At 43.3% G+C, this 72089-nt stretch overlaps 2 protein-coding genes across 4 annotated transcripts; one reads left to right on the forward strand and one right to left on the reverse strand.

Annotated features, from left to right (window-relative positions):
- Positions 1 to 1933: 1933 nt before the first annotated feature.
- On the forward strand, positions 1934 to 25887 carry LOC120956483 (uncharacterized). The gene is made up of 5 exons (XM_040377972.2): positions 1934 to 3178; positions 21162 to 21437; positions 21518 to 23300; positions 24197 to 24369; positions 24956 to 25887. The coding sequence occupies exons 2-5, from the start codon at positions 21162 to 21164 to the stop codon at positions 25439 to 25441; spliced, it is 2718 nt and encodes a 905-aa protein (XP_040233906.2). The 5' UTR covers positions 1934 to 3178; the 3' UTR covers positions 25442 to 25887.
- A 4052-nt stretch (positions 25888 to 29939) lies between these two features.
- LOC120957926 (trissin receptor) lies at positions 29940 to 51233 on the reverse strand. Of its 3 annotated transcripts, XR_005751994.2 has the most exons (9): positions 50381 to 51233; positions 43581 to 43725; positions 39978 to 40137; positions 37267 to 37464; positions 37002 to 37163; positions 36651 to 36862; positions 34705 to 34906; positions 34011 to 34366; positions 29940 to 32548 (listed from the first exon to the last, which is right to left on the reverse strand). XR_005751994.2 is itself a non-coding variant. In XM_040380390.2 (8 exons), the coding sequence occupies exons 1-8, from the start codon at positions 50826 to 50828 to the stop codon at positions 32488 to 32490; spliced, it is 1554 nt and encodes a 517-aa protein (XP_040236324.2). In that variant the 5' UTR covers positions 50829 to 51233; the 3' UTR covers positions 29940 to 32487. The 3 variants fall into 3 exon arrangements, 2 of the variants coding, with proteins under 2 accessions (XP_040236324.2, XP_040236323.2); XM_040380390.2 differs by lacking the exon at positions 34011 to 34366 and having other exon boundaries at positions 29940 to 32514; XM_040380389.2 differs by lacking the exon at positions 34011 to 34366.
- Between the last annotated feature and the right edge of the window lie 20856 nt (positions 51234 to 72089).

Genomic DNA, 72089 nt, shown 5'->3' on the forward strand with positions numbered 1-72089 from the left:
TAGAGTGGGTTCAATCACTCGCGTGCGTCGGGTTGAAGAATCTCTCGCACATATTCCACATTCCGCGGCGGCGCGTAAATTGTAGCTTTCGCGATGGTGGTGCGCGCACTGATGAGCCGAGATGCCGGGCGCGGGTGTACACCCGCCGGCAGGCTTTCGGCAGGGCTCCGACCGCGGCCAAGCGGCGGAAGGGTAGTTTAGTAGACTAGGAAGGTAGGCGAGAGTGCTCATGCTATTATGCTTTTTCATCGTAGCATAATACACCGAGCTGGGATAGGGCCGGGATGCTTCGCGTTTGGTGAAGTAGAAAATCGATCCTGATTCAATGGAGATTAAGGTGAATGTTACCCGTACGAACGGGGTATATTGGAAGCCGGGATAGAGAAGCACATTACATTGCAGAACGATCGAAAATCGTTACGCTTGGAGCTGTGCAATGCGGCTCGGTCGGTGAAATAAAATACGACTCATTGTTAGGCATTTTTACTAACCTAGACGCTATTCGATTTCGAGGGAAATAAGGTGATATTATAGCAATTATGGCTTAGACACCATGTTCGTATATTGAATATTATATTATATTTTAAAAGCGATACCAAGAGGATTTAATTATTCAAAAATCATTATTATGTGCTTCAAAATAAACTAAATGATAATTACTAATAAACTGATGAACTGAAATCATTGCAATAAATCAATTATTATATCTGTTTCGCTTAGTGAGCATAAAATCATTAAGTTTCTTAAACATTCCACAATGACAGATTTGCTATAAACAAAATGATTCTTAATTTTTAAATAAACTAAACTATAACAGAATAACAAAATATAAGAGCAGAAAAATTGAATAGAAGTGTTAGAAAAAAAACGACAAAACTGACATACTACATACAAAAAAATTTGACGTTTTTCATTTCACAAAACTTAATTATAATGACAGTTTTGATGTAATAAATCAACAACAAACATTCAAACACAAATTGAGAGACTTCTTGCTTCATTATCGTTCGTTAAAAACTATTTATTTAAGTGTTAAATTGTGTAAAAATGTAAAAAATGTAAAAAGTATTAAAATTAATTAAAGTGTAAAAACCACATTAATCTAATTAGGAGTAATCAATAAAGGTTTCAAGTAAACCAAGAACAATTTTCTGATCGATTGTAAACGATAAAGGTGAGGTTTTGATCTTACGACTAGATTCGGTTAATTAAATTAAACATCTTATTGGCGTTATATACTGATTTGATTTTATTGGAGACTGCACTCGGTTTTGAGTTTGAAAATATCAATATTGTGCTATTTTACCCTATCTTACAATACATTGAACACCGTTCAAAGGATGAAGATTGTCTCGTGTTATAAACTGCTGTATTAAGGTTAATGTGTTTTTAAACATAAAATAATTGTATTTGCATGCAACTAACTAGAAGATCAATGACCTAAAATAGGTGATGATTCACTGATCGGATCATTAAAGGAATCCAGCGATGGAGTGGACCCACCCCAACAGCTCTGCGCTAAATCCCAACAATATTTGCGTCACCGAGCCTGCAGCACACTTCCAATAACTCCAAAACGCGCGTGCTGCGTGGCGCCATGACGTCATCGTGCAGGATCGCGCAGCATGATCGCACGATCCTGCCCCGTAAACTGTGGGACCATCGCGATCGTCTGGCCAGCCCGGCTGCAGCGCCTACAAAAGTAGCAGCGAAGGGCAGGACAGGGAAATCACGGTAAGGCGTAAGCGTTTAAAGCTTTCGGTGCATTTGTTCTACCAGCACAGCTGTTTTGCTGCTGTACATCGAAGCATCGGGTAGCCGATCGATCGCTTAGGCCCCGTCGGGCACGGGGCCTTTGCTGGCATGAAGCGTGTCAGACAGGGGCCGCTGCTATACCGTACCGGCATCCCTGTCTCGCACGTACGCGCGCTCCCTTTGGCGCGTGAATCAGCAAAGCGAACGATGCCGAACGATGCGTCGTCGGTTTAGATCGTGCCGGGTGCCCGCGCGTGCAGGGGTAGTTTCTGCGTTTCTGTGTTTACCCTCCCGTTTATTCGTGTTTCCGTAGCCGACCGGGAACGTGGTGCCGCTCAGAAGCGTTACGTGCGTACAGTGTGTGAGACCAGAAATGTGTGTGTGGTTTCGTTGCGGGGATTCAGTTTGTGCAGTGGACGGTGCTAACTGATCGGAAGCAGTAGTGTGATAAGATCTGATCTGCGAGGTGCGAAAATTGAAAACCAACCGGAAGTGGAAGTGGAACAGAGTGTGACTTCCGGGCAGAAAGAGCGGTGCAGCTCTGCTTCACAACCGGGAAGCGTTAAGATTTGCAGTTGTAAATTCGATGTGTCATCGCAAAAATTGCGCCCGATCGCGTGAAGGAATGTGTGTTTGCTAGTGTGTCGGTGCGACTCCCGGATTTGTGACGGGCCTGTTCATCCAGTGATCTTCAGGCCTTTTTTTTGTTGGCCCACATTTGCATGCTGCTACCATAATATCAAATCCGCTTGTGTGTGTGTCAGTGGAAAAAGTGTTGTCCAAAAACGGAAGACCCCGAGTGGCCAAGCAATCGCAACGGTGAAAAACGGTGAAACAGTGCGTCAATTTGTGTTGCGAAAAAAATAGAAGCTATTCTCCCCCTTCCCAAATTTGACAGCTATTAGCGAATTTTGGCACAGGTCACGTTTTGCTTTTGTGCGCTTTTCTAGCGGTTTGTGCTACTTTACCACCGCGTGCCTGTGTGTTTGTTTATGCTTTTTTTGTCTGGTGCGTGTGTGATGAGGCCCTTTATTGTTGTGGCCTGCTAATCGTACGAGATCGTGCGCTTTATGACATAACGACGTTAGAGGTTAGAATCGATCGCAAAGCTCAAGATTGGAAGCGCTTCATCGATACGGAGAGGAAGCAATCCATCGCCGAAAAGGCCCAGGACGCACACGGTACCTGGGAAGATAACGTTACTTTTGGGAAGCACAGGTACCGGAGAGGGGCTGTGATGCTGGGTGCCATCGGTTAGCACAGTCGGATCACATTCTAAACCCCGGTGCCAGCAATCATATCCCATCGTCGGAGCTCATCTGGAGGCTTAAGGAAGACACGGAAACATCGAGACAAGATCATATTAAGCTGCCTTCGACCTGCTTGGATATAAAAGGGACAAGCATCTACAACGAAACTAAAGGTAAGAAGAGGCTTATACGGAAACCATCTACCATCGGAGAACCATCCGGAGGTTACATTTCTAGGTAGCATAGAGAAGGAGAGAAAGACACGGTAGATCTTGTACGATTCTAATTATATCGCACCATCAGGCGCTCCAGTACGCCGCCTTATCGCATCTTGTGATGGTTCCATGTTCATAATTTACTCACTTCCTGCCACCTTACAGCCACAGTTTTCTTGATAAAGCTTTACCGTTTTCCAACGCCGGGCAGCAAGAGCTGGGTGAGGCAAAGCTCGGGAAGCAGATCGCGATGTGTGTGATTTATCGATCGTGGTTGCCGCGGTGGTACCGCTAGAGTCAGCATAGCATCACCGACACCGGCCGCTAATGCGCCGCCGCACCTCACCGGCCAAAAGGAACTCGTTTCCGTCCCGCACGTGTGTGTGTGTGTGCCCTTGACCGTGTGTCCCTTTGGCTCGATGTGTTGTTGCTCGGGCTGCTAAGGTATGCATTTGTTTCCGTCCCGAAACGGCTGGCACTGGAACTGAGGGGCGGTTTGCTAATGGCGAACAATTAGCAATTCATATGGTAGACGCAAGCAAAACCGCGCTAGTATCGCACGTGATATACGTGTGTGTGAGTGTGTGATTCATGTTCGAAGGTTCAGGGTGTGTGAGTGGTTGTAAAAGGGTAAGGCTGTTAACCACTTTGTACGTTTGTCTCGTTGCCTTCTTGGGGTGCCTTTTTGTCCCACCTCGCGTGTATATCGCGCGTCTTCTCAAAGCTCAGCAGTTGAATGAGATACACTTTGCAGGTAGCAGAGCTCATACCAAGCTCAACGCACAAGTGTTGTCTTGTGATTCATCCTTCATCATCTCTCAGGTATGCAACGCATTTGGCGGCTACGTTTACGTTATTTGATGAGCGTGAGCTGTACTGCGTTTCCAGGGAATTTCCAACGGGGGTTAGATTAGGGGGATGGTGCCAAAACACTTGTTGAAGATTGTCACATTACTCATCGCTCTATTATAAACCCCCGTCTGAACCCTTCCTCTTTTAGAGTAAACGGTTCAACCCCTGTGGAAATAACACATTTAAATGAAGCATAAAATTAACTCACCAGTACGCTACACGCTGATATGCTAGCTCCATTACACCACCGGTTGTAGCGTATTTCCGAGGTGCGAAAACACGCAATTATTGCTTCATATTGTTCGATGTTTGCTGACAGCCGATGCAAAACCGAGCAATAAATTCAATAAACCTGATGTCAGCAGAAAATCGGCCTTTTCCGGCGCTTTACAATCATGCGTTTGCGATTGCGTTTGACACGCTTTTGGAGCTGTCGGGCTTCTCGGGAAATTGGAAATGTCCGCTAAATCAGCATTAATGCGCCCCAGTTTCGAGCAATTCGGCAGAATAATGGTCTCGGCAGATTGGTGGTCTGATCGTACCGAAGGCATTGCTCCACCAGCTCCACCATCAGCAACAGACAGGTGTGGTTATCAGTATCGGCGTGTACCTTATCACCTGTCCCAGGTTTAATGTAGCATCCAATTGGTGATGTTGTAACTGAACATATTCAAGCATCAAGAGATTTTACACTCGCAAAACGGTTGACGAGCTTATCGGGGTGCAAAAAACAAGGCGTTTGAGGCGTTGTTCAGCCTTACATAAAAAAAACCCCTCTTACCTTGGGCAACTCCTCAAACTTTTTAAGCCAGAAAGGGGCAAAAAACCTTCGCTTGTTTGAGGTTTGATAAGATAATGCACTTTGAAGGAGTTATTGGTGTCAGGGTAATACGCACTCAAACCCACACCCGTGTGTACGCACACACGCACACAAGTCGGCTCTCAAAAAAGGCGTCAATGATACGGGTTTGCACTGGAGGGTTTTTGTACCTTGGTACGGTGAACCGCCTCTGTACGGGCCGCCCCGATGAAGACACATTGACGGGTTGTGGATCTCCGCCGCGTCATAACCACCCTTGGGCAAAGGCGACCAACGCTGGCGTTGATAATACCCCACATCATTGGGAGGGAAGGAAGCAAAACACAACAACAAAAAAACAACTTAAACGACTAAACAATGCCATAAACAGCGCAACGAGTAGTTGGCCAGTTGCGATGCCGATGGTAACCTCCGTGTTTTTTTTGCCCTTAACCGGCTGCCGAGTAGAGGGCAGCTGCTGGCAGCAGCTGGAGAAGGCTCGCTCAAGGTTGCATTGCCCGGTCGGAGGGCCGATGGCCGATCTATCTGATGACCGAAAACAGTAATCACGACGCAGCGCAGCGGACACAGCGGAGGTCATCGTCGCGTGCCTTTTGCAATGCATAATTCAGTGTGCCCGGAGTGTTTGCTGCTCCTTGCTCCGTGACGTAGCTGCAATGATGCGCGCGATGACTATCGACTGTGAGTGTGTGTGTGTGGTGATCATATATATTACCGCGCGAGTGTGATCTGCGCGAGCTGGCGTTGGAATATGAAAGTACATTCCAACCACCTTCTCGGCAAACCGTCTTCAAAAAGCGGATTCACTTCACTCGCTACATTATAATTAAATTGTTTTGCCCTTCTCCAAGGTGGCAGGATCGTCGTCGTTGACGCTGTTGTTGTTGTTGCTGTTGTGTGGTTACCATGGTAGCTACACAACCATGCGTACAAAATAAAACCGTCGCCTTCTTGACGAGGTAATCGGGCCCGTGTTTGCGCGGCAAGCGGGGCACATCTGCCCCTTTTTAGAGCAATGCAACACGGCCCCGCCTCACTGCGCACAGGAAAAATGTAACCAAACACGACCACGTTGAGAGGGATGCGCGTCCCCGTGCGCGTGCCATACGCGCTTATACGTTTCCTGCTGAGGGGGGAGATTGTAGCAAGCGATAGTGCGCGATAGACCATATGGGTGCGGCGCACGAAGTCCTTAACGGTTGTGCCTGTTCCTTACCGTCTTGCCAGCCGTCGTCCTTTGCGGGTGTAGTGGGATATTTTTAGAACCGCTCACATATGGAGTGATCATAGCTTTTTTTTCGTGCGTTTTTGTAGGTGGTTGCTGATGGAGTGAGAGTGCACGTTTATGACCGTTTGCGGATGCTCGACGCATCCTGCGCATGTCATCGCCACTGCGCAGCACTTTATGGTTTTGATGCGGGATGCCGCACGCTATCGAGTGATGGTACAGCTGTCGTCGTTCGGTGGAAAACCGTTTCTTGAAACGTTCAGTTTTCATTCTCTTCTTTTACACAGTCTTCTTGTTATTTTAATGAATTTAGTGCATGCAAATGGAGTTTTCGGTCTTCTCTCGTACCTTGAAGTTCATTACGCCCTCAAAAAGTGTGCCGCGCAAAAGAGGTTCATTTGTCACAATTATTGAACCCAAATTACCGTTGGGGAAGGCTGTTGGGTGCCGTAAAACAAACTTTATCGGTAAACAAACCCCCAAAACAACGTTTTTTTGGGGGCCAGAGTTTCGAATGCTTCTTCAGGTGGAGGGTTCAGGCGAACCCGCTCAAGCCGAACTGTGTCAAGGTGGAAGATGTGACTGTTGTATTCTTCTGTATTTTTTTGTTGCTTCAACTCCTCCCATAACACATCCTCCAACTTCGTCTTGTAGCACGCCTCGTTTTCCCTCAAGGTAATCAGCGATTCGGCGTGTAAAATATGGTTAAATGACAAATGATTAGTTATTACCGACGCAGCCCGCAACGTAGCGACTTCTTTCCATGCCCAACTCCGTACCAGGTCTGATTTGCATTTTGCCACGCTTCGTTCGGAACTCTTCGTTGTTTCTGTTTCTGTTGTTTAATCAAAATGCCACAGCGATCGATCGATCGATCGCTTATCAATGCAGCGGATGCCAAATAGGGAGGCCAAGCCTATATAATTGAGTGACGTCCAACAAAGCGCAAGATCATAATCATAATTTTGAACGTCTGGAGTAAGGCACTGTTGGCACTGCGATTGCGATGGTAGGCATTGGAGTTGGTGATAAATTCTTTAAATCGCTGGCTAATGTGTCGTTGAGGTTGTAGCTGAAATGGTCGCCGCCCACAGGCTTGTAAGTTGTCTAATAAAATGTAAAGTATGAATCGATAAAGACATTGCTTCATAATCACCTTAGCGTATTTAACGATTGAGTGAGAATTGAGTGTTAATGTTGCGTCTATGGGCCTGTAAGTCCTAGGGAGCTTTCAATGTTTGTAGCATCCAAATAACTGAACTTTAATTTCTGTCCCAAAAATATTGTGTTTCCTCTTACCCCTTGGTGTAGATGTAAAGATAATGAAATACTTTCCAAATCGTTGTCGCTGTCTCTACAGAAACCAAAATAAAGGCCAACATTTTTCTCCTCTCCACCTATTTGATGTAATAACGCACTCTCCCAACCCCCGTTCGATATCTCTAACGACCTTCCAATTTTCATAATCAGAATTATCGCCTCCGATGCGCTTCAATTAATTACGGCAAACGATTATGAAACTCTCGACTGGGCAAGCTGGGAATCTTTCTTCTTCCTTCTCCGACTATCTCTTCTGCACCAGCTGGCGTGATCAAAATTTGTAGAATTTCATCTCAGAACGAGCCCCCCTTTCTCCTGGCACAACAGAGGGACGCTTTCGATGCGTCGACTTCCCGTGATTAGCGGTATCTTTTCACCCGGTTCGAGGCGCAAAGCGAGCATATGCGACCGTGAAGATCTTGCTGGGGGATGAACAGCTGAAGCGGAGGGGAACACTTTTTTAATTCATTACGTATCATTAGTATGTAAATTGTTTCTCGGACCAGGTGGAAGACTTTGTGGGGAGGTTGTATGTGTTTTGGTGCGATGCTTTCATCTTGATTCGCTGCCCCTCGAAACTGCAATCAATATGCTGATAGTAAATGGTTATGGTTTTGTGTGCGTGTGTGTGTGTATGCTCGAGTTTGTTGCACACAAAGGGAAAGGACGGAACCCATTCCTTTCGTCGGTTCCTTGGTCACACGATCACCCGATCGCTGGGACGCGTAAGCCGAGAAGCGACGGGGCAGTTTGGAAATTGGGCAGGCTTTACGAATCGAACGGAACGCACGCTGCAAAGGGATAGGTTTTGTGTCCGCGTTGCATAATTAAAGAGTTTCTTTTCCTTCTCTCTCTATCTCTCGCTCTCTCGGCACGATTACGTCGATCGAAGCCGCGATCGCTAGAATGCCATGTTGAAAGGAAGCAAAGCGCGTTGAAGAAGATCACTGAACGCCGCGGGAAGAATATTAAGTGAGTTCGTGTGGACAAAACAAACAAACCTAGCCCTCCCTCATGTGCGACTATGTGTCTTGTCTAATCTAAAGTCGTACCAGCATAACCGTGGCTGTGGATCCAACCGTGAACGTACTGTTGTTAGACTGTTAGTGACAAACCGATATTGGTGCAGGCGAAGATATTGGGTCGTAGGCTTGGAACCGGGCTACCACCCGCCGGCTACTGGATGAGCGACATCGATGGGCGACATTCCATGGTGGGATCGGTGCCCGCGTAGTTCGGCGAGTGTGGTTCGTCGTGGTGACATCGCGTCTATCGCCGCAGGGTTGGCGACATGTTTATTACATGTCCAAGAGACGATCGAAACGCTTTTATTGTGCCTCGGGAACTCGCGGGGACATCGGGTAACTGTACATTGTTAATTTTAATATTTTATTTAGCAAACACCTGGAACGTTATGCTATAAAGTCTGCCACCTCTTGGGCGCCTTATTAAGAACGACTTTTGGAGCTCGCAAGATTTAAGCGAGCCCTTAAGGAAAGGTTCCTTAATTCGCCCAGAGTGTCGTATAAGTGAGTGTCTCCTTATCTTGACGGCGCACGAGGAAGTGACCAAGAGTACACTTGCGATAATGAAAGGTTCTTGCAGTATGCCAGTCGTTTGTCGACGTCCTAGAGATCATTGTTACCTGGTACGAAGCTGTTGAACCCGTGTGACGTGCTGCTTTCAGAAAAGTTTGTCTTCCTACACTCAATGACACACACGTTCGTCATTCCAAATGGCCAATCTTCACACACCCCCAAATAAAGCCGGGCCCGAGAGTACCAGCGAGAATACATCGAGCGCGGGTTTCTGGTTGACAGATCGCGTCACAGGCGGGCGTTTGTTAAAGTCGTCGTGTTTACTTTTGCGGTTGGAGCTTTTGGGGAGGGGACATTGGAAGGCAAATGTGGAACAAGCGCCTCAGTTTTCTCCTAACATCCATCCTCTCTCTCTCCCTCGTATTCCAACTGAGTGTACAAAATTTGAATAATCTGTCAGTGGGGAATTAAAATTAGCTGATCACTTGTCGTGTTTGTGAGCTACCCGTCCTTCCCCCTTCGCTGCCTGTCTGTCCCGATCGGGCCTGTTCGGAATCGTGGTTGGAAGTGTTAGGAACGGAGAATGGAGCCTGCACGCCGCAATCCGATCACGTACCCCGGGTGCGGGGGGGGGGGGGGGGGGGGGAGAATCCACAAAGCAGTTCTCGTCTATAACCAATGGTTTAGAATTTTAAACATCTCGTCGTGCGTGCCCTGCCAGCTCGCTCGGTGTTTATAGTACGGCCGGAGAACCGCTTTTCAAATGGCCCAACGGGAGGAAAGCCCATCCGTGGTGTTTATTATGAGGCTATGATCTGTTTTTTTCTTCTTCTACGCTGTTATTTAACTAGGTAACGTTCTGCGCCCGCGAACGGGAGAGGCAGAATATGAGGGGTGAGGAAATTGGCCGATTTGTTAAACGCCAACCGAGTCCGAGTCCTGCCAGTTCGGGGGGTGCCGGTAGAGTGCGTGAGCTATGAACGTGACTGAACGCTGTTCGGTTTGTTCGGTCGGAGCGTTTATTTGCAAAACGCCAAACGGCACTGGGGGGTTAAATTTCATCTGCGCCGTAGCGAATGGTAACGTTTTTAATGCGTCGTTTTTATGGAGTCAAAGAGTGATAAGTGGTGTTTAAAATGGGAAGGCATTTTTTGCAAAGTGAATAAAGAGCATTAATTTATTGCACTCTTCTAATGATGTTAATGATGTTGCTCCAAGTTTAGTATGTAATTCAATACAACCGAAGAGATATTTCGTTTAACAACTTGTGAGGTGTCGATCGCTTAATCACGTCCAATTAGAATTTTAATGTTAAATGCGTGATCTTTACTTCCTCAACACGATCTAGCACAAGATAGCGGAACAATTCTAACAAATCCAGACAATGAACCATTCCCCCGCATGAGCCAAGAAGTCATTGCACTTTACTACATGTCCCATTGTCTTCCAGTAACCCCAATCGCTCCACTCTGCTCCCTTTTCTTTTATTTAAAATTCCCCTTTTATGAAAATATTGATTGACATGAAAATACGACGTGTGTATGTAAATGTTGCTAATCGTAGTCTGAGCCTAGGGCCTGCGATATCTGCATACGCCATCCCACACAGGGATAGACTGTCCTAACGGGGTTCGGGGGTACTACGGCGCGTGTGTTTATGCTGTGAGTTGTGGAAAGAATAAAAAAAAAACAGCGCAATAAGCTATTCTACACACGATGCTCTGGGATGAGAATAATCGCTTTCAAGTCAAGCTCGCTGCGGTGGAATGTGCTGTGTGCTGCATTTGCTTTTACAAAACCATCCTCCAGCTCCACAGTTTGAAGTTGCTTCCCCCTGTTTCTTCTGCCGACACTAAACAATTAACGGAAAGGAAAGGCTCCGAATGCGGGCGAGGGCATGGAAGTACCCGTTTTGCGGGCGTTGCATTCCGTTTCCCCCGTTTGCCAAAGCGTTCTCGCAGTGACGGATCTCCCCCGGTAAGATCGGATGCTGATCTAAACCTGGTGAAGAATGGAGAGCACCGATGGGATGGGAAGTCAGCATTTTTTGTTGTTGTTGTTGCTTTTGTTCGCACTGCTCGAGGGGGGTAGGTTTTTTCTTTCCACTCCAGTACCGTTTAAGAGCTCTCGAGATGTTGTACACCCTCGCGCGAGGGGATCAGATGGTGTGGAGGCGAAAGCGGCGATCAACCGATGGCGGATTGATGATGGATAACTGTTGCTTGCGATGGATAACACACCGCTGCTATAGCCAATGGGTTTGTTTTAAGCTAGTGTGTGTGTGTGTGAGTGGCAAAACATTTTTGGGACATCTTTCCGCCAAGGAATAGCAGCTACTCGGAGCTCCAAGACACACTCAATGGCAGCGTCATTGCGAAGAACAAAACTGCCGCCAGACTTGGTGTCCTATGGTGGTGTACTCCGTTTCTAGCCCATCCCAATCGGTACTTATGCTGTCGTTAGGAAGCGTGGAACGCTGTACCCCGTCGATTGGCCTGTAACGAGCCGGCACGGAGTTGCTGACGGGCACGGATTACAACGCGCGGGCAAACGTTACCATGTGATGGGTATGCTTTTCGCGGACGTTCTTCTCGAGATGCCGGCAGCGGCATCCCCGGCATGGTGATTAGTTGCTGGACAGTTTGGAGGAGTTTGGGTTTTCTGCAAAAATTTGCCCACCTAACGGCACTTTCGCGGGCGATCGCGCGGGCAGCATTAGAAGTGGTTTACGGTGTCGACACGGAAGACGCCGATGAGTGATAGCGCCTAATGATATAACACCGTCACTCACATACACACAGACACACCAAGGGACCAAGCGCCAAACGGGGTTAAAGGGACTATTAGCGTGTCGGACGGTTTTTTACTTCTTTTTGCTGGATGCTTTACAGACATGTTTAGAGAGAAAGAGAGAGAGAGGATGAAGACCCATAACAACACAGCAAATAAAAAGCAAGAATTCCTTTCTACAGTCTTCATCGGTAGAATTGGTCGTTGTAATATGTTCGTGTGCTCCACCGAAAGCCACGTGAAATGACTGAAGTACGATTTCTGCCTTCTTCTCCTCCCCTATGCTTTTGTACTTGAGCTCTCAGCCCTCCCTTCGGGACATACCCGTGGTGGGGTTTCGGGTGTCTCTCCCACTTCCCGCCCAGCTTCGCGCGTAGGTCAGGTATTTTAAAAGAGCAATTTCAATCGCTACAAATCGTGAGCATTAAATTCTTTCCGGACGTGTTTTGGAGCTCGTTCCGCACCGTGCTACGGCCGTCGGCGGGGTCGCGGAGAAGAAAGCCCACACCTCACCTCACCCTCCCGACATGGGACATGGATTAGTTAGATTGATTCCGAATTGAATCGTTGGCCACGCCAGGTGGGAGGGCCGGGCACGTTTGCCAGCCTTTCCGAGTGAAGTGGCCCTTCCAGGAACGCCAAGCGCTGTTGTCGCTAGCGAGACGAAATAGGGCGAAGAAACGCTAAAAAAAGCTCGCTCCGAAGGGTAATTAATAGATCGAGATCAAAGTCGTTGCCCTTTTGCTGAAATCCGGACACCCCGGCAGCCTTCATGGAAACCACCCGGTGAAAAGAAGAATGTTTTGGCCAGCAGCCGGGTGGCAAGTGACCCGACGGTACACGATCGCTTGAAGGCTTAATTGCTGCCGACGAAAGGTTGGAATTTGTCGCATTGCTGTCGTGGTGCTTGGAAGATGGGGAGAGCGCCTTTTTAGGTGAAGGTAATTGCCAATTGGTTCCGCGAAGTTCTACTTCCTGCGATGGTGCCACTTTTGGTGCCTGTCTGCAGGCGACAGAGAGAAAGAGGAGAGCGCAGCTCTATGGTAGACGCGCTCTGAGGTGACATGTTTGCTTTAATTAGTTCGTACTGATTTGGAATGCAGCTGAATGCACTGTTGGGCGGATTGGGACGGGGCGGAGGAGCGGTGAGGATTTTGCCATGAAACAGTGACGAGATGTAATACTAGCGCCGAACAAATTCCAATATTAACGAGGAGTTAGGGAGAAGTATTATTGATGTTGATGGATATTTGTTTCGCGAATGTGATTCAAATTTGTTATGTCTGTATTAAATTTCTTTGAAAAAATACTTGGCTGTAATGTTTAAATTCATTCTTTTTTTACTTTTCATTCAGCTTTTATTGTTCATTTTGCCTGTCTTTTTATTTACTGTCTCATTTGACACACTATTTTCCTTTGTGTTTTTGTAAAATGTCCGTTTTATAATTTTTTATTTTCTTATTTTTACTTGTTTTTTTGTTTTGTAAATGTTTTCTTTTTTAATTTTAATTCTTTGTGTATTTTTTTTTTGTTATTGCTTATTATCTACTTTTTACTTGTTTGTTCATACGATGTTTTGGGTATTATGTATATTTTTTTCCTTTTAATTTTTTATGTCTTTTGTTTTTCCTTTTATGTTTTCTATTCTTATATCCTTTAATGTCTTCTGCATTTATCATATAGAAATTTGTCTTTTATATCTGAACAATTATATTATTACTATATTACCAAGTTTATTTCCAATTTTATAGTTCTTAGCTATTTTATTCTTTCAAAATTACATTCTATTTTTAGCTTATACGAAATTTTCATCTAAATTTTTTACTCAATATGAGTCTGTTTGAGCAAAAATGTTAATTAAGCAATTTTAATAATTTTGTTCTTTTGTTCATTTGAATTTACATTTACTTTTGATTTGCAGTGTACGATGTAGAGCTTAATCAGCAAACATATTTTTTTCTTCAAAATGTCAAATAAATAGTAATTATTCAAATACACTCCAATCGATCGATCAAAGAGAAAAGTTTCACTGGACACAGTTACAATTATTCCCACACTTTCTGCTTCCATTCGCACTTCCCTGTCCTGTCCTACATCTGTCTCAGCCCCCACTGCCATACAAAGTGAGTCAAGATTGTGTGTTGGCAAAACATTCTACCTACCCTTTCGATGACCGACTTTTGTGCTCCGTGCCTTTACATACTTTCTCCCAGTTAGGTACGGGGAGAATTTCGCTCACTCCACTCCACGCGCGTTAGAAGCATCGCAAAAGGGCCAATGCGCCCTTTTTCCCGTGCGATCGAATGCGATCGGATGCACCGGCCGGCACACGATAAGCGATAAATATGCATAAACCTGTGCACCATTCACTTCGATTGCGCGATTCAAACCATCCCGGGCCGGGCGCGGATGATGATGATGATTGGTGGTTTGGTTTGAGCCGGGTGAAGCCGTGGTCCAGATCACTCGCGCTGCAGTACTTTCACCTGCACCCGCTGCACCGCGCGAGAGAGGGAGCGAATAAAGTGTAATGAATGGGCCACACCTCGCGTGGCAGGAAGTGCACGGTGGTTTGTTTTTATTGACCCGGACACTGGCTGGCGCTTCAAATTGCAACGGCGGGGGCACCGGGCAATTAAACAGTTGTGCGTTCGAGAAGGTTGGCTATCATTGGCGCGTCATCGCACGCGTGGCTTTCCGGCTGTCGGGCAAAACAGTGTGCAGCTTGATGGATGGAGATTCGTTTGCTAATGAAGATGAGCTTAAATCAGAGACAGTCAGAGGGTTTCGGCTTTTTCGGGTGGCCCAGCAAGCTTCATAAAGGCAGCGTCCGGTAGAAATTATTTATGGCAATCGTTATTCATTGCCTTCACCGTTGTCCAGTGCTCATTGATATTCACGCTCGCGATGGGCAAACGGAATGAATATTTATGTTATTCATATTCATAGCCCCGCTGCTGCAGATTTGGGATGCAACGAACTCAATCGGTTCGACGCTCGGCACTCGGTTCAATCGTAAATGGGCACTGGTTCGCATTCGGGTTGTTCTGTACGACGCACTTGGGCCGGCATTTCCATGAAAGAGAACCCAGTCGATCTATGAACCTTTTTCCACGACTGATGATGGAACCCACTGTACTCCATTCTGGGCACGTACACTGCTTCGGTGGTGCACTTCAGCGGCCCACCGAAACAGGCCCCGTAGAATCGTTTGCCAACAAATAGGAAGGGCGCAAGTGTACATTAGCGGGCAAACCACAACCGCATGAAGCCGAACAACACGGCCTCGACACGACGCGACTGTTCAATTAATTGGTGGCTTTCCGTTCGTTCGGCAAGGGAATGTGATTTAGAATATGCTCCCGTGTTCGATGTTCGGTGTGGTTAATGGTAATGACATTTCTAATTACTAATTACCACATCGGTAACAGGTATAAGATGCCTGTGGTCTGACTTGGGAAGAGGGGGGGAAGGGGGCCGTTTGGAGAGTCTTAAAGGATAAAGTTTTTGATCGTGAACGGCTCCCGAAACGCGCTCGGGTTCGCTCGGGACGCATTAGGAGCTCCGGGACAACTTTACGAACATCTGCACACCGTGTTCCTGGTTGGAAGTGGTGGTAAATTGAAAATGGGAAGCTTTGAGCAAATTGGTGTACCGATTGAAGATGCTGCTGATAATGATGGTGATGATGATGATGATAAAGAGGCTTCATTCGGAGGAAGCTTTGGAAGTGAAGAGGACGCAATTGAAGACTTCAGGGGTTGGAGCGTCAAGTCGAGAACGTTCTACAAGGCGGATGGATGGCAAAGAGTCGGCAAAGAGAGGCTGTGTGAAAAGTGTAAAATATCCCCAACCAATGCCTCAGTTGGTGAGCACAAACTTTGTACCCATGTATCAGGGGGAATTTCTACTTCATTCCACTACTTTCAATTGTGGCCCAGCGTATGTAGCGCAGAACATGGTGCCTCATCAAGTGTCGCCTAATCCTATTAACCAACCCCCTTTGCCTCAACCCTATCGATCGATTGTGAATGGCCGAGAGGGTAATTAAGCGATCCCGTTCGATGGATGGGTAGAAAAGTTTTGCTTTCACGGAGAAGTATCTAACTCGAAACATTGTTGCGTGGTGTAGTATTGTCCCACAGCGATAGCGTTTCGGCTTGGGCAGCAACCGGTAATGGCGTGCTAATGGACGCTTTTGGAGCCGAAGGCGCATGCTGTCGCCTATTGCTGAGACTCTCACGCAATGTGTGCGGTCGCACAGGGGGAAAGTTCTAGCCATTTCTGGCCAAACAAACCCCAATTTCTATCCAGTTTGCTGCGTTCGCAGCACGCCTGTCAGCGCGCCTGTCAGACACAGTTTTTGATATTCAAAATGTTTCGCAGCAAGCTTTTCGCCATCCAGCTCCGGATCGAGTGACAGAATATTGTTTTTACAGTTAGTGGGAAAAGTTCTGAAACCCAAAGCCTGCGAAACCCAAAGCCCGAAATACAACAAAAAGGGTAACAGGGCGAAAGTAAGTAAAAAGTTTATGATTCAGAATTTGAGTTTTATTAGGTTCGTTTTTTTGTCTTCAATTTTTGTTGTAGTTCGGTTAAACATTAGTTTGGGAAACCATTTTGCTGGCAAGCTCTGTATCGCTTTTTACCTGCCTTTTGTGACTCAGCGGGTGGGTTTTGGCTGTAGTTTAGCAGTTTTATCAAGCAAAACCCGCTTCGTTTACAACTTTGTACACCGACCGAACGGTGTACATATGTTCACGAACAGCACGGTAGTTGGTGCTGGTTTTGCTCGCTTCGCGTTTGCTAGTGTTTTTGTTTACCCATTTGTACCCGGAGGACTGTAACTACCGCAGCGGCAAAGTGTCATTAATCGATTCGCAGTACGGCATGAGGATTAAGTACGTCGCTTCCGTAAATGGCGCTGCAGCCATTGTTGATTGGAAGCTTCCAGGTCTACGACCGTTCCCTTTAGCTAATTTTGCGAGAGGGAGAGATGGGAGCTGAAGGGAGAGCAAAAGGGGGGAAAACAAAATGCATACAGTAAAACGTGCAACTCACAACTCGTGTCGGAACTTTGTCGCGGGCAGACTTCTATGGCTCTGGTCTGGTCGGTGGAAACTTTTCCGTTTAGCGACTTTCCTGTGGCTTGAAATGGTTTGTGCCTAAAGGGACAAAGAGCTACAATTGTCGCAGCTGCATAATGCACCGCCGTAAGTGGTTGTTCAAAGGACAGCTCACCCTCGTCATCATCATCATCATCATGAGCAACAGTGAGTCATACAGTTGGAACATTGTGCCTTTGCCAATGAATTGTTCTTTCCTCCCCGCCTACGTCACTTCTAAGGGCTTGTGTATGAGTTTGTCTGGAGAATGTGCTCAAACACATTCCACCGTATCGAGTTGAAGAAAAAAACGAACCGCCTGAGAGGAATATCCCCATCACCGCTCGAAGAATGCAACCATTTCCACCCGTTCTCGCTTTCGAGAAGGCAAATGGCACGCTCGGCTGTAAAGAATTCAACCTGCTCTAGTAGTGTATCGAAGTAGATTGCGTCCCATCGGCAACAGATCAAATGTCGGGGCGGAAAACACTTTGACATTCCTGAAGCCTTGGCACAGCTTCCTTCTCCTAGCCGGCGGTACACACACACACACACACACTTGGGCTGTGCGACACCCAGGAGCGCATCGGAAGCTGATGGAGCGTAGAATCGATTGCCTTTCCGTATGATCTGTTGTAGCCGCTGTTCGGTGTATGCTACGTCGGGCTTCACTTTCGCTACTGTGCCAAGAATGTGCCTGTGCTTGTTGTGACTCAACACCTTCCCCCAGTCTGCCCACCACTCAGGTAGCACTGAAGAAATGAAGCAGAAGAAAGCAGATAATGCCACTCCCGCCCCGGGGACTGGGGAAATCGGGGATCATCGGGGAGTACGCACCGCGGTGTACGACGGATGCGCATCCCAACGGGCACGTCTGGGAGGTGATGATGGGAAGTTTATTGAGCCCATTTGTGGAGCTGACGGAGCGTTACGGTGGTGTCGGAAATTGGTGATTTGCAACTTTCCAGTCCAGGAGGGAGTGAGAGGCAATGCCGGAATGCCTTCAAGGTTAAAAGGCAGCCCAGGAACGACGGATGGAGCATCAAAAGCATACTTCAATTATAAGCCGATCGATTGAGCGTTTGCATTCCGTCGAGGTGTGGGTAAAAAATTGGGAAGGTAATTTTATTAAAGGGTTGTGCAGTAAAGTAAATCTTGTGTAATAAACACTGCGATTATATAAATAAATCAATACTGATACTTTTTTTAAATAGGGACAAGCAGCTTTATAAGCTATTCTTTAGGGTACATTAACGTATTTCAGTTGTTACTGAGCTACACATATTACTAATATGATCACTTTTTACAAGCAAAACACTGGTAAATTTAATAAAAATTACATTCTTTTCCCAAAATACAATATTGAGACATTATAGAGGGATCGTGTTTAGTTGATTTTTTTGTATAAATATGGTCTTCTTTCCAAATGTTTCTCCATTTTTTGACTAAATTCTTCTAAACTAGAACGATCAGGTTGGTGATAAAGAAAATCAGGATGATTATTCATTAACCTGAACATGTATTCTTGTTTACCTGTGTTATAGGGTTTTTCATATGACCTTATGAAGCTGGTATACTTTATGCACTCTGCGTGACATTAAGTTATACATTTATGCCTTGTTTGTTATTGGAATTATAATGATACAACACAAGGTGTCTAGATATTGAGCTAAAAGTGTCTAAACTGCTAAACATTGCTGTTAACTTACAGATATTGGAATATTTTCATGAATTGTTTAAGGTAAATAGAAAAAATATCGTTCAAGAAATTTTGTGTAACTTTCAAGTAAAGTTCAACAAAGTATTTTGACATGCAAAGTAATGGGCATATAATTATATAATTTTAAAATGCAGTTAAATAAACATTCATACTCAATAATTTTTCAGAAACTTTAGAGAAATTTTTTGAAACAGAAATTTTTTGAAACTTTAGAGACATACTAATGAAATTAATAATTAAAATAATTATTTAGTCTAGTAATAATCCTTAAATAATTTCGTACTTTTTATATCTTTAGGTATATATACGAATGTTGAGAAATATATGTTGATAAGACTACTGTTTAGCCCTGTTAAAACAAGTGTCTGTAAATTTTATGGACAAAGAAGTGTTCCTAAAGTTTTATCACCAACTGTATGTCCTAGTAAATGTATTTCACATTGGAAAAAAGACTTACTTACATGAGTTTCTGATGTGTACTTCATTGTACAATTAATTTCATATTTGTATCGCTCTCGCATGAGCCACCAACTACAACGCGCCCGATTTTGGAATCCCGGGCCTCAAAATTAAAGAACACATCTGCCATAAATTCACCCAATTTCGCCCAAAATTGATCGTGTCAACTAGGTCGTCCCGCCCTTTCCACCAGATGCAAACAAAATTCGCAACTGTGTCGAAAAAACAAGCTGCAAAGAATAGCGTCAAAACAGAAAAAAAAATCAGCTGCTATTTTCCCAACGAACCGATCCTTCCCGATCCTTGGGCTGACTTGCTGGCTTCACTTCCGCTACGGAATCGGCGGATCGTGTGCTCACCTGGTCCCCTGGCCAATGTCTGCCCGAGAGCGACGGGGAATTGTATAAAAGTCGTTAGCTAGAGCGCCACCCCTCTACCTTTTGTGTTTGGCCACAAACCCGTATGCCACCGTTGAACCAAATGGAAAGAGAAAAAAGGAAGAAAGGGATATGTTAAAACTAAAGAGAAGGAGAGAGAGAGAGAGAGAAACGGAGAAGGAAAGAAATCATGCAGCACGAAACGCACCGAGATTAATATCGAGTTTTGAGAACCATTGCCATACCAAACACACACATACGAAGGGAACAAATGCTTGGTTTTCCAGTACTGTATGGGTTGGTATTGTTGCGTCCCTTGCGTAATTAAATCGCGGCTGTGTTGTGAGACCCTTCGGCAGCTAGGACCCTTTGAGCGTTGCGTGCTTGCGCAAGCGAAATGGGAAATACGTTACAATCAGTAGCATTGGTTCACATACATACACACACATACACGCATAATGTTCTTGCAGTTGCGCTACGGACGCATTTCGTCCCTGTGCCCATCCCTTGTCAAAGTGGGGGAAAGCGGGCTGCAGCAACATCTGCTCGTCTCGGGCGCGTCGGCCGTTAGGACGCATATAGCCAGCTTGCATTTGCAAGGACGCGCCGGTACCGGTCCAGGCACTCTCGAGCGTCATCATCGGTGGGCGAGAGGTTTGCGCAGTGAAATTTTAGTTCCGATTTTTCACCGGTCCCAAACGGAAGCACAATTTGCGGGAGAGTGTATGTTGTTCCAGGAAAAAGCCGAAAAAGGTGAACCACAATGTAATAAAAGTAAACCGGTTGCTAGTACAGTTTGGGTGTCGTTTCTTGGCGCAAAGTTATGCGTTTGCGCGAAATTTATACGCGACAGGGTTAGTCAGTGTTTGCTTGGATGGTAAATTCCTGATCTGGGAGCGCGTGTCGTGTGCTAAAAGTGATGCTAATTTGTGGGGGGGGGGGGGGGGGAGAATGCTCCGAGATGCTCACAACGCTGCTTTGCATAATGTTATCCGCTGCAAACGTGAAATACTGTTTGAAAATTAAACCCTAAAAATGGTGTGCTTGTTCGTGGGAAGTCCTAACGGAAGTGGTCCAAGTGCTGGAATGTTTGCCGTTGCAAAACGGGCGGACTGCTGCTGCTGCTCCTTGTGCGACCGAGTTGATTACATCGGTCGAGCGTTCGTTTCGAGAGTCGTCGTCGCGGTGGTGGTGGTTGTTCTGGATAAATTATTTCCACTGCAAGCAACGACTTGCATCGCGAACATGTGGCGCGAGCTCCCGCAAGATCGACACTCGACATGTTCTCGGAGGAGTGCAATGTAAACACACACACACACGCGCGCACACACACGGAGAGCCACCCGGATGGTGAGGGTTTTTGGAGTGTTTTAGCACACCGCGGAATTTGTGTTTGCCTTCCCAGTGTTTGCCCATCCCAAGGTGTGCCGATTCTGTTTTCGTCCGTTGTTTGCTGGGAGGCGTTGATCTGTTTGCGCTACGGAATACCGCTGGATTAACGATACAGTGCCGTCTCAAGCGGCTGCAAGTGGTTGAAGGATTGAAATTAAATTAATCTTACCTACTGCTGGGCTGTACTGCTTACTGGGATTAGTTTGCCGTTGTAATTATTGATGAGAGCGAGCTCGAAGAGCTAGAAGTGAACGCTGCACCTTTTGCCTTCAAGATACCCTTCCTAGTTCTAATTCGTTGGTTCTCGCTTTTCTTCTTTGGCTGGTACAATTTCGTTACAGATGTCACGTTCCAACTTTGCGCGCTCACAAAGCAAAGTTTGGTTCGGCAATGAACCCGAACCCTACGGTGGCCCGTACGGCGGTGGCTTCCGACCGTACGGCGGCTACGCCCCGTACAGTGGCCCAATGTCCCAGCCGACCTACCCGATCTTTCACGACCTCGAGGAGGAGGACGAGCTGATCGAGGAGCAGCAGACGAATGCGAAAGGTTCGCCCGGTGCGAGCAGCTGGGCCGAAACGGACCGCCAGGGCAGTCCCGCCAGTCACAAAAGTCAAGTAAGTGCCGTGTGTGAGTTATAATTCTTGCAATTTTTGGTTGATTTTCTTACCGTATCTTTGTTTTTGTGCACTCACAGGACTCGGGGTTTTCGGACACGGAAACGTCCCTGCACGCGGGCAGCAGTCTGGCAAAGCGGCAGGGGGCAAATATTAACGACAGTGTCCAGTCTGCGGCGGGGACAACCAGCGACAAGCTAACACCAAAGAGAAGCATCAACGAGGAACTGTTTGCCCGGTCACCGTCCCTCAACAGTAGTGCGCCGACACCTCCAACAGTCATCCGGAGGCCTGTACCGGGCGGCCCGGTAGGTGAGTCGGTCACTATCGGTCGTCGACTATCGTACAGCGAGCCCGCGGAGCATGCTAACGGTTCCGAAAGTCCGCGCAATGTGTCACTCAAGCGTGGCCGCGTCATTACGAAGAACAGTCGCGTGAAGCGCAATCTCAGCGAGCAGTTAAGCAACTCGAGCGAGGAGATGATCTCACTGGACAGCAGTGAGCTGTCCAACATTCTGAACCGTACGATGGTGGAGGGGGAAGAGGAGGCGATACCGGAACCAGTGCCAGAAGCGGATGCCAATAATAACGCAATCAAGGGTGAGACGACGGCAGTGGAGCTTCCAACGTACTCGGAACTATATCCGACCCGAGGAACTTCCACACCCATCCGAGGCCAGTCGAAGCTGTACCGATCGTTACCAATCTCACCGACGCATCGGACACCGCCACCGGTCCGTCCGGTCGTGGCACCCTCGGGGACGGACAACTACTACGACGAACCGAACAATACGACCACCTCGAGCAGCTGCAGCGAACGCGCCCTATCCTACACGATCTACGACAACCCGCTGCTGAACGGGCACCAACCGGCGGTGCAGGGTTGGCTGGATGGGTTGCGGTTCTCCTGCCAGAACGAGGTGATGTCGATACTGCAGACCAAATCGATCGCAACGGAGGCGGGCCGATCGTTGAAGCTAACCTCGACGGTGGCGGTGAAGATATTGCGCCATCTCCAGGGGAAGGTATCCACGCTGCAGGGTGAGTTCGAGCGGGTCGAGAAACTGTTCGCCGCCATCCGGAAGTATCACACGGCGCAGCAGGCCGAAGACGAGTCAGATGATGAGGAAGATGAGAAGGAGATCTACCAGAAGGTGGCCCCGTTTGTGCACGGGCTGGCGACCGATCTCGATGCGTTCGTGCGCAAACAGCAAGCGACGGACTACTTCGGCCGCGAAGCGTCGGAACGGGACGATCGGCGCAAGTTTGCCGAGAATGCAAGGGCACTGGCGGACATGCTGGGAGATCTTCGGGCGGCCGCATCTAGCAGCGACACCTTCGACTATCGCTCCGTTGAGGAGGAAATTCAAATCGTAAAGCGCTACTTCCTCATTACGGTGCGGTTGATCTTCAAGAATCTGGTGCGCGTGATCGTGGACGCGGTCGAGGGTGCACGCTGCGAGCTGATGCTGCGCTCGAACCTCAGCTACGTGGCGAGCCTCTCCAACCTGGACTACGGTGGGCTGGCCTCGCTGAACGACGCGTTCATAGCGAACGGTACGGTTCGGGTGTTGCTGCTCGTCTGCGTCGAGTCGAAGCTTTCGTCCGTCCGGGCGCTGGCGCTGCGTGCGCTGGCAACCGTCTGCTCGACGACGGAAACGATCCGCCAGCTGGAGCGCGCGGACGGGCTGGAGGTGCTGCGCGACATCCTGGCGGTGGCGGAGGGCGATGACGGCCGGTCCGAGCCGGAGCTGCGGGAGGCTGTCTCGGTGCTGACGCAAATTACTGCCCCCTGGCACGGGGAGGACCATCGGCTCGAGGGGCTGAAGCAGTACGTGCACGGCATCGTCGAGGCAATCACCGGTAAGGGAATGGTTTTTTTTTTTTTGCGGGGGGCTCGCTAAAGGGACGCTGTCTGGACAGGACACGTGGCGAACTATTTTCGGACGCAATGTTATGCTTCGGGGGGGTTTGTTATGGGTGTGTTTGTGGATGACATTGGCAGCTGACACCGGTGAATTGTTAACGCTCCGAATTCCTAGAATTTACTTTATTTCTTGGATATATTTTGGAGTGGCATGTGGAATTTGACGCCTGCTGATGGTGCTGTTGAGCGAGAGAGCTTTTTTGAGGAATTTTGAAAGCATTTTGAATCGTTGGAACATCGAAAGACGTGTGCATTTTGTAGCAATATAAAACATCCGCCTAAAATCCAAATTCTTCATAAAATTCTGTAATTTTAATGTTGAAACTAATAGCAACTTCTCAGCAACTAAGTCCTCCTGCTTCAAGGCCTCTCCTCTTTCTGGGAAGTAGATGTGATTTATGTGCAAAGCTTTCACCATGATTGGGGCCATTTTTTGCTGCTAAAGCACTCCCCACGACTAGTTCAGTACGAGATACGGCTAAATTGTGGGGTATGTACGTTTAAAAGAACCTCAGAACTATCACAACAAGGTTGCTGACGCTTGCGGCCATCGCTTGATCCCTTTCACTTCATCCCCGCAGAGCAGAGGACGATAGTATCGTAAATTTGTAATTAGAAGCATTAAGCCTTATGCGGCAAAGTAATTGCGGTGGGATAAAAGTTCGCTTAACAAGACTGAGATACTGACAGCTCAGCGTACTCAGCGGTTTCGGTCGCCGTAGCTGCTCGGGAGTGCCAGTGAACAGTGTATTAATTTCTCCTTTTTTCCACTATTTTCTCCCTTTTATTTTCAATCTCTTTCTGCTTCGGCTTGTGTTGCGCAAAAATGCAGAGATCATCGTAAAGACCAGCTGCTGCCAAACGTTGCTGCTGTGCACCGCCAGCCTGAACAACATGACGCGCATCGAACCGACCGCCGTCTACTCGGTGATGTCGCAGGACACCGTGGACAAGCTGCAGCAGGCGACGGAGCAGCGCGGCCCGGGCGCATCCATCTTTCTCTACGTAAGTAAAAGGGGGTGTAATATAGGGGATTGAGTTTAGCCACCATCGTACCATCGTTCGTGCAGCAGTGGATCTAGTTTATCATCATCAATATCACACTATTGAGGTGACTAAATGCAATAGAAAGCGCTTCAGCGATGCGTAACACGTCACGGTGTCACAGAGGGATGATCGCTCCTTTAGGCACCAACACCAAAAAAATCCGGAAGCGTTGTTGTGTGGCTGATTGAGGCAATCAATCGATGTGGTGTGGCTTTTTTGTTGCTGTTCCAATTTTGCGCTACAATTTATGGGCCAGAGGGTGAAATATTGCTGCCGCCATGCCATGCTGGACTGCACCGGCAGGACACATATTGATGGATTACCGTCACGCTGAGCCGTTTGTTGTGGTGTTAGAGGTTGCCCTGGCCAGCCTCTAGCTCGCCGATCCGATCGTTACAGCGAACGGGCGAACAACACGAAAGGATACATATTGCTGTGAATTGATTCGTTTTTGATGAGATGACATTAATTCCACGCCTTGGGCAGGGGAAAGCTTCGTTCCCTTTTGAGATACTAATCGTAACGTCTTTCTGCTCCCTTCCAGGAACAATTTACCTCAACGCTCTACAACATGTCGACCAACTGGAAGTGCCATCATCATCTCGCCAGCCGCCCACTGCTCACCTTCCTCGTGCAGGTGCTGGCGCAAAAGTTCCACCAGCAGCAACCAAGCCGCGTCGAGTCGGAGGCGCAGCGCAAAACGATCCGCAACATTCTACACGTCCTCGCGCGGCTCCTGTCCGGCGGCAGCCTCGCGTCTGGCGCGTCACACGAGCTGATCGAGACGACGGTAGCGCCCGTGCTGGCGCGCATCGAACGCACGCTGGACGGGGCGAACGAACACTATCAGGACGTGGCGCACGTGAGCCGGTGGTGCAGTGAAACGGTGTCGACGCGGCCGGCCAAAAGCAGCGGCAGTGAGGAGGGCCGCCCAACGGTGCCACATATCACCCGGCTTACCATCCACCGGGATCCGGTAGCGGGGCCGGTGATGGTGCTGGATCAAAACCGGCAGGAAAGTTACGTCTGAATGGAGCGATGGCGAGCTATTGCCGGCAGGCAGAGCGGGGGGCTGATGTAGCCGAGCTACGAAACGAGGGAGGGAGGGAGGGAACTGGGCAAAAGAAAGAAAGAAAAAAAACCAAGGAATCCTTGTGCCATACAGGAAGCGAAACGAGACCGGAGCAAAACCGGAAGCAAACGAAACGACTCTGGGAGGTTGTAAAGATGCTGAAAGCGAATCTGTATTTATGTAACTGTTTGTATGTAGCTGTATCATATTGTATATTGTGTTTTCGTCACCAAGAGGAATGCTAATATATTCGAACGATTCAATGTTGTAATTTATCACTACCCGAAATTCCGCAGTGTATGTAAGACGAACTGTTATTTTCTCCGAGCATGTTAGGGGAAAAGCATGTTCAGGCGAAGGAACAACGCAAATACACCATCGACCACGATGAACGATAAACTGAAGCTCTTATCGCAGTGTTGAGTATATAGCCTTAAATATTCCGAAAGACAGTTTATTGCACTGTCAGTATTACAGAGTGCGAAAGGAAGAGATCAAGAAATCCAATTTCCCATCCAGCAGCATCTTTACACGCACAGACACACACTATCTTACGTGTTGGACATATTCATGAGGGATTTTAGCAAACATGGTCATAGCTCTCGCATGTACGCTAGCAGCTTTGAGCTGTCGGAAAAATGGTATGCGTGAAGGGGAAGTGTGTGTGGGTGTGTGCACATGTTAATTTGAATACCGAAAAAAGCGACAAATAATTCAATAAAATTGGCCACTTGGTAGGACATGTGAAGAATGCTTCGGATCGAACGGAAAGGGCCTGTTGGAGCATTAGCATATTGACCGAATATGTTTGCATTCCATTGGGTAGGTTTTATCTTAACATTATTCTTTGATTGAACTGAGCCTTACTCCATGGCAGTTGAAGATTGACCTTGGAATGGGGAATTATGATCCAATTCATGCCGGAATTAAATTATGTATTTCTTGTACACAAAAAAGCTCCCCCCCCCAAAAAAAAGAGCAAACATACTTTGCGGTAAATGTCTGCAAGATTTTTGCTGCCATTATTGCCGGTTTCGGTAAATCACAGAGCAGTGGCGTACATGGTCCGTACCAAAAATTCCATATGAAACTCAACAGCTGTGGCCGACGTGCTGGTGACAGGCTAGACAGTCTTCTTCGGTGATTCCGTTCCCCGGGCCGAAACATCGCTTTCGGGTTCGTCCAGGGCGAACAATTGTTCGCCATGGAAAGCCAATCAGCACTTGAATAGGAGCAACGATTTTTCCTACACGATCCCGAAGGCTGCCGCAGTGGAAAAAACTGTGGAAGTGACGGTGACATTTCTCGGTCACTGGGTATGTCGACACACGAACAAACACACACACTGGCGGGCACATATGAATGTTTTTGGCGCTGGCCAATGTTGTTTTCTCGGAAATGTTTGGTTGGAAATGGTTTTTTTTTTGGAGGGTAGAGAATGGACAAGGATGTGCTGGACATTGACAATGCATGCGGAATAAGTACTGCATAGAATATTCGTGTGGAGAACAGACATTGATATTTTTGTTTAAAAAAGGTAAAATAAACGAAAGGATTTAAATTTTATGCGCAAACATAGAACGTGATTAGAAATTGATGTTTGAAAGGAAAGGAAAAACGCTTCAAAAACAACGCATTCGTTTGTTCGAGCACGAAGGTTACGCCTAGCTGATTGCATATATTTAGGAGCATCGTTCAGAATTGCATACTTTCAGGCGCCGACGCTGGACTTTTGGGACCACAGTCGGTTGCGTGGATTTAATTGTGCCCACAGTCAGATTGAAATCAGTTGGAAGAATGAACAGCTCAAATAGATGAAGAATTTCATTACCAAGGCTATGAATAACGCATAATTATGAATTATTAATGCACAATAAATCACAGCTTAAACGCAACGAAAACAACGCAATCGATCGGAATTAATGAGAATGTGGCAGAAAGGATGAGAGAGAAAAAGCTCGGTAAAACATGAGCTCGTTGCAGAAGGATTCTTATTAGGTTCCACCGAATCCATTACTCTGTCGCCGTGGTGAGTTCGTGGAAAGTCGCGCTTTCTTCGTAATTAATTTTGGAACTTTTTGAGTGATGCTGGCACGTGGTATCTTGAGAGTTTTTTTTCAGTCTGTCTTTCTTCACCCGAATCGCAACAAAGCCAACGCCACAAAAGGTACAAAATGTCTCTTCTTGGTTCTTGTTCTTTTTTTCATTTTGTTCCCTTTTTCAACCCAAGCCAATTGTTGTGCACAATTGGTGAAATTATTACAGCAAGCCGCATTGCCACATTGCACGCTCAACCGACGCCCGACAAATTTGGCGATAAACGTTGATTGTAATTGATTTTGCCCGTTTTCACTCGTTTTCGGTGCGTTTTGTTCGGCATAATGGTGTTACGGGCGTAGTAGAATCAGAAGAAAAAATCATAAAGGGACCAACACATAGCAGAGCAGTTCGGTAGAGTCGATTGATTTTCAAGGGAAACTCTTTTCTCTCCACCCGTTCTATTTCACTGCAAAACTAGCACTTAGCGCAAGGGTCCATTTAATTCGAGAAAAAGATTTCATTTACACCGGGATGGAATCGAAGTAACAAAGTTAGCAACACAGGAACAGGTTGCGGCAAGTGGTTTTTCGTGTAATGTGAGCAACGAAATGGCATTAGTTTCCTTCGGTTTAAACCTCCCCAGTTTGCCCCTTTTGTCCGTTCGTTTGACGTTCGCACGAATTGAGGTGAGTAATTGAGAGATTAAGGACAAGCTGTCTTTGCTGGCTTTTACACGCCCCGAATGTGCAGCTTACGGTGCTTGCGTACCCCGTTTGCGAACAGGTAGCTTTCAAAAACTTTTCACCCAAAACGGATGGCAAAGAGAAGCAATGAAATTAATTTAAAACTAGTGCCGGGGCAGCAAGGAGCTAAAGCCGTGCCGCAGACCGCCCCAGGTGGCATTGTGGACAGTGCGGAGAAAGTTTACCGAAAGCGATCGAATAGTATAAATTAATTTAACTTTGTCCGCTTTTGTCGCATAATATGTTTTTCAATTCTTTGAAAATACTTAACAGTAGAGTGCAATGGACCAGATGAAAAGAAAATGAGGGGGAGTTTGGGAGTTTTTGTATTGTAGCTGGAAGAATGTCATTTTAACGCTGGGCAGCTGCTATGCGGTCCCGTGGTACAGTCGTCAACTCGAACGACTCAATAAAATGGCCGTCATGGGTTCAAGCCCCAAATGGACCGTCCCCCTGTAGCAAGGACTGACTGAATATCCGGCTGCGTGGTAATGAATTAAGTCTCGAAAGCCTGTATAGGCCGGCATGATCGCGTAGAACGTTACGCCAAATTGAAGAAGCTGCTATTCAAACGGTTGTTGTCGACCGATTTAGCCTACTAAGTTGTCATAGAGGAAATAAGATTCAATTAAATTATGATAAATTATCGTCATTATGATTATTATTTTGTATGAAGATATTTTAAAAAGGGTTTTTTATTAAATCTTGTCGAAGATCGTATGCAATGGATTTTATAGCTTATTGTCTTTAATAAATTCAATAAATAGTTTAATCAATTCAAAATACTAACCAACATTGCGTGAAAAACCCTTAAAAGTGGTACAGAAAGCAAACCTTTAAAACCTTTTTACCGAATCCGTGTGTTGGCATTCTTATTTGTCCAGGATTTACTGTCTATTTTCTTTTGAATGCTTTAACCAACCTTTGTTGTCCGTCGAATGACTTAACGCATGGAAGTTTATACTAAATTTATTGTTGTATTTCAATGCAAACCATGGCCAAGCAAAAAATACCACAGTTTAATGGATAGCTAATCGTAGCCAGGACAGCGACGTAATAAAGTAAGACGTAAATCAATTTTCCCATACAAACCCCACGAAGCAGGGGAGAAGCATCCAATGGCGAGATAAAATAAATCTAACAAGCTATTAGTGGACCAGTTTGATAGCGTACGCTGTAAATCTTAGAGATCTATTTTAAACAGCCATTTGCTTGGTCATTACACATAATGAACAACTTCTCTTATCTATTCATCATTGTCCTGGCATGGAATGTAGTCTGTTCAGTACCTAAAGCGGCTATTATTCAGCAAATATTTGCAAGTATGAAGTAATGTACAGTCGTGTGTTTGTTTATCATTTTAGAGTATATTTTTGGATGCATTTTTATGTTAAGCAACTGCAATCGTTCATCAAAATCCACTAAGCGATCATTTAACAATAAGCCATTGGAATACTCTATCAAGAAGATAATCCCTAGTTAACTCTAAGACAAGAGAGAAAACCAACAGACAGTCGAAAGAGGTGTGAAATTGGAACGATTTGGTAAAATAGTACTAATTTAGTAAATGGTGAATACTCCTTTTTCTTTCAATGTTTTCATTTAGTTCATTACCAGAAGCTGTATGATATCGATCACAAAAAAGGAAGATTGAAATAACATGACAAACAATATACGTTTACTTTACCACTATAATTTTATTCATCTTATTCCTGGGGCATACAATAAATTCTTTCTGGTTTTGATTTTGCATTGAGCCTCACTCGCGCCTCACCTCCAATCGTAGAAACTACAATTAAAATTCGAATTGTTCTATCTCTCGTAAAATCTCTAGTCCCCACCACACTCTTTCTCGCCTCTGCTCTTAAGAATCCGGAACATTTTCTTAAACAATCGATGCTTTTTCCCGCTTTTCTCCCCATTCATGTACTTATCTCATCTAACGCATTAGCAAACTCTGGTGTAATGGTTAATGTGTGAAAAAATATACTTCTTTTTTTTTTAAATATAACCTTTATCTTCAGCGACAACATTTCCGTTAGAAGAGTTCATTGTTCAACAATTCGACCTGTTTGGCAAACTTCCATCCGCCTGCTCTCTAGTACCGTGGCTGGGCGTTTGTTCCCCACGTGCTCGGTACGAGTTTAAGTACGTCCTAATGCGTATGCGGATGATACTGGTTTAAAATATGCTTTGATTTACAGTATTTCTACAGTTTACAGTGCACGCTGTTTGCATCTCTCTCTCTCTCTTTCTCTCGCAAAATCGGAATCGATTCGATACGAAAACGAACTGTAATTGATTCATCGCTTAACCGTTTCTCCAGCGTCGCCAAGTGGTTTTCTCATACATGTATACATGAACATCGTTCCATTCCCGCGCCACTTTCGTCCATCGTTTGTTCAGTACTTTATCACAGTATCGTTATTTGAAATAATTTGAGGGCAAATGAAATATACGTAGAGCGTAGCACAATTAGTTTATGTGATTACTTAAATGTTTGCTAAATCAAACATTAGCAAAAGGAGGCTAAACCATGAGGAAGTTATTTGAAAATCATGGATATAAATAGTTATCATATCATATCATATCATAGCTCTCTTTATTGTCTGTAATTAAAATGATTGTACTAAAACATGTGAAGTTTCAGCACAGTTTAATTAAAAACTACAAAATGTAGGTTAAAAAAGTTCAACCAGTTGATCTTTATAATGGCAAAGTAACATAAACTTAAAGGAAATAAATGTTTGTAATTACAGTTTTTTAATGATAAATTGGTTCCATGAACAATCTTAAAATGGTGGAACTTATTTTCTGAAACTGAATTTTCTGTACCAAAAATAAAGACTTGTAAAAAAAATATAACAATTCAATACATTGTACTCGAAAATAGGTCTTAAATTTAGGCTCAAAATATTTGCTTTTAAATTTTAATTCCTCCTCCTAACTAAGCAGCTCCACAAACATTCAATTCCACAGTCGCTACTGTAAAGCGTACAAAGAGTTTTACAAGTCAAATATTCAAACCCCAGCAGAAAATAGTTCATTGATCTAAAAAAAAAAATCGTACCAAACAGTCTGTTCTCAACACATTGCTCTGCTTTTTTTACAAAAATATGTTCCGTTCCGTACGTGATTCCTAATTGGTTTCTGTCTGCATTTCATTCTGCCGCCGCGGGGCTATGCTTACCACTATTCTGCGCTGCTATGAAGATCTACTGTGGTAGTATTGAAATGGTGACTCGCTCAACCCTATACGTTCTTTGGTAAAAATGGTGCGGGGAAAACAAACTTTCAGCATTCGGCGGCAAATCTCGCTAGCAGCCGGAGGAAACGGTAGTACATCATTGCTATTAAGCGAAACTTTCTATTGTCAGTGCTAACAGCTTCCAGTATTCGGCGGCAGCTACTTAATGCTCTCTTCGCCCCATTTCTTTCGTCTGCAATTTTGGCATCATTTGTTGTCTCACACTAGCACACAGGCACTCCCTTTCCACGACACGAGTAGCAGGAAGAGTGTGCAAATAAGGATGGCAATAAGCGAATCTAGTAGCAGTCATCATGGGCGTAATTGGGCCAAAAGTTTCCATTCGGAACCAATCACGCACACACATACCAATAGGATTGGGGAGGAAAAACAACTTTTGGACGCGAGTACGCTATACAAATTGGCATACGTTTCGTTGTGGTGTGAAATTGAACCTGGCCTGCTTGCCTTCTTCCTCGCACTCAATCGCTTGCTCTATTGATTGACACTCATCTGACTCTGGGATCTCTTTAATTGTTAAGCTTTCGTTGTGCGCCACGCTTGAGCAACGCTTCGCTTTCGATGTCGATGGGAAATAACATAGAATACTGTTTGTAACACAGTCGTGGACGTCGCGATGATGACAAACCGCTTTACCGTCCACTGCCCAGCTCGATGACGCTTACCGTCAGCGGTGGAGCCATCGTTGCGGTGGACAGCGTCGTTGCCGGTTCGTTCAGATCGTCCTCATCGTCCTCGTCGTCGTCCTCGTCCCCGTTGCTTACCAGCTCGTTCGTGCGGCGAAATAGCAGCTCGTTGCGCCGGAAGAGCGGATGCTGACGGAAGCGGTGCACCCGCGACCGGGTGCCAGTGGTGCCGGGTGCGTTAGCGGTGCTCTCGGCGGCGGCGGGGGCGGCTGGCCCTACCCGTGTCCCGGCCGCTGCCGACGCACCGACTGCAGCACCCGCGGTCGATCAGGTCGTGGCATCATTGGGGAAATCCTACATGGGTCGAATCGGTCGGTAAGGAATGGTTCTGAGGTTGCGTACCGGTATCGACAGTCGTTCGATTTTGTTTGTTTGATTGGTTGTTTTTTGTTTGTTTGTTTTGTAATTATTTCAAATTCACGTGCACATACGCATACGAAGCAGCAAAATGGGGCCGGGGGGGAAGTTAGCATCGGCACGCATCGGCAGTCCACAACCAAGGGAATGCCCCCCCGGGGTAACGCATCGCATCGCAACAACACAAACGAGTACGAGCAATGAAACACACCAGAACCAGAAAGAAATGAAAGAAAAAAACAGATGGAAAGAAAACGGCTACAATCAATGCATCAATTTTGTCACTCGCCACTGGTCAGCCATTCTAATTTACACATCAACAAACACACACACACACACATACGTATATTTAAACGGGGAATACATACAGAGGTTTTAATGGATAATACGATATTGGTTATTGGTTGGCATATAGTACTAAGGCGGCCAATTGATTGCTATAAATGTTTTCTCACTAAATACTATGGTAAATGAGTGTAGGGGATGGGAAGGTGATAGTGTTGATGAAGGGTAAAGGTTGTTGGTAGTGAGGCAGGGTGTGGTTATGCAATGCCTTTTGTTTGTGTCGTATTAGTATTGTTTTGTTTAAACAGTATTTACTACGTCCGAGAAGGTCTATTAGTTGGTTATTTACAAGAGAATGTAAAAACATAAACAAAATGAAGAAAATTGGGGAAGTAATATAGTGGAGAAAATTTATAGAAGACATTCAAAAAGTAGAATTAAAGTAATGCAAATGTTATGATACGATCAGCTCATGACTAAAGGTATGCAAGCTGAAACAGTTTTCAAATAATTGTACTTATATTTTGTAAATACTAGGAAAAAACTCGTCTGAAATGTCGTATTAAAGTTGACAATCTACTACCTAATTAGAACTATCGACAGGTTTGCATACCTTCAGGCGTACAATTATTGGAACACATTTCAACCAAGGACGACGCATAGTTGTGTCAATAAGGATGTACAAGTCGAAGTAGAAGAGTACATTTAAGCGAAGTAGTAGGAAAGTTTATAAGTAAAATAATTTGTTTACAATAAAGCTAATAAAACCATGAAAAAAGGAAAAAAGCATTAGAATAAAAGAGTATAGTAGCGAAAAATGGTAGATTAGAGACTCAATATTGTAAACAATAGCATGAAACACAGAGAATAAAAATACAAAGCATAATATATGAACGAATTATGAAACAAAAAATGACTATAACACAAGCAGAAGGATTAAAGAGGGCAAGAAATGAAAAAATAGTATTAAAGTGAAGTATTAAAGTCTTGATAATAAGTTGTAACGAAAACAATAACTTTAAAGGATGTTTAAAGGATGTTTAAACAGGGATTGCTAATATGGTTAGTGCTGGTAGGATATGGAAATCGCTACTGGTGACCTCCGAAAGGTACGTTTGCATGCATTTTATTAACTGACACCAATTTACCCGTTCTGTTTTTAGCTCGGTCTCTTTCATGGGTTTAGCACGGCATCAGACACCCTAACCAAGCGGTTCGAGCAACTTTCGAGCGTGATGCTTCTATGCGAGCAAGACAACGAACCAACCGAACCGAGTCAGAGCTGATTCCTACTCCAACCGCTTCCTGGCTTTGGCCTGACACATTCAGTTTCGCCGACTCATCTCATCCTTGACCGGTGCTCCCATCACAGCATCCGCTCGTCGACGCCATCGAGCGAGCGGGTAGTCGGCGAAGGGCAATGCGTCGCCAGGGAGACGGTCGGTTTGTCCGTGGCCCAGCATAGCATGGCATGTCGCAGCAGCACTAGGACGGATCGTGGTCGCTAAGCATTTCGGTGGAGATGGAGAGCGCGAGGACAGTGAGGCGGGGGTTTGAAGATGGAGAGGGGGGGGGGGAGATTGTTAGATGAATGAAAGAAGATGTTAAGTGAGAAAGCAAAACATGCAGCAGAGGCACAGAGCAGTAACTCAGAACAAAACTTGCAACGCTCGGAATAAACAGGCCGTACAGGCCGGCACGCTAACGCAAACGGCGCTATGTAACGCTTTTCTAAGAAAAATAAAGGATGCGAAAAGGAGCTTGTAAAGGTGCGTGTTTGTGTGTGCGCACAAGAGGGAGAAAGGGAGGGAGTCGAGTCGTGGTGCGCTGGGTGCTACTTACGTGCAGCGGGATACGCTGGTTGAGCGATTTGTTTTTGTTCTTCTTGAAGGAACACAGCAACAGCTCGCGCATGCCTTTGCGAAAGTTGCGGCTCAGGAAGGCGTACAGCAGCGGGTTGACGCCGGAGTTGAAGTACGTCACCAGGAAGGTGAGCGGTGTGAAGAGTGCGTTGAAGTTGGAATCACCCTTGTAGTCGGTGGACCTGGAATTACGAACACGAGCGGCACGAGAGTGTGAACACGAGTGTCTTTTGTATGCTGAAAGTTCCTCTTTAATGGGTAGATGCTGGAATTAGCGCGGTGGTAAGGTTTAAATGAATAAACTGATCTTGAATTTCGGTAAAACCTACTTCGTGTGTTTTGTCCAACTTAATACCAGTTAAGACACTTCTTTGGAAGGTCAAGGCTGCATAGTAGTTGTAACGCATAATAAGGACCAAACATCATTACTCATTAATCATACTTCTCAGAATACAAATGATTTGTTCAATTCCGTTAAGCTACCTTCTAGGAAGAGGCAGACTATAGCAGGAGGACATGCTGTTCTGTGTTCAGAAGAAGTCTAATATGAACATCAATTGATTACTTGGAAAGTTACCTTCACGCACAATAAATCAATTGAAAGGATGGAATTTATGTACATTAGCAGCGAGCAAGCGTGAATTTTCCTAAAACCTATGATAACCTTGCCATACATATATAGTTCTAAGCTGTCTTGTAAGTTTGTTCAAGTAAAATTATATATTTGTTAATTAGATTATTTCCCGCTTTCTCTGAGTATGGCGCAATAATGAAGCAGGCAAAGTCCTGTTTTCGCCTCTACTATTTATTGGCCTGTTTTATGGATCTAATCCAACACTAATTCCTCGGTTTGGAGAGTTCAGTTCAGTCTAGAATAGAACCGGTAATGAGCATGTGTCTAGGACGCACGCCTGTGTTATAAAATAGGACAGTGTAATCATAGAAGGTATGTCTACTGTTTAATCTGACAAAAACCACAAATTAGGAATTCTTTACCTTATCCTATACCTCACAACATTTCTCCAATCAATTCCTGGGTTTGGAGAGTTCGGTTAATTCTAGAATTGAACCAGCGATGGGCATGTGTTTAAGCTGCACAACTTGACACCAGTATTATAAATCAAGACAGTGGAAGATAATATGGCTACTGATTACTCCAACAAGTACCACGAATTAGAAATTCTTTACCATATCTTATTCCTCACTACATTTTCAACAAAAAGGGGGTTTCCCAAAAATTGTAAACTGCTTGTCATATGTGAATTCTTCGCGCCATTCTTGTACTGTTTACCATCCAATACAATTGACTCAAAAATATTTTAAAAATCCTCGGGAACACGCTGCTTCAGAATGAATTATACTCATTATCAACTAATTAAATAACACAACTGAACCTTACGGATGCTCCAATAACTTTCTCTAATTTCAATTTTCGAAAGCAGGGACGTAATTTTGGGCACGGTATGCCCCTCGTGCTATCATCAAGCGTGACCTTTAACACGCGTTAAAAGTGTAATTCAATCGACTGGAATCACTTTGAAGGTTTCATATAAAAAGAATCCCACGCAGCCTGCTAGCTTCACACTTGCGTTGCGTTTACTGCTGCAGGGGAAGACAAGCATTAGACTTTCTTCACTCGCGTGATATTTCAATTAAATGTTCATGATAAGGTCATTTTCTAGGCAGCTTTTGCCACCCTCCAAGGCTGCTTAGTATGTGAAACCAAACTGTGAATGTGGTGTGACTCGCTTCGATACGATACACTTTTAGGCTTATCATTATTCTACCGCAGTTCTACTACTGCTGCGTTCTTTCTACGTTCTTTTCCGTTGACGTCAAAGTGAGTCAGAAGATGAGCACCGATGGTCGATAAAAATGAAATATGAAGTCACTCTCGCTATCCTAGCAAGTGATACCACTACTCACCAATATTGCCACATCTTTCGGGCATGAAACGGTAGGTTGCAGAGGGCAAACGTTAGCACCACCACCATCAGCATGCGAATAACACCACGGCGCGCCCGTAGCACGTTGTTGGACGAGTGGGACACCTGCGTTAGCTGGGTGCCGTGCCGTTGGTGGAAGCTGTTCTGTGCCGGCCACGTTGTTACTACCACCTTGTCCGACTCTACCGACACCTGGGTTGTGAGTATCAGGTCATGAGAAGGTTAGTATTAGAAGTGTGTGTTTGCATTTAAGGTATTTCCGGCATTTAGACGGAAGTGGCGACACCGATCCCACCCGGGCGGCAATTGAAGGCTTCGGATGGACACTTACCTGGCTTTCGGTGACACCTGTGGTTCGCTTGTCATACTTGCTGCTCGGCTTCCGGTGGAAATTGCTCGAGTAGCTTGACGAGGTCGTATTTTGCAGCGCGATGTGCCGCTCCAGCCCCCGTGAGCTTTTCCACAGCGCTATCGCTATTCGGCTGTACAGAACCTGTGGAAAGGGGGACACGATATGATGGCAGTGGTTGGGACAGGAAAAGAAAAGAGAATAGAAAAAAATGGGAAACATTGCTACGCTCGTAATGGACACTTACCGTCATAACCAGCAGCGGAAGCAGGTACAGCAGGGCAAAGTTGATAATGTCGAACAGCTCGGAGTTGAACATTTTCCGGTTGACGATGCAGATCGTTTCCAGCTGGTCGTCGCCCAGGTTGTTCGTGATGGTGCGCACGAAGATAAACTTCGGGATGGAGTAGACGGCGGACGTTATCCAAACGGCAACGATCACGAGCTGGCGAGGGAAGGGCACACATGAAGGTAGTATGGTGGTGTTAGTTTCTACATTATTGTTGCGTTTCTTTTTGGCATTTTGTTTACTTGATTGTTCAAATTTCATAGCTAGAATCTTTATAAGTTAGCTCAAAGTATAAAATATGATTTAATTAAACATACAATTTTTTAATTTTTTAGTTCTTCAACTAATGAATGTCATATATTTATGTCTTAATGAGCTGTTGAATGCCTACTCTACTTTGGAAAAGTTTGGATATTGAATCCAGGCATCTAAATAAACCACGATAGCTTATCAATTGGAAACATCAACATTTCATTATCATAAAACAGTATTGATTTGTATTATTTTTTAAAACTTATGTTTGTGTTTTTTACACACTTGTGAAAAAACTTTGTTTGTTTTCTAACTTGTGTGTTAAATGTTTTATTGGCTCCTAGTTAATTGGAAAAACATGAAAAAAATATCGAAAAAATATGAAGTTATCTCTAGGAAATATGAAACGCTACAACAAAATATGTCTTTCAATATTGAGTTGTAGCGCTCCTTGAGAGGCCAGCTGTAATTTGAATCAAGACACCACAAAGAGATAATCAAAAAGGTTCTTTCCAAAAGCTATTTCCCAAATATATAATTCTATTATCTGTGTTTAATTCAAAGAATCTCTTTAAGTTAGAGCAAAGGCCAAACTTCTCAAGGTACCCCATTTCTTAATAATATCAACACTTATGTGAGAAATATTAATTATGCTGCTAATATTTGCACAAATCCAAACAGTTTGAAAACAAAATTGAATGTTTCCTTCAATATTAGATGTCCTTTTATGCACTTAGTGGATCCTGAATTCAACGGAAATCTTAAAGTTAAGACACTGTTTATGTTCATTACTATGGCTTTTCAGATGCCCGTGATTAACTTGTTGTACACATATTTTTTTAAATTTTCTATACGTTTTATTTCAATCACTTTTAGACCAAATTATACAAAATGTGTTTTCATTCGGCTTGATCTAGATCAAGTCCCATCGAATTGATAAAACAACTCCTTAATGTTTCAACAAAATCAAAACAACACAAAGCTTCCGAGCAAGCTTTCAAGCGCTAATCAGCTTGCACGGATGTTTGCCCAACGGCTTGGTGCCACTTGTTGCCCTCTGTTCCACGGATTGCTGCAGTGTTGTGCAAAACGCTGCTCGCTTATCTTACGCCTCAACGGTGGCCGCCGGTACACAAAGTGCACCTATGCGAAGGTACTTGCATGTTTGTTGTGCGTGAAAGTGTCTCCCCTTGCAGAGCCATCTCTCTCACGCTAAAGCAAAGTGCAGCCAAGGAAGCGAGAGGCGTTCATTTTTCATTTTTTTGGCCGAGTGTTCAGTTAAGCGGATTATTTACCCCCAGCATGTACGGGGCACTCATGCACGCGACGGGGACGAAGAAAACCCGCACAGAAAAGCACACTGTTTGCTGGCGAGATTAAACTTTCGGAGAGAGTAAAACCGGGACCGGGGGTACCGGGGCAGCAAGCAAACAAAAGCCCGTTAGCTGCATCTGGCTGCTGCATACAAGAAGCGGGCAAAGCATTCCACCAATGGAACATCGCCGAAGCCATATTGTTTGCTCCGCCGCTTATCGATCTACGAACAAAGGCAGCATACGACCCGGTACGCTTCAAGACATCGATGACGTTTTCCTTTTGTGTGTTTGAACGATCGTTTTCGGAAGGACAAAGAGTGCTGTTGCTGCTGCTACTGAATGTCCCTTTTGCCACGATATCGATTCCGCTGAATCGTTTGAGTGGATACGCCACGGTATCGACGAGAGAGAGAGAGCGAGCGTGTGAGGTGCCCTTGGTACTGCTTATTGGTCTTGCGGTAGTTGAATGGGTCGTGCATGAGTGGCTCTTCGAAGGGTAATTAGGGAATGGTTCAAGTCGCATCGCATACACTCGACAAACTGAATAGAAAGTGCAATCGATCGGGAACCGTTCGACAGGATGGTCTTTTCGTGGCAACAGGGCTGTGCTTTTACGGTGGAGTGTGTTGCTTCCATAGCGCGTGGTCTAGATTGAAATCGATTGAATTAGGCTGAAATATTGAAGTTAATTTTCGTGTACAAGGAAAGCATGAAAAATGAATTTTAACAAACAGCATTGATCTTTGTAATTTAATATACTTTGAAATATGCTAAAGCCTCTAAACCTTTTAAAGGAAATAATAAAAATCTGAGATCAAATATTAAAAAAACAAGATAAACCCACTTCATCAGCTTTACAATGTTGCAGTTCCATTACAGAACTGCTGTCGATGGATGCCTTCAACTAAATGTTTGACAGGTACGCCATACTATCCGGTGAGCTGCAGCTTCACCTCGGGATAAATCCACTACGGTGTGATTAATCATGCTGTAGCTCGGAGCACCGAACACACACACACGCGTGCGTCTGTGTACATTTACCGTGTGAGTTACAGACATCATGGGCGTCGGAATGTTTGACATGCCGCCCAGCACACTTACCCTTAGGCGGCGCGAGGTGAGGATCTGCTTGCACGTGATCGGATGGATGATGGCGAAGTAGCGCTCCATGCAGATGACGACCAGGATGAATATCGAGGCGGTGTAGCTGAGCGAATGCACAAACTGGTACATCTTGCACAGGAAGTCTCCAAACACCCAGCTGAAAGGGGAAAGGGAGGGAAGAGAGAGAGAGAAGGAGAGTGAAGAAAACGTACTGTTATTGACGGATCGTCAAACGACGTTGGCACGTACCGGAAAGTGAGACGTGTGTGATGTGTGTGATTCGACAGGAGAGGAGAAAGGGGCAGTGGAAATGGATGCCATTGGCGGAAAAGTGACACGACACACGACACATACCGATCGATAGGGGTAATGGGGACTTTATAGTGCCTGAGGATGACAACGAGACTGCCGTCGTCTTGGTCGATTAGATCGAGCGCTAGGGCAAGGAGTTCAACTTTTCGAACTGAATAATGATGTTGTAAACGATCGACGGGTTTTCCTTTTTTTCTCTCGTTTTCCATGACGTAACATTGCTGTGTGATGTACCTCTTTTCTATTCACTATCATGTACGAATTGGCCAAAACAAATCATCTAAATACCAATGCTCTGTACCAAAGGCGAAGGCAACCATTTGTTTATTAGTTTAAGCATATTGTGGAAAACAGCAGTGCGTGTGTGTTTGTTTGCAATTGTGTATCCTGCTGGTTTTGGATGGGGGCAGTTTTTCATTTGAACGATGGTTTGCTGGCAGCATTTTATAACCTGCTGGGAACATAAAGCGTATTTTTTTTATCTTCTCAGAGGGAGATTGTTCGAACCGGCTAGAAGCTTAGAGTAAACATTTTCCCATAAACATCGCAAAGGAAGGGGAAAAACAATCAACAGCATCGATGGATTTCAAGGTTGAAGATGAAACATTTTTATTGGTTTCAAATTAATTTATTGTTTGTGTCAATTGAATGTATCTCTTGAAGCATTTATGTGAGTTTTCAAAAGGAGGTTAACAGATTTAAGTTGAAAAGATCGCTGATGTTATAGCGCTGTCTAGCTAAACATGTCAACTAATAAGTGAAAGAAATATAATTTTTTATTGCAAGGCTTTAAGTGAATGTTTGCCATTTCCTCATGTTTTTTAACCAGCTTTCTGATATTTTCTTATCGGATCTACGGCTTATTGGGTTAAAGACAGTTAATATTAGACAAAAAGTATAGCAAGTGATACTAGAATCAGTCGAATTTATTTAAAACAAAACCTTTTTATGTTTGGGTTTTCAGTTATGTTACTTGTTTAGTTTTTCTTCAAAATTGTACTATTTTAATTTTAAAATTATGATTCTAGAAAGATTTTTAACTCATTTTTTTATTAACAGTGAGGCAGGGTGCTCAAATCACTCGGCATTGAACTTGTGTATGTTTTTACCTATAGTGTTTGTGTGTTCGACGTCGCTTTTCCCTTTCACTTACATTCTTTTCGTCTTCTTCATAACCTCATACATTGTTAGTATGGTCTTTTCGGTCGAAATTTTATTTTTAGGAGTCAAAAGACAAGCACTTAACTTTTTAACATTGTAAGCGTGCGTTAAACGTTTATTAAGATTATTTTTGAGGATATGCTGAAATTCAAATGAAGGATTTTACTGGAAAATAATATGATCCAAAAGTACCTGAATCTGAATTAGAACAATATTTTAGAAATTAAACTTTACGGGAAGATATAAAAATCATTAATGGGCTCTAGTTTCCTTAAGCGCTCTAAATCGATAGTTACCATACAGAGGAATAAACTGAAAGTGTTAATTAAAATGTCAAAGTTTTTAAAGTATGCATCTCAGCATCGTGTGAGCTCTTCTTCTCTCCCTCCCTTTCGGTACACTAAGAAGCCAAAGCAACATTCCAATGCCACTGGGAAAAGCATCTTATTTTCCCTTCCTTAAAGACCACAGAGAAGTGGCAGCTTTTGTTGCTTTCTCAAAACGTTCCTCTTACCACACGTTTCCCTACTTCCGAGAAAAGCGCTTCAAGCCTCTGTTGCTCGTACGTCCAGATTGACAGCACGAACCGTCTCGATCGTTATTTTCCTTCACTGCAGCGTAAGCTATCACAAAGAGGTGCTCTTGCGCTGCTGCACGCCCATACAGCTGCCTCGGCACGACTGCAAAACTCATCCCGAGACACACCCAAACCGCCCATTCAACGACAAACGAGGGAGACTTTGAGAGGCGAGGGTTTTGATTCCACTCGAAAATTTCCCTACCAAGTGCAGTATGCCTTCCATACTTGGGGCAGGATTTGGTGGGATTGTATTACGCTTTGGGACAAGTTTTGTCGAAAAATGGAACACGCGCGCGGGCGCGCCTGCTTTGGTGGCAGACGCGCATAAACTTTGTGCGAACATGAAACCCCATCTTGGGTGCGGGAAATTGGATGCCACACATCGAGTTTCTGTTGGTGCAGGAGAAGGGGCTTGGCAGCTGGCAACTAACCCCTTTACGAGGACTTTAATTATGTTCGCTAATTAGGTAAAGGGAGGATTATGTTTGCGGTGTGCTAGGAGAAGTCACGAGGGCTGTGAGACATGTGGCGCTAAGTATGTGATGTGGTGTTTAAATCTTATTTTAGTTCAAGCATTCCCACATTTCATAAAGCCACTTCTAGTGCTGTTGAGCTTAAAGAAGGGCACACCCATAAGCCTTGTGGTGAGCGGCGAAGGGAACAATGGTTGCTTTACAAATCATTCCTGTCACGAGCGGATGGCCCGCGAGGGGGAAGTTTTGGACCTCGGTGAATCAATAATTAAAAAGCTGTCCAGAAGTTGTTTTTTATTTCACACCCAACAGCACAAACGATGCTTGACGGGTTTTTTTTCCTCTTTCTTCTTGTGCTGCAAACTCCACCATCGAAGCACAATCAGCACCATCATTAAAGATTAATAATTGACGTCCGTAATGGTAGCTTTCCACTTCATTGCGAATGTCCTTGGGATATTTGAGACGAATTGGAATTGACAAAAAAAAGACAGCATAAAAATCGCTCGATCCAATCGTTTGTATTCGAACACGAACGGGACGGGACGCACACACAAAAAAGGCAAATGAAATGAGCTGCCCATTCAGCAGTTTTGAGGCAGCGGTAGCCATCGCCCTCGTTCAATGGCATCCAAAATTGTAATTAATGTCCCTCCATTAGCCGCATCGGGAAATGATTCGCCATTTCTTCTCCTACCCCCCCCCCCTCTCCCCTATTTTTTTCCGGCCCCTTTTGCTCGTCCGTTCCATTTCGGGACGCAGGAATTTGCGTCCAGCGGTCGGTGATTTTTGGTTTGGTTTTAGCTTTTCCGCTTCGTTAATTGCTATCGATTAGGTACGGGGATTGTGACAGGGATGGATGGGACGAAATCTCGGGCTAAAGGTCGGAAGGTGGAGTGTGGTGTTGTGGAATGTAAAATCAATTATTGTCCCAAATCAAATCTCCCAACAGTGAGCTTCCCAGAATACGTTTGCCGAGCGGCGCACAGTGGCGTTGGCAGTGATGGTGTTGGTATTTTTATATCGTCCAAAAATGTCTTGGACAGTCGTCGTCGTCGTCGTCGGGAGTCTTACCTTTCGATCAGGTAGATGGTGAGGTTCTGCATCACGCAAAACACCCCCACGCACAGGTCAGCTACGGCCAGGTTCGCGAGGAAGAAGTTGGTTATCGAGCGCAACCTTCTGGAGAGTGTCACCACGAGAATTACGAGCAGGTTTCCTGGAGGGAACAAAGAGAGAGATAGGAATGGTGCATGAAAACACAGAAATAAAGATGACGTCCTTTGGTGTGCGGTTGGCGAGGAACAATAAGAGCAAAACTTCGCTGGTGATGGTGATTGACGGAGGTGAACGGAGGATGCCGATGAGAACGTGTCCCGCCGGTGCTGCAACTGACACGTTCTCCGAAAGCTAACCAGCCCGCTAAAACCCGAACGAAAAGGGTTCACTGACGTTTTGAAGAAGTAGCTTTGGGACTGAGGGGAATATCCTTATCCTTACAGCTGAAAGAATGCTTCCCCTGCTCTCGTGTCTTGGAAAATCATCCTTGAAAATGGAACTTTATCGACCTTTCGGGGATCGGGATTTGGGGGGAGCAGAAGTGCGCCACACGCTTAGGGTGAATGATGATGGCGGTGTGTGAAGGAGAGTTATCTTTTGCCTTCCTTCTCGAATGAATGCCTTCGAAAAGCCATCCCAAGTGACACTGTTCACAATAGCTGGGGTCGTTCAGAAGTAATGGCCCGGAGTTGCGTAAAGCAACGAGTAAAGTAGTAGCACACAAAAAACGTACAACCATTAAAGCATGCAAGGCATGCGTAAATTGTGTTGTGTCCTGCGATGAGGTTCGTTTGATAATGTGTGGATGGGATGCGAAAACAGGGACAACAGACACTAGTTTTTGGAGGGAAACGGATTGTGGAAATGGTGCTGGTTTTGCCACAAAGGGAATGTTCTCTTATCTTTCCAGTAAATTTAGGGTTACCCCTTGATGCCAGAAGACTGAGTTGGATGTAAAGGATGTAAATCATATCATGCATCAAAAATCCATCATTCCACATTAAAGTTGAGTCTCTTGGGGGACGGACATTGTTTTCCGTGTTTGCTTGATAACACGCTTACTTTGAATAATATTCATTTAACGGGCTTACTTAAATCTTTTCTTACAGGAATGGAAAAGTGGTTGAAAATGTATTGCTATTTTGCTTGAGATATTTGATTTTTTTATTTATATAAATTTGAGTTGACGACTGTACCAGGAGACCGATCAACTTCATGTTTGTTTAACAGCTAGTCTAATTGAAATTGCTCACAAGTAGAACTCAGCAATGTGATTATGTATTGTTTTTTCTCAACATTTTGTTAAGAAAAACCAGCAATTGAACACATTATTACTAGTGTTTTTTAAGGAGCTTTGGCTTGTTTTTTATCAAACGAGTTAGTCTACGTTTTCAAAAGAATTTACGTATCTTTTGAGTCATGACCCAAAACACCTTTTAGGACATCATCTTTAAAACAATTCAGTTTTTTTTAAAGAATCATAAAGTTTATTTGTTTTGCGTAGAAGTTGGTGTATTTATTTATTTTATTTATTAACAATGGGATGGTCCTTAGCGTTCATATTTCAGGAAAAGTCTACTTAACTAGGAACTTAGTTAAAAAAGTAATAAAAAATAAGATCTGTTTTCAATATTGGTTTACGTTGTAAACGATGCAACTTGGAGAACGTAAACGCTACTCTAGTTTCACTAAAAACGTTTTCCAAGCTCGTCTTTTATTATTTAGTCGTTATTTGTATTGAAATAATGTTTAAATAAAACATATGTCAAAAGTGGCAAATGTCTGAACGAGTAAAATAAAACTACTTTCTGATTTTATTAGCAAGTATGTATGGTATTGTCATATTTCGTCTTGGAAATCTTATGATCGTGAAAGGGTTAAATAAATCTATATTAAAAGCTCTGCTTGTCCGAACAGTACTACAGTGGAGCGCCGTTTATCTGGGTACCTTTTATTCGGCTTTTCGGTTATCCGTGCTGTTGAGAAATGACAGTTCAATACAAAGGTGACATTGCGTTATGAGGATGATATTTGAAAAAGCGGTTATAAGAGCACATTGTCATTACAAAAAACCCTATAGTTCATAGCAAATTTCAAATATTCACATTGGAAAAACATGAAGGCAATAAAAACTGGGTTATTTTTAACAAAAAATAAGCAAATTTTTTAAAAACCTAATCAGGAATTGGTGATAAAATGTATCATTTGACTCATTATCCGTATTATTCGCATATCCGGGCGAGGTCAAGTCCCGAGAAGGCCGGATAAACGGAGCTCCACTGTATATTGATCCGCGGAATGAATTGATGCCATTTAAAGGTACTTAAAGACATAACAACCTTTTTCTCGGTAATCACAGATCAGACATTCTTAAAATCCTTTCCGTACAGAATCCAATTTTTCATGGAGCGTCTACCACCAAAATGACTGATACTCAGTCTGACCAATGTTCCACGAATTTCCAACATCAACCAAGTCAGTACACATTTCATTAGTGACTGATTAGTTCTAGTTTATTTTTCAATGTATTTGAACATGGAATTGACTTATAGCGCAAACGCCAAAGGCTTTTAATCAGAGCATTAAAAAAAATAACCACGATTATGTGCTGTATTAATATCATATTGCATGATCATTTGCTGTTCGCATCAATGTACACAAATCCGATTCCCAATTATTACAGCTTGCCAGTTGTTACGCTTCATGCAAAAAAAGCGTCATTCCAACACGACACATCTGTGCCAAACAATATTGTAAAACACACTGGATTATATACTCATCATAATCTAATTTATTGTCCCGTGCATTATTGCCCCACGCATATGATCCGATTATGATCACGGATGCAACAAAAACCAAAAAGAGGATAATCGTTTAATTAAAAATGCTTCAATAGTAAACGACCAATTAAATACTTTCTCTCCCGAACCACGCATCCAATCACGACCGTTTCCAAACCGCACACCGCATGCATCCCGCGTTTGGTGCTATTAAAAGTTCACGTTTGTACCGTTCCACGCGAAACGCGAACGTATAATAATAATTTTCAAGCTCACTTCCCCACTCGTTGCAATAAATCATGCCCGTGCGTTTCGGCACCGGCGCGGTTTGTAATTGTTTTATCGCATCTCGCCATGGGAGTGTTGCGAGTGTTTGTTGGGTCATAAATCAGCACGAAACCATATTTGGTCACCGTGAAATTATTGTTTGCTCAAGCAAAAGCTCATGAGCTCGCGTGTGGCGGGGAAAGGGAGACAAAATCCAAACGCACGCACATAATTGGCAGCCTCCCCACCACGGAAGCATATCGACGACACCCACCGGCAATCCGGCACGCCATAAATCTGCTTATCTGGGGCGGGTCGCTCGGTGCAGCCCTGGCGGAAGTGAATGATTTTTGCTGATGCGAGTGCAAAGAAGCTGGAAGCTCCTTCCGTTTCGATTATCGAGTGGTGAACGGAGTAAACGGAATCGAATAAGCCCGAGTGAAAACCATGGTATAAATAAAATAACAAACATAACGAGTCAGCTCGACAGGGCGTCGGTTAGGAGTTAACCGGACCGAACTGGACTTGACCTGGTAACTGCTTGATTAAGCGACCAAGTGGAATTGTGTTTTCCAAGAACTTTCAACGACCGCCCGCTTGAGCTGATGAAAGTTATTCCCAACTGCAATAGCTGTGCGATGTGCGTAGTTGAAAACTCGTGAAAACACATTTCTGGGTGAATGACTTCCCCGTCCCTGTGGTGCTTCCCCGGGACTGAAAGGCAAAAAAATGAAATCCAGGACACAAAAACCCTCTTCTCCCTCTCACATTAAAAAAAGCACCCTAAGGAAAGGGGGAGAACAGGGGCCCGTGGTAATAAATAATTCAACCGAGACTTTGCCGTTGCGGGACAATTTCTTTACTGTTGTGAAGCTGATTGCTATCAATAGCGGTACGCTCGCGTAGCTGCGAGCCGAGCAAAGCTCATTGGCGGAGGTTGCATGAAGAAGTGTTGTTTTTCAAGTGGTTTCCTAGCGATGGGATAAAACCATCCGGGGACCGGGCTCGATGGTGCATGGATGGAACGAGAGCCGAAGAAACCTACCGATCGTTACTGTTGATTTGTGGAAAGTGTGTTCACGTATTTGCGATGTTTCTGTTCCGTGGATGGAGAACATCTCGCCGCTGGTTGTTATGTAAGCCAAACAAATGATGTGTCCCAAACTACTCCGGGTATGGTTTTCCACGAAAATTATTGTGATGTGCTCTCGAGAAGCTGGGCATTTGCGCAATGGTTGCTAGTAGTTTTGATTGAACGAAGTCATTTGCAATGTGAAGTGGTCGACGACATGACAATTTTGATTTGGGGGAAGAAAGGTTAAATTTTGTCACATCAATCAACTGTGAGGCATTTTCACTTCTAGTTGGTGTTTTTTTGTATTATGTTACAAACCAACATACCACGACATATAGTTTTAAAAAAGCTTAAGTGTCTGTAACAAATTTTGAGTAAAAGAATGACTTACAAGTTAGCATAAAGAAAGTTATTTTGTTGTATTATTTTGACTTTTTTTTTCTAGGTAAGTCTTTTAATGCTATAAAATATAAAATGTTTCAAATAACACACCTTGAAGTGATTTTATTTTAGACCAGCGCTCTCCAATCATTTTACGATCGCGGACCACTTAGCTGCAGCGGCCCACATCCATTGTGAACATATTTTTTTTTTATTTTAGTTAAAGTTTTTGATCAAAAATAAAGTTTAATCTTATTCTAAACATACCTGTTGAAAATTAAATAATGATTGTGGGGGAAAAATGCACGATTTGTATAATAATAAGCTTTTCTTTTCCAAAAATAAATTCATTTGCGGACCAATTCATTCTGTTGACGTCATGAACTACTAGTGGTCCGTGGACCACAGTCTGGAGACAACTGATATAGACAACTGATCTATGGGTCCCCTAAATCGACGGGGCCTTAGACGACCGCCTATCTCGCCTACGGCGAAATCCGCTGCTACCAAGAGGTAGTGTTGGGTAAATATCAACATTTTCATCCATCCGACTCCGGTACAGATCGACGACTATAATACGTCACTATCCCCTCAAAAAAATTTTTATTGTTAATGCAGGAAATTTTATGTGTAGCGAAGCTAGAAGAATACCTAATAATAATAGTAATTATTATTATTATTTCAACGTTCAAGAGCTACGTGGAGCAGCTCTAACACTTTTCATAAAAATTCGAGAATTTTAAAGACCTAGACTACCGATAACAACGCATCAGATGATAAAGTACGATCACGGATGACAAAGTATGGTAATTAAATACCAAACACAACTCCAGGGTTTCAACCAAAACTCATGTTTGTTCCAGATGGTTAATTTCATGGAATGCGAAGAAAGTTCCTCAATTTCTGCCAAAAGACATTCCGAGCCAATTTGAGTTACAGGCGTTCGATATTTGGACGAAACGAACATTGATTGGTAGCCTGCGCTATTCCGGGATATCGCCATGAATGTAATGATGAAGTGAGGTGACCGAACTATCTTACCTATTTAGCAGCCACCGGCCCCTATCGTTTATCGAAATGCCCTAGGAGAGGGTTTTGGTTGCAGAAGCTTTTACACTTTGACCGCTGGCCTGACGTCACAGTTTTTCGACTGAGCACGTAGCACATGGCAAGAGAGCGATGAGAACGACAATTTTGCGTGCGATTGTTATTACTCTTTTGTTTCATTGCGATAAGCGGCGTAGCACATGTCGTTCTCGTTCTCTCTTTCGTACCTCATTCGTTATCAATAGAATTGCAGAGCGTCAGATATAAAACTGAGCGGTGAACAAAGCCGTCATGCGATTTCATACGACGCGGCGCCTATTAAGTGTTAATAATACGCACGCAACTTGCTTTATCATGTGCCTTAGGCAGTGACTCTTCATGTATGCTTCACACAATATCAATAATGAATTCTACACACACACACACACGCTGATAAGATGTATATCTTGATGCCGTTTTACGAGCTTTCAGTTAAAATTATAAAATATAGTTGCTACAGCTGATAAATACAGCTGCTTAAATTATTATGAAATATTTTCGTAAACATTTTTAAATTTTTTCCCTAACTTCTTCTTCTTCTTTGGCTCAACAACCGTTGTCGGTCAAGGCCTGCCTGTACCACGAGTGGGCTTTGGCTTTCAGTGACTAATTGATTTCCCCCCATAGTAGGATAGTCAATCCTACGTATGGCGGCACGGTCTATTTGGGGATCGAACCCATGTCGGGCATGTTGTTTAGTCGTACGAGTAGACGACTGTACTACGAGACCAGCTCAACTATTTTTTTTCCCTAACTATTTAACAGAAATCCTTTGTTTAAAAAAGGTACTGGAAAGTTTAATGACTATTTTAAACATTAAAAAAAGCATTCCATAAAGCAATGCATAAATGATCGTTAGAAGCAAATTCTACTCAATTGTCGGAATAAATGAATAAGATTAACATCATGATTTATGATGACTCATGTCAGTCATCGTTTTGGCGCACCAGTTCGTGCAAATCCTTCCACAAGCTCATCAAAGTACATAAACCAATGGAAAGGTTAAGTCGAAATGTCATTATGTGATGTTTAGTCCAGCCAAGGAGTAAAGAATCATGTAAAGTGTAGCGCTACTGATGAGTGGAAAACAGCAATATCTGCTAAATATGCGTACAAAACCCGTCACTTTGTATGAGACAATCAAACATAACTCGTTAAGCTACTATTGAACCAAATATAAACCTTTAAAATTGTTATCTGCATTCCAATAACACCCCCCTACTTACCGAAGAAACAGCAGCAAAACACCAGCGAGTAGAGCGTGATGAATATTACTCGCACATCCGTCCGGTCGAAGATAAACTCCTTGTGCACGAAGTTGGTGAACGAGTGGGTCAGATTGCTGCCCGTGTCGCCGTACTCTAGCCCCGTACCGTTCACGTTCAGCAGGGCCGTCGTAAGCAGCGGTGCCATCGAACCGTTCGCCGAACCGCTCGACAGCATGGTGGCCGGTGACGGCGAGGAACTAACCACCGACGAGTAGTTGACCAGTGGCGACACGCTTCCGCCGAGGGTGGGTGAAGAATTTCCCGCGGGCAGCAACGCTCCACCACTGCTGACCGCTGTGCCGCTGAGGCCATCGAGAAAGGTTGAACCGGCGGCGTTAAGGAAACTCATCACACCGGGATAGTGGGTTGCGGTGGTGGAAGTGGTCCCGTTGGGAGTGTCTAGCATGGTTTTCACAGAAATGGCTCAGTCTCCTTCACCAATACTGGGCTCACTGGGTTGACCTGGTGGATTGGATTTTGTTCCCCCCAGTGGGACGTTTCACGTTTCACTTACACCGCTCGCATCCACTGGGACCACGGGGGAAGCAGATGATTGATAGGTTTTCGTAAGTAGAGAGTGCCCTCCATTCGTACCGGGGTCACTTGTGTTTGAGTGTGCAAGAGAGAAGCAAGAACGAGTGGGTGGAAAAGGGGAACACGAGGGTGAGGGAAAGGAGAGGGCTTTTTAATCAGCAGTCTGTATGCAGCACGTGTGTGGGAATTGATTTTTCATCGCTTCACTTAAACACCATCTGTGATGGGTTAATTGCTGTCTTCCGTCCGGTGGATTACCGATAATTGAGTAGATTATCTGTGGATGGAACGGGTGGAAAAAAACAGAGACATGAGTGTGCGGAACGAAAACATTAACAATCGGTGTGGTAAAGTCAGCGCTTTCTGCGATGGAGACGCATGGTGCCGTTGTCCCTCGGCTGATGGAGACGCATGGTTAACCTTCGTTCGAAGCAGCAAAAAGGTAATGAAAATGTGCGACGATGAAAAAAAAAAACAACCGCAGAGAAACAAGCAACTGTTTGTGCCAGTGGAGCATGTGGTGACGTTTATAATGACGATAACAATGCCTGGGGCGGGTAATGAAAATTTAATTTCATTATTTCACCTCCGCTCGCAGGCACTGCGGTATCGGTTTTATTTTTATGCTACCTTTTTATTCTCGCGCCGGTGCTGAGCTCACGATGAATGAAACCGAATGGGGATGGGTGTTTTCGTTCACTTTCTCACTCCCCACTCCTTGCTTCCCACAAATACCCACAGGGAAGCGGCGCGGGGACTAGGCTGAAAAACATCCCTGCCACCTGCCAGCCATCTTCAAAGAGTGTGCGGAAAGAATGATACCGGCTTTTGGGGCGAGTAAATCATTGTACGGAAATAAACGAACACAACAAAAAGAAAACAGCAACACAGAACAAAAAGACAGGAAAACCGACCTGGCAGGAAATATGAAACATAAACTTCAATCTGAAGTTTCCCACCGTTGTATGGATTCCACGCAGGCGTTATTTCGGTGTATGTGTGTTGTATGTTTGGGGAAAGAAAGAATGTGAACTCATTGCTCAGGGTTAAACAATCATTTGGAGCGAAAATGATAAAATGATTATACTTAGTGGATAACCATCATCACCAAAAAAGGATTGAATGTAGCAAATTGTATGACTATTTTAGAAAATATTTAGCAGCAAAGAGACTTGCAATTTTTGGTTGGGAAGGTAGAAATGTCAATATGTTATCTTTATATGTTATCATAATCATTCATATTAACATCACTGATAAAAAATAATCATTAGCTGCTTCTAACGATAACAAAATACTACTTATGGGGATTTTTACGATACTAGCCAGCTGTTTTATATGGAGTTTGACTGTTGGTGGCTGAAATCATGTCAACGGAGTGTACAAAATCACGCGCTAAACTAGCCTCAGTTTGTTAGCTTGAAAAATATGTAAACAAACGCCAAATTGTTACAGGGTTATTTTTTAAAATACAATAAAGTATTATAACTCATTTCAAACCCATTAATTGTAAACAAAACAATTTTAAAATGCATTTTTGTTTGTACACAACTGCAGAATTCCAGTATGGTGAAGCGTAATTGTTAATTGGGTACAACCTGGATGACAAATATTGCTCCAGTGACAGACTGAAATTTCTGCTCGTTGGCTGCAAAAAGAAAAGGCCTGAATATGCAAACCAAACAGTGCTCTATAGTTCGTCGTACCTTTGTGAGCGCCTGAGGGTATGCAATATGAAGTATGTAGATTAATTACCACCAAAATTGTACATCATCTCACAAAACAATGCATGTAACCTTAAAAATTACAAGCATTTTATTCGTTTTTTTAACTGTAATGTCATCAGTCATCAATGATATTAAAAGATACTTAAAACCCATAAAGAATAATGCGACAAGTAGTTTAAAAAATACTGAATTTCAATCTTCATCGTAGGATGCAAGAATGAACCTATTTGACTCCGTCATATATAACCCCATGTAACTTATTTATATCTGTGGTTCTCTCCAGTTTTTTTGGAGTTTACTTGCTAACGTTTACATGTTTGATAGACTCCAAATTTAAGAAATTTTGTTAAAAGAATTTCAAATAGCAGTATAGCGAATTATACAAACAATTAATAATAAAATCTCACAACAAATCTTCAACAGTTTGTTTCTTAAAATTCAGTCTTTTTTCACTATAAGATAATGTCATGTCATATCTTATCAAAATTAACGCTCAAACTTGTATGATTACTGAGAGTTTAAAATAGAAGTTTTATCTGTTTTTTCCTGCAATAAAACTGATTTCTGTTTAATTTTTAAAATATGTTAAAAGCAAAATACATGAATTATGTCGATTATGCGAGTTGATCATCCCTGTGGTAACGTGTCTTTACCATTGTTTTATCGGAAGAACGGAAACTTTTCTTTGTCGCCAAATGAAATATGTTACTATATAAGCAGATTTAGAATGTCCACCTCGGTGAAAGTTACGCACGATATTAAAATATTTGAATTCGTTACGAACAATTTCGGGTTTTCTTTGTTTTTATTCTTTTGAGGACAGTTTCCATCTTGCTGCTTCAACGCATTGCAGTATACCAACAACCTCATCCCTGTGTACCAGCCTGTCAAAAGCATCAGTGCCGCTGGTGAAATCGCCCCAAACCACTGCAGTGGGAGGGTTTGGTTTGCACCAAACAAAGGGGGGTTTCATCCCTTCCGCTAACGCAAAGCGTTAGCAAAACATCACATAAAAAAGCAACAATACTGGTAGCATGACACTGGTTCGAATAATGCGTAACAGTTTCAGTGCTCCCGCAAGCGTACCATCATTTAGATACGCATATCATGCCACAATGATAGTATGCTTTCTGCTCCAATAAATGTTTGCGTACGCAAGTGCGTCCTTGAATGGGGGAGTTTTTTTTCTGATAGGTGGGAACGGGACCGGGATAGATAGGAGCAAAAGCTAAAAGCTCACCGGCTCCCGAAATAGGAGCATGATTTATCTTTAGGCATCGTGGGGCGTTTTCCTGGGTTGTGGTTGTGGAGCAACGACAACCGCACTAACGATCAACGAGCATGGGCACGCCGTGCTGCCTCCAAATGAAGTGCCCTGGCGTCCAATATTTCATCGTCTTAGATGGCATCCGACCTCGGTGGTGAGAAGCGGTGAGATGGAACTCTAACTCGCTCCCTTCCAGTCCACACTATGAAATGGGTAAGGCTTTACTTCTGGATAATGATTTGTGACAGATCAAGGAAGCCCCAGCCCCACTGCCTGTAGTTTTCGACTGCGTGAGATTTAATGGGAAAGATGATGATAAATTGGGAGTGGAAATTGGTTGTGATGCTGCTAAACTGGGAAGGAGCAAAGTGCCACCAAGAGCGGTATATAATCCTGAAACACATCGTTCTTTGCTGTAGAGTGGGTGTGTGTGTTGCATTAGAAGCGTTGATTTGACATTTGGTGCACGATTACAGCTCACAGTAAAGCTTGTAGTTCGGGACCGTAAAGGGACACCCGGCTCAAGTTCTGGAAGCCATTCCATAAACAGGGATCATCCTTGACATTAAGAAATCCATCATTAAAAACGATAGCGATAACGTTCGTAACTTTGTGTCCATAAAAGTTGTTTTACCACCGTTGCGAAAGTTGATCGTGTGCCGTTCCCGTGCGCCCATTAGGATATCTTTTTAGTCTTATGTTGTGTTTTCCCCCCTCGTGCAGGCTTTTTAGCTGTAAAATGGGAGTGAATTGTGGGATGAAAACTTTGCCAACCGACAGCCTTCTGCCTTTACGATTATTCAACAAGAGCAACACAACATCATTAATGCCATGGGACGAGTCTTACGTGGGCTAATGCTAGCGTGGGAGGATACAGAAGAAAATAAAACAACAACCGATCCATTACCGCCATTTCATTGAGCAATGTATCATTCCGGTGACTTTCCCGCTGTAGTGATCTGTTTTATTTTTAGAGCATTTCTTTATAATTCATCGTTGGCGTTGTCCTCCGCCGCACAACCGCAAAAAGAAGGTGGTCAAGTTTGTGTGTGTGTTGGTCCTCCCTTTTGCCTAAATCTAACCGCTGTCAGCTAGTCCAGCTCCTGCTGCTGCTGCTGCTGCATCATTAGAAGTGATCAGTTTTCATTTCAATTTAAAACAAAATGGTATTAAACGACCAAAGTTTTCCCTATCGCTTGTTGTTCGTTCCTGCTCTCCTGCTCTTACTTTCGCTCTCTTTCCCCTAAAATGCTCCCAAATGTGACAGACAAACGACTCTAATCCATTTTCCAAGCAGCGCGTACATACTCGGTGGACAAACGATTTTCGTACCGATTTGCGGTTGTGTCCCTCTTTTACGCTTCATTTCAGCATCAAATTGCATCCTTTCGGTGGGGCAGCTGCTATGCGGCTCCACTGGTTTGGCAATCCATTTTCTGCTGACCGTGCCCGATGCGAAGTTGTGAAATCGATCGTTAAATTTACCAACCCGTTCGGTGCAGCATTTTGTTTTTTGTTTTGTTTTTGTTTCATCCGTTTCTTTAGGGTTTTCGGGGGCGGGTCGGGGCTCAGATGAATGGAAAGTTAATGTTGGAAAGAATGGGGTTTCGAGGAAGAGTAAGACGTACGGTGAGTTTGTGCGTACGGTGAGTTTGTGCGAGGAAGCATTCTTTGCTGGGGATGTTTTCGACTTTCCGAACATTACCGAGATGATTGGTTTAGATTGGTTTAGAGGTGCTATTGGGATCGTTTTGTTGATGGTAGTTTCAATCATTACGTGTAATAGTGGGACCACGTTAGAGATAACGTTAATGTGTTCAATGTGAACTCATCTTTATCTTAAATTGTTATATTTCATTGAACCTTTAACTATTGCACTAGATGGTGTAAAATTGTTTTGAAGTTAATACCAAGAAAGGCTCACTAATAATTTCCAGAAGGAAACAGCACACCCTTATGGTAGTTAATCTGATATAAAATACAAAAAAAAGTATGATTATACATAAAATTCAATTCACTAATCCCCAATTTATTTTGTTGGTCATGGAGAAGATGGAGTGAAACTTTATATTGAATTTACACCTCATCATAACAATACCATCATAAATTAAAATTGCAAATATCCATCAATTATTCCTTTCTAGCACTGCACGAGCTTATTATCTGCTTACAGCTTTACAAGGAAAGATAGCAAAGGTCTGTATAGATGGATAGATAAGAGCAATGCATGTAATGCATATAGAATTCCCAAAGCTTAATCAAAAACTTCAGGAATACTAAGGTGATTTCTATTTTTTTTACGAATAGCAACCATTAGGTGGATCCGAAATAATATGAACAGAACTGGCACACACACAAACAGACGTATCCTCTAAATACCTGCTCAGTTTTAATTTGTACAATAATATTGTTAGGTATTATAAATCACATTACATCCAAAAACATAAAAATAAATTAATAAATGAATCAAAAGGCAAGCAAAGATAGAATCCGATACACCAATCGAGTCTTTCGAACATTAGAATCCATATATTCAAGAGCTTACAGGGTTTTCCAGGAGTTCTCATAGCTGTGAGAAACTTTGTTGCCTCCTTCTTCATGAAATTAACATAATGAAATGAGAATTGGACTCTATAGCACCCTTGTTGGACAAATCCATTAGGAATTTTCAAGGAGCCTGTTAAAAAAGGGTGCCATGTAGTCCAATTTCCATCATATGAAGTTCACTTCCTATAGGAAAGAGTACAGGAAGTGTCCCAAAACTATGAGAACTCATGGAAAACCCTGTAAGATTGCATTTGTGGAAAATTGTTTGCTTATCAAGTGATAAAGCGATTATTTGTGACCTTGATGCTTTAGGCATCCAGCCACTCCCATTTAGGGAAAGAAAAAAGATCCAAGTTTGAGACTCCAATTATATTTCCGACTCCTAAAGATATGCAAATGAGTTAAACATTGGCTATCATGTCGAGCCGATAGGATCTTCAACTGCCGAATCTATTCACTGGTTTGCAAATCTCACTGACATGGCTACAATCCGGAAATGACATTATTAGAGTTGAAGCGAATGTTAGAAAATCCAAAAAATACAAAGGAAACTGAAACAGCAATATGGTCCCAGTGCTGCTGAAGCTTGCATTTGTTTATTTTAGACAAAACTTAAATTGAATTCCACGTTTAAGTGTCTATAAAAAGGAAAACACAACCATTCGCTTCCAAAAATACATAATCGCTTTTTCGCAATTCTTTATTACAGCGAACCGAATCGACGGATGCAAATGCGTTGCTGGTGAAATTGCTTTACAATCGTAAAATCATCCCCTTTAGCAATAGAACGCGGTAGAAAGGGGTACGGGAATGAAGCGCTGGAAGCGAGGCACTAGAGGCCAATAAACTTCCGCTCTAAAGTGCAGCAGACTGGGGCTCGAAGCAAACACACCGGAGCCGTCCACGAGCATTGAGCACGGAGTGTTTAATCGTAAACATTGGCCCACCCGTTCCCAATGGGCGGGCCGTCGCTGTGAAGTGCGACCAAAAATGATCTGTTTACTGTATCTCTCGCGATCGCAAATAAAAATCGAAGCGAAGGTTTCGCACGATCGATGAATGAAACGCCCCTTGCTGGGTTGTACTGGAAAACGATTGCATGTTTGTGTTTTTTTATAGTTACAATTTCTTAACCCGCGTTTGAGCGTTTGGCTGTTTGTGTCTGGCGATCGTGATGGCCATAGAAGCTTATTGTTGTTGTTGTGATTTCCGTTGTGAGATCAGAGCGAATCTAATCGTACAACACAACAAAAAACCTCGTGTCTCAATGTTTAAATTTATGGGATACGTTACGATCGACGTTTAAAGACGCTGCCACGCTGTCAGCTGTTGCCGGTCGTGCCGGATCGTTTGCTACCACACTCGAGGCGTTCGTTGGAATTGATCGATGCTTTGACGGGGAGCGTTCTTTAACTTTGGCACACAGTTGTGTGTGTGTGTGGGGTTTCTTTACGTACAAAATCGCTCCATCAACTCGTCACATAAATTTCCTACAAGAATAAAACAAAGAGCGAGGTGGAACGAGCAACAGTTCACCGTGGCGAGGAATTTCGCTCGATGTTTTAATCAACTTTGCTGGTTTTGTTGAAAGCGTGTGCAAAGGCATGCATTATGCAGGTTCTAGCAGCTGTACTAATGGGTTCTTCCCAGATGTAGGAAACGTAGCCGACGTTTAACAAGATCGGTTTATTTTGTGGGCAAGGAGCCAAGTCAAACGATTTGCTAGCTTGCTAACACGCTTGTCATGCTCGCTGGTCGGTCCGCTGCTACGAGCCATTTGTTTTTATTCGTGCAGTAAGTTAAGCACTTAGAGCGAGGAACTAAAGCGTAGAATGGTGTGTGTTTGGTTTGAAATTATAATTTTATAAATTAATGCATGAGAACAAAAGGAAGATATATTGATACAATGAAGAACATCACGCTAAAATACCAAAATTGGCAGACTTTATCCATGATTGAATATTTGTATTCGGCTTTTGAACTTTCATACTGAATTAGTATTTTCAAATAAACAATTAAATTCTTCAGTAGTATCTGTATTTGACACAGCATGACAACGGCAACCTCATAACTTTGTTAGTAATTACTTTAGGACTATCTCAGTCTCAGAATATCAAACTTGAAATAATCTAATTGCGGTGCATTAAATAATCACAAACAAAAAAGAGACAAAACAAACCCTAATGCAATCCGATCATGAATGCACTCGAAATATAATGCAAAAACCCACCACCCGAACAAACGATACCCACCCCACTTGTCCCTGATAAGTTGGCCTGCACTATCTCCGTTTCGGCGGCGATACTCAAAACCGAACGTAATTCAGAAGTAAAAATAGATCCCGCACGTTTGCCCCGTGATGCACTTGAAATCCCGCGCGTACGCAAATCCGCCTTTTGAGGCGGCGCAACCTTGCTGCCTCGATCACTAGAAGGCCAACTTCGTATGCCCAGCAAAAACTATACACAAACAGCAATACAAATTAATCCCTGCGCGGTGGGTTGGAAAACGGTGGCAGGAGGGAAATATAAAATTTCATCCCGCGAGAAAAGTGATCTTGCCGCACAGATTAAGCGAAATGCAGCAGAGGAGTTTAAGCTTGCTTTTGATATCGTTTTACTTCCTGCCGCCTGCTCGGACATGCATTAAGCGTGCAGCATTAAATTGGACGGCATTAAATTTCATCCCAACTTTTGCAAGTCTCCAGCAAGCGTTTGGATGGATTTAGTTGCAAGGCTGGACTAGCAAATTGCGGACGAATTACGACCGGACTGTAAATTGTCCTACCCACAGCGAATCGCTTGCAAATGTACGCTGAACCACTCTGTCTGTGAAAGTAGTGAAGCAACGGGAGATGGTTGGGCATAAAAAGCGGCAAAATCACTGAATTCATCCACGTCTAACTCAGTTAGGGCACACCCAAGCAACCCACTACGGTTGCCGCCACTTTCAATCTGCTTCACTGTTGCCTTGCGTTGACAGGTTGCATGTGAACCAAAGCAACGCCTCAAAAAAGTGAAAAGAACGTAACAGAAAATCTCCCATGTGTCAACGAACGAAGACAACGGCACAATACAAAAAAGCGACGACCTGCTATCCTCCTAACTGGAAGAAAATAGTGATTGATAAGCATCTCCACTCGGCTGTCCCGAAGGACATCCCGCCCGTTGTGAAATGCCGAAATGAAATGCTTCCACATTGTTGACTGATTCCATCTGGTTTTGTGCGCTTGATGTGTGATGCTTTTTTTGCCGAAAATTTCAATTTTCCCTCCCTTTACCTATGTGTGTGAGTGTGTGTGTTTGGCCTTTGTCTGCCAACTGGCATGCATGTGTGGTGTGGTGGAAAAATCGTAAAATGAAAATCTTCACCACTTCACTTCAGCTTCGCGCGCGTTGATTGACAGATTGTATATGACGTTTGTAGACGGCCCAGGGCGGCCACCGGCAGGCACGAGATTTAGATATTCATTTCGCATTCGGCCGGAACCCTTCGTCAAACATGGGACTGGTCAAAGATGAAGCCATCGATCGGACGCCGGTTGGATGGAGTGCTTCGGCTTTTCGCTTCCAGCGTTGGAGTTTCGGCCGAGATGCCAAAAGCGTGACCATTTTTGCATAAAGTACAACTATGCGGAGGCATTTTCTCACTCCCTCTCCTTTCCCCGCTTCTCTACCGACACGCGCAATACACGCACAATATTTGGCATTTACATTTGAATGATCTTTTCACGGCGTGAAAATAATTTGATCGCTAGCGCACTCGCTAAAAAAATATATGAAATGGAACATCGTGACCTATTGCAGATTGTGTGACCTCTTTCGAAGTGTGTTCTTTCAGTTTTATGAGGAAATAGTTACGTCGCTGGATATAAAATATGCTCAATTTTGTTGGTTTATTCGCAATGAACGAATTTATAACCTTTGCCAGTCCTGACATGCCTACCAACGGAGTCGGACTTCTCCAATCTGAGGACACCTTTTCCTCGGCAATACCAATAAAGGACGGTAGGAGGTGGAGGTCAGTGATGACCAGAACATGGTTGCCCTTATGTCATGCTTGTCACCCAGGAAATAACCATATGTTCCCATACACATTCCGGACGGCACGTGTGCACACGATACACCACGACGTAAGAACGTAATATGGTTGAATTATCCATCGGGCAACGTTTGCGTCACTCCCGAACACTGATGGCTGATGGATTGATTTGTACGACCTCGTATTATCATCACTCCGGGGGCAGTGTTTTGACAGACAGGAAGAGTCTTGCAAGTAGATTACTTTGCTTATTTATTAACAGTGAAACCTCATAGTGTGTCAGGGCACACAGATGCTGAAGGGAGCTGACACGATCGATGTATCGAACGGTTTGCCACACACCGTACACGATCGGTGCAAAACGTACGAGCTTTACGATCGGAAACGAAAGCCAAGCCGTAAATGTATCGTGTAAATATGTTTTATGGCCCAGTTTTTCTTTTTAGAAAGACATACACACCTTCCCCGGATGATGAGATGAGCTGAGGCGATGAGGTGTCCGTCCAAACACTGCTACAGACTTTTCATTCGGAAACGCATAAATCATGAATGAGACGAAGCGAACAGTGAGTCATATTGGAGCATCTCCACCGCTGTACAAGTTGTATTTGTACAGTGAAACCAAAATGCCGTAAATCAATCGATAAAATGCTTCGAAAATGCTTTAAATAGTGAGTACATTGTAAAATAAATAAAGGAACGCGTTTTTGCTTACCAAAATGGGTGTTACAAAAAATAAATCGCGTAATTTACAGACTGTGAAGTACAGCATTGCCTACCAAGCACGAAGTCGGCCTCCCTGCGGTGCTTCATTTAAGCGGCAATTTGTCCCGCTCAAAGGAATGATTTCAAAGGAACGGGCACAATATCGTAATGGAAAATTCTTCAAACGGCTGGCAAGAGTTGACGCGAACGGTTGTTGCGAACGTACCAATTCCACGTATGATGATTGTTCGCGCTCTCTAGTCAGTCCGTCCTGCCTAAAGTGCACTTCACATACTCGATCTGCGTGCTCGGGTAGCACGTGTTCCATTACCCATCTTGCGCGGAAGGACAAAACCGCAAGCTCGAGGGAAATCTGAAGATTATCTTTTGCGGCAAAACGCAACATTGCTACCGCGAATCCTCATTACAGCAAATGGTGAAACAAATGGTAATGTGTTGTGTGGTGGCGCTAAAATGGAACACAATCACTTAGGATGCTGTTCTGTCAGAAAGGCGAGGGGGGGGGGGGGGATATTTTCTTTGCATAAAATTATGAATTTTGAAACACAAAACTGAAAGCTTGTGTGCGGAGCTTTTGTATGCAGATAAGAAGTCACATGCTTTCGTTTGTTTTGTGTTCGTGGATAAGTTGTGCATTCGTGTTGTGTTAAACAAAGGATTACGAAGGTTGCCTGACAAAAGACTGACCTTAAGATATGTTGGTTGATAGTCTCAGATTATCAGAAACGAAAGAGTAAGGAACGAAACCAAATTATCTACAAAAGCTCTAAGTGCTGTTTAATGTCGTGATGGTGTTGTACAGGTAAATGTAGATGAACCAGACTTAACATTACTTGCGTTGTAACACCAAAAGCATAGTGAGGTTTCTTGCCTCCTGAACCAGAAGATAGGCTTGTCTATCTTGCATGTTATTCGAGAAAACGATTCATGCTATACCAAAACATTGGAGACTATCGCCTGTAAAGGTACTTAGCCGTCGACCAGAACAAAGAGAAGAAGAACAGCTACCCAGAAAACCATGGTCATGTAATCTTTAAACGGAGGCAAAAACGTATAATATTGTGCGATGTATGCGCCCTACCAATGTTACAATAAGCAAGTGAGCCGTTGAATAATAAAGTAAACAGATTGTAGTCAAAAAAGGAAAGTGAATGTCATTGTTGTGAGATTGTTCTTCGGATAACAAGGTAATATGTTACTATCTTGTAACAAGAGGTAAATTAAATAAAAATCTCTGTCGATTCCCGAGAAAGCTACGTATAATCTACTATTTTACTAAACTTAATTAGAATTTCACCGCACCATTTAAAAATTTACGGTTGTGCCAGTACAAGACTCAGCATAGCAACCACCTGAAACAATAATTTGTTAATCATAGGTTATATTTAGGAACAACTTTTTTACAATCAATTTATTCCAATGTTTTATTTTTATGGCTGAAATTCAGCTAAATTGTTCAATAATCAACAACGAAATCTTGACTAGAATGCAGGACACGCGTATAAAAGCCGTTCAATTCATTCCGGATCATGTTCTGTTACTCAATGTTAGCCATTGCACTTGTTTCTTTGCACCATGTTGTATTCAAGCAGCATTCTAAAGCCGCTCAATTCACACTGGCTCGTTGAGTTGCTTTTAGATTGAAGCGTTTTTAATGCTGTGTAATGCGTTGCCAACGTATCACGTATCATACCGTGTTATAGGATATGATGAGTTCTCAAATTATCATCGAAGAAACATCACAATCGCCTCACAATATTCGTTGGAGCTTGTGGTAATTGTGATAAGTAGGTTTTCGATCAGCTTTCCTTCGAAGACGCGATATCATGGTATCAACATAAGCTCAATTTCCACTAACTGCTACGCCTTACAGTGATGTTGCATGTGAGTGTAATGCTAAAGCATGATATCATGCCTAAAGGCAAATTAAACAGCAACTCATTTACAACATAAGGCCTGCTAGATACTAAAAAGCTGCCGTCATTCGATATAAACACATTTAAAATCAGTTTTGAAACATTTCAAAGTAACAGCTGGTGGCAGTGCGTGACATTTTATAGATGAAGCAGGGTTTCCCACGTTTTATTGGTAAGTTCTCGTATTTTTTAGATCCGTCTCACTTAACAGGTTGGCTGATAAGTCTCCGGTCTGACACATAGATGGCGCCGCTAGTATTAAATGCATATTATTTTTATGTAGTACCAACCTTCAAATGATTCGTGTCAAAATTTGATGTCTGTATGTCAATTAGTTTGTGAGACAGAGCGTCTTTTGTCAAGCAACTTTTGTTAACTTTTTGTCCACCAAGACAACGCACCGTGCCACAAGTCATTGAGAACGATGGCAAAAATTCATGAATTGGGCTTTGAATTGCTTCCCCACCCACCGTATTCTCCAGATCTGGCCCCCAGCGACTTTTTCTTGTTCTCAGAACTCAAAAGGATGCTCGCAGGGAAAAAAATTGGCTGCAATGAAGAGGTGGTCGCCGAAACTGAGGCCTATTTTGAGGCAAAACCGAAGGAGTATTACCAAAATGGTATCAAGAAATTGGAAGGTCGTTATAATCGTTGTATCGCTCTTGAAGGGAACTATGTTGAATAATAAAAACGAATTTTGACAAAAAAATGTGTTTTTCTTTGTTAGATCGGGGACTTATCAGCCAACCTGTTATTCACTGTTTCCCTTAAATGTTAAAATCGATTGATGAGTGACGCTCAATAAATCCTGATAACAAACCAATGAACCATAGGAAGCAACTAAAAAAATCAGGAATCAACCGAAAAACCTTAATTTAATAAATAAGTATTGTCAAAGAAAGGATTTAGTTAACCGATTTTTAGATAATACAAACATTTAATACAAAAGAATCACGAGCTTTCAGATACACAATTATCAGAAAGCACTATAACCCTTATTTTAGGACTGATGATGCTATTGGTTGTGTGATGTGCTTAGTAATTGATTAAAAGTATTTTCAATTTCCATTTTTAATTTGCCAAATTGTGCAAAGCAAAAGAGCAAAATGATCGTGAAAGGTAGCAATTGAAACGGGTCGAAAAAGCAAGAAAGAAATGTGGTGTGAGGGAATTGAAATTATCAATTAATTAGCGCAAAGCAATCAAGTTTTTGAAAGAATTACTTTACACTAATGTCTATCCATTATGAATATTTAATTTGGGATCAGATTCAAGAAAACATTGTCATCCTTAGCTTACGGGTTGAGTGAATGTTTAGCCCTTCTGTAGACTACAATTAAGTTTACTGCAATTAAGCTTCCGCAACTCTACAAATTACAGTACATGCAATCTAATGGGATGTAAACACATACCACACACTCGTTTCTAGAATTCCGTATAACACTCGTAAATTAAATCACCCTAACTAAAGCACCCCAACTATTACATTAATTCAAACAGCACTTAAGTCAAGCTCTTTCGTATGCTAATTCAATCGAACGTAATGCACCGATGCGTACCCTAACACATTCTCGCACACCCACCACACACGTACACCAACAAATAAATAAAAAAAACCCACCCACCCAATTCTTAAGCCACACACAGTCTCCGGTCTGACAGATCAATCACCTTCCCCACGAATGCCGGTAAATTATTGATAGGAGATTGAATTGATTCATGCTAATGGCTATCACTTGCCACCAGAGTGTCGGCTCTCGCGTCATGCATCTTGAACCAAGCATCAATCTCGCGACGATAGATTGGCGCTAGGCGCTGCGATGAGATAATTAGATTGCAACCAAAACATCCCCCAACGGGCTGCATCTCACCGTGACCGCCCAGCCTTCCTGTCTCACCTCCATCGCTCTAATCATTCATGGCAAACGAGACGAGGGATGTTAGCGGGCTTCTTGGAACAACGACCGGTTGGGAGGAGAGGCGTGGCCGATCCAGTGTGTGGCACATCATTACGCCGAGCTGCAAAATTACACCCCACATCGAAGGATCGGCGCCCGCCCTCTCATCTCCTTTCATTCTGGAAAGGTTCTCGATGTTAATCGATGATCTTTACTGCCCCTGTCTCCACCGCGTACGCTGCACTGCGGCGCTGATGCTGAGGCCGCGATAGTAAGACGTTGTCATTTACTACACGCGAAGCTCGTCATCCGAGATTGTGAGACACGCGATTAGCTGGCAGTGCAGTTCCATCCGAATGATCAATGTGCTACGAATGAGCAGCTCCGATGTTCACGGATGGTTTCGAGTTAATTTACGTCAATCGTTGGTTTGTGGCAAGCGTGTGTTCTGTAAGCAGCTTACAGAGTGAAGCAGCGAGAGAGAGAGAGTGAGGCATTTGCAAGCCTTTCAAGGGAAGTTTGTTGCAGTAGTTTGAGTTGCACCCGAGGGAAACAGTAGTAATCGAACATACAGCCATAAATCAGACTCAGGCTGCAGTGCTGTCAACGTGCGGTTGATTGGATTTCAGCTTTCCATTGAATATCGACACAGTTCGGTGTTAATTGTTGGTGAAAAGCTTGCCCGGCGCTTAACGATGTTGATTTATTCAATAACGATCGCTTCCGGAAAACTCTGGCTCTCTTCGACGGCTACGACAGCTCGATGACGATGTATGATGAATTATTCATTTGCTCGCTGCCCGATGGTATTCGCCTCGGGCCGGGTCGTTTTTTGCAGCAGTCCGGCCAGCCCGATGGTGCAATCTCATCTGCAATCAAACGATCGCACAGCAAATCGGAATCAATTGCACGCTCTAGTTGCGGGTCGGACGCAATGCAAAACACTTTAATTAAAATCGGAATCGGGACCAAAACAAAGATGAATTGCAAAGTGATGCAGTCAATCGTGTCGGTCCCGTCCGTGCGATTGGAATTAATTGGGAGAAGAAAAACATCGTAACGGCTCCTCTGTTCGTTTGTTGAAGTTTGAGGTTGTCTGTTTTGAAGAATAGTTTTTGAATATAAATTTGATGTATAACATTTTAAACAGTTTAGCTACATTATTCATTATGTTGTTCACTAAAATAATTACATTTTCCATTTTTAGATAATTAATATAAATTTGTTCTTTTCTTATTAATTTTAACGAAATTCAATTACTTATATCGCTAAATAATTCTCAGAAGTTAGCAATTTTAGATATTTTTACAATTTTATGACTTTCAGTAGTTATCGAAGCATTTTGCATGATTTAATGTATGAATAAAAAAGAATAAAAAGCTAGTTATTTATCAGAAAAAGCTTGGTAATATATATTCCGAACCATGCAAAAACAAAGCTAAAGGAATAAATCACACATTTCTTCCTTGCGACTAACCGTAACACATCATCAACATCAACAGCTGTGAGTGTAACAGTTGCTAGTAATTCTCTGCCTAATATATTGTCAATAAAAGTGGAAATTGATTTGATTGTTCCTTTTCCCTCAAAACCATGAGCTCTCTCACAGGCTGAGAGGAATAAAGAAAGGCATATGCCGAGAGGATAGTAGAAAGCATATAAAAATTCAAATCCAGTGTTTTTTCCTGCATCACCTTTAACTGCGCCTCTCTTGGGACCACCGCCACATTGCATAAAATAACCGTAAAAGCAATAATCATACCATATTTGTTCTGCTGACCTCGGCGGAAACTGTGCCTTTTTTCCACATGCTAGAAGCATTATGGCTTGCACCTTCCTAGCGCCAAACGGGCTGTTTGTTAGCAATAGTACATTAATTTTCACGACATCGCAACCATCCCAACCACGGCTTTTTAGAAGCGCAACCGCTCGTAAGCCACGTTAGCGACCCCTTTGCATACCTTACACCGTAACGCGCTTAGCTTTCCTTCGCCCTTTTTGAAGCCTGAAAAGGACAAAGTTTTCACCATCAAATCCCATCGTTGCAATGGAAAGTTTTTGTTTTTTTTTATACAGCACCAACGCTATATATGCGTGATTCTGGTTGGTGTGGTGGTCAACCGGTTCGCGGCTTCAGGCTTAAATATTACGCCCGACGGTTGGTTGGCAAAAACCGAAAACTTTTCACCACCAAGCACCTCCCGGGAGCGCAGATAGGGAAAATATTTATCGCTATAGCGTACCTGGCCCCGTCCGAGGGTGAGCGCTGTGGCTGGGCTGTGTTGTTGCTGTGGTGCGCATCCAAAAACCATCTGGCGAAAGGATGTCACATTCATTTTATGCCCTTTTTCGTCTAACGCTACGCGAAAAGTGTTTACGGTAGCTCGTAATATCGGTGATCGCGTGCAAAAGGAGGGTGTTTGTGTGTGTGGTGTGGAGCACTTGGTTTAGCGAGAATAGTTTCGGGAAAAGTGTGCAAAAGGTTTCGGGAAAATTTGCTGTGCTGCTGTGAGTGGCTAAAAGCCAAGATGGTTGAGATGCAAACCGATTAAGTAAGCAAATTGGTTTGCTTTAAGGACACGCTACACGGTTTGGTTCATGGGGAATGGCGTAAAGAGCAAATAGATTAGATTTGGTGAAAGAGCACAATGCGGTGAACAAAGCGGAGAGAGTTTGTTTCACAAAGGGGGTTGTATTACTATAAAGACAAGACTTTAATGTTTGTTATTTTTTAAATATTATAAAAGTTTAATAACGAGTGTTGGTTGTTGGTTCGAATGAATACAACTTTTACGGTCAAATATACAAAGTAAACTCTTTATGTTTGTTTTCAATACGTTTTAAATCAGTCTCGCTATAAATTTAGAATCTACAAATATAGTTTAATTTTCTTTTTTGATCCATTACTTTAAATTTAAAAATGATATTAAACTGCTCACATGAATAGTTTAAGAACATTGTGGTAAACTTAAAGCAAAACTACGCTAGCTCATTGTAATCTGTTTTACTTTTGTTAATAAATAATAAAAATATGTTTAGTCAAGTAACAGTAATGGGAATACAAATAATTTGATCTTACTGCTGATTTAATCTGGAACTTCATACCAATGTCAACATATTGTTACACATGTTTAATGAATTAATTTACGTCTCTAGTTGAACCAGCAATATATTTGCTCTATTTGGCTCTACTTCAGATTTAGAGCCACTTCAACATGTTCGAACAAGGAAGTGGAGTATTAGAACTAGTGTTGTAAATTGAGCGGGGTTTTTATCGTTTTCGTTAAACGTCGTCTCTAACAACAAGAGAGCAAGTATATTGCTCTAATAAAACAATATTGTTTCGTATCGCAGGAAGTCGGACGAAGAAAACACTTAATGCTACTTTATAGCAGGTGTATTAACTTTTTACTACGACTAATGTTCTACTGATGCTTGTCCGGGAACCTCAGTGACAGTAATTGATCAGACATCTAAATAGCAGGGAACATTCGCTAAAGTACAAAATACGATGCATAAGACCCAGTACCGGCTTTGGCGAGACAACTTAAAAAATATGTGCCATGAAATGTCTGCCTCAATATAAACTTAAGTACACTCAAGAGGCTACTTACAGAGGTGAAGAATACCACGTGGTGATATACTGCAGAAAGAGAGTTCAAAGAACTTTGTTATTATAATATAATTTAAACTTCATCATGGACGTATTGTTTAGAAAATTAACTAATAACTATTAATATTGATTGAAACTTAACGTAATCAAGGTTTTGTACAGCTGATATTTATGAGTTAGGCATTATATTGAATATGAACAAAGAATGAGCTACCAAAAATGCGAAATTTAACGCTCAAATACCATTCCGTCAATCATGCGCTAACGAATCTTACAGCAGAAGAACTCATCGTCTGGATTAAACGCATTCCAAAAATTGTATTCCATGGAACTACATCCAAATTGTGTTTTTTGTCGTGAAAATATTTCAGCCCAACGAATTAAAATGCTAATCCAACACAATCCTCTTGCCCAAAACAAATCATCCGCAGACATTGTGGTAGGGATCTGAAATATTTACAATTATTCAAACTGTTGAAATTCCTACCATCCACGCTGCCCTGGGATGGAAACAACAGTCAGCATTGGAATTTTCGCAAACATCGCAAACAACACTCCACCACCGGCTGGAAAATCAATGCTTTCGAGTGCTTATCAGTTGGAATACATGTTTTGCTACCGATTTCCACTCTCCACAGCCAACCAGTGCTTCATTTCCCCTGCTGTCTTGTGAATGTTTTCTTTCTTAAGACAACATCATATTTGCTGTCCTCATCCTCCCACGACTCCCAACAGCTGTCCATCCTGAGTTTCCGGCTATCTTCTTGTAGCCGCTGGATGCTTTCCCTGGTGAGCCAAACCAAACCAAAACAGCGTTCATAATATCTTCACCCCACTTTCTCCATCGGATTTATTGTGAGCGCCAGAAAAAAAAACACACACTCATATACCCTTCTCCACACTTTTTCAACCGAATCTGACTAGGTTCAGTGGCTCCGAGAAAGAGAGAGAGAGAGTGAGAGAGAGAGAGAGAGAGAGAGAGAGAGAGAGGTGGATGTTTTTCCTTCCCGATAACAGGCATAAGGGATTTACACTGGATGAACGGAATTCAATACGGGATCCGTTATCGGATGGGATGCAGTGAAGCTGAAGAGCTGAACAATCGAAGCAACAGGAGCAAAAGAACCACACACACCCAAGCAGAAGCTGTTGATATTTATGGGTGAAAAGTTTCGGGTCCGAAGATTGGGAGGTTTGTTTTTGTTTATTGTAGCGAGCGCTAAGCAGGCCCTCCTTCCATCTGATTCGGGCTTCAGGTTGATGTGATTTCTGAGCCAAAGTTTCAATCTGGCTTTCTACGCACACACGCATACTATCACAAATACAGTCATCCCTTAATTTTGTGAGCGTTATCGGAGGAGAAAATTTATAGCCTTTTCTAATTCTGGTGGTACCGAAACATGGGGTTTTGGGCTATTGATAAGTTGATGCCAGCGCAGCATCAGGTGAAAGCAACGTATTGATCATTCTCATGATATTAAGAAGATTAACAGCACGATGGGTGTAAGTGAAGTGATACGTGAAAGACTCATGCTCTGTTAATAGACTTTCAAATGCGATTAATGAAGAAAAGACTTACTCGGCTGTCTCTTATGTCTCAACAAAAGGGAATAAAAAAGTTGTTAGAGAAAATTACAAAAATAGATCAAAACTTTGTCGCATGGTAAATTTGACAGGAACGGTTCGTCTTTTCTTCGCATAAGTAAGATCATTCTACGTTTTTCCCTCTTCGTTTTGACCAAACTTTTACGAACACTTAAACTACGCTTTTGGTTCCCTTTAATGCCCTTCTCGTTCAACAACCTACGCTGCATTTTGGTGTCACTATAATCACCATAAAAAATGTAATATAGCACTGAATGGTTTAGAGCATAATGTGAAGTAAGTACGCAAAACATCCCGTAAAGCATCTAATCTTCATCGGACGCTGGACAGTTTTGCTTATTAAAACGAGCGCCCTAATTACACACCCTTTCGCTTTTGCACTGATTCGCATCTAGCACCGAACAATAAAAACAGAAGGAAATTATCTCGCCAACCCATCAATCTCACTCGTTGCGCTGGGCCCGAGCCGGCCGTGTTTGGCTTGCTTCGTTCGGGTAGCGCGCGCCCAACAAACATCCTTCGCACATTCTTTTGCACCAAACTGTCAAGGGAGATTTATTTGAAGCTTAAGTGTTTTTTACTCCTCACCTTACCTCACTCCCATCGAACCGGTTGCGTGTGGGCTGTAGTAGCTGCAATCGTTTGGCTTAAAAGTAACCTTTTCCTCGGCTTGCCTTTTCTCGCACCTCGAGGGCTCTCGGGAGACAGGAGGCTCGCTGCGCTAGGTAGGCTTAGGCACAGGTTTAGTCACTCTACTAACGTAACGTATGCTTACACGTGCTCGTATGCTCTGCGTAGGTTAGCTTGTTTGTTGTACTTTTTTATTCGGTTGTGCAGATTATATTTATCTTGCGTTTTATTTACCCCGTCACTTGGGGACTCTGACTTTGGAGTCAATCAAATTAGGAGTATTTTGCAAAGGGAGGTGGCATCACGCCGCTCACAGCAGATGCTGTGATGTGATATGATATGGGATGTGTTGAAAGGAAGCTGGGGCTGAGGCTGAGAAAATGTAATTAAACTTGCGGATAAGTCTTCTTTGCGTTTAACTTTGTAACTTTGTACCACAAATCGATTTCGCAAACACCTGCGACTGGTTGGGAATGAGTTGCTGTTGAGATAAATTGCATTTAATTTTTAAATACTGCACAATTCCATGAACTCAATTCGGTTGTGTGTGTTTTAGCTTTTCTGGCAAAAATGTTAAAAAATTGTGTTGTTTACCTTTTTTTTTAAATATATTTTTGTTTAGGAATGTTCATGCAAAGCCAGGCCTAACATCAGAAGAACATTATGCTTTTTGTAGAAAAAATAATTTAAGGAGGTTACATCGAAATAAAAAAATAATTAAATAAATAAATAAATAAATAAATAAATAATCAATAGATAAATTATTATATGAATAAATAAATAAATAATTAACTAAATACATACATACATACATGGAATACTTAAAAGATTCTTCTTCTCTTACTGCTTTAGATTTTTGATAGTTTTTTTTTATCTTCGAATGAAAGTTTATCCTGTTTTTTTATGTTTGGGATGAAAATTTTCACCCAAAAACATGTGTTATTTGCTGACTGTTGTAACACAGTCTAAAGATTTTTTTACAAATTTCTATGAAACAATAACAACTCAGTCATGTATCAAAAATTGAGATAATAATTTCCCTAGCCAAGCATTATTTGGACCTAAACAAATTGATTAATTTCAAGGTTTTGTCTCAAAAGCAAACTTTCAATTAGTTCAATTAATCAAAGGATATAGTACATGAAATATTAAAATTTATTCACAAA

This window comes from Anopheles coluzzii, chromosome 3 (assembly GCF_943734685.1).
Source record: "Anopheles coluzzii chromosome 3, AcolN3, whole genome shotgun sequence".
Classification (NCBI taxonomy): domain Eukaryota; kingdom Metazoa; phylum Arthropoda; class Insecta; order Diptera; family Culicidae; genus Anopheles; species Anopheles coluzzii.

What these genes read in the sequence shown, in the direction of transcription:
- LOC120957926 (XM_040380389.2), bottom strand. Translation starts at nt 50,828, where the DNA reads ATGCTAGACACTCCCAACGGGACCACTTCCACCACCGCAACCCACTAT. An exon ending in ACCATCTACCTGATCGAAAG is followed by an intron (nt 40,138 to 43,580) that starts GTAAGACTCCCG and finishes TTCCCCTTTCAG; the next exon opens with CTGGGTGTTTGGAGACTTCC. An exon ending in CGAAAGATGTGGCAATATTG is followed by an intron (nt 34,907 to 36,650) that starts GTGAGTAGTGGT and finishes TCGTAATTCCAG; the next exon opens with GTCCACCGACTACAAGGGTG.
- LOC120956483 (XM_040377972.2), top strand. Translation starts at nt 21,162, where the DNA reads ATGTCACGTTCCAACTTTGCGCGCTCACAAAGCAAAGTTTGGTTCGGC. An exon ending in CCGCCAGTCACAAAAGTCAA is followed by an intron (nt 21,438 to 21,517) that starts GTAAGTGCCGTG and finishes GTGCACTCACAG; the next exon opens with GACTCGGGGTTTTCGGACAC. An exon ending in GCGCATCCATCTTTCTCTAC is followed by an intron (nt 24,370 to 24,955) that starts GTAAGTAAAAGG and finishes GCTCCCTTCCAG; the next exon opens with GAACAATTTACCTCAACGCT.